Genomic DNA, 69,264 nt, shown 5'->3' with positions numbered 1-69,264 from the left:
ATAATGGTGACCACAGGGCTTTGACTTCCCCCTCATTCAGATGGTCCCAAAGTACTGCCAGCACCTGGTTGATTGCCTAGATTGGTCCCCTGCTTGATCTCTGAGAGTGAGCAAAAACACAAGAAAGTTCCACCCAAAGCCCAGTCAAGCATTTGTCTTAAGAGCATTTGCCTTGAAAGCCAGCCAACTTTTGTACAATAAAAAAGAATCCATTTTCTGCATCTATTTCTTGACCAACCCCCATGAAGAAGCTGTGATTCAGGACTTGGGCTCTGTGGAAGTCAGTGGTTGGCATAGGGGCAATGAGACTCCTATCAGCAGGCTGACAGTCTCTGACAATGGTGTGTGCCTACAGAGAGCCTATGACTCAGGAGGGCAGGCAGCACTCCATTATCCCCTAGAGCAGCTATGCTAGGTGTGGTGCCAAGTATTGCAGGTGCTTCTGAGCTAGAAGAAAATCTACGGTTTTCTTCCAGCTGAAGTTGTGTTTAACAAAGAAATTGTTCAGATTTTACAGATATTGACAGCCTTGTCATTTTCCAAGTGGGGTCAGAAAACAGAAATTCTTGGATGGTAACAGTGAGCACATAATGGGTGTGCATTTGCTCTTTGCACTCAGAAATGTCTGCAGTGCTATCCGGCTGCATGCTGAGGGGAAATGAGGAGCTGCCAACTCCTCCTCGACCCACTTCAAAATATAAAAGGAACAGTTAGCAATTCTGAGCTGATAGCAAATGCAATTCTTTAGTTTTCTTTCCCTGCTTCAAGTCACAAACCAACTCAACCATTTCTAGACACATGGCTCAACTGGGGGTTCTGTTCCAGGTGCTATAGGAGACATCAAAACAAAGTCTTGTGTTGGGGCACTGCCAACTCTCTGTGTTTGCCTTTCCAAATTGTGCTTTCTTCACACACACACACACACACACACACACACACACACACACACAACCAAGTTCAGGTTGGATAGACTTAATATAGTCAATCTATTTTGAGAGTGTCTTAATTTGAATTCCCCCAGAAGTCAACCCTGAGACAGGATTTAAGGATAAGTCAAGCATTTAGGAAGGAGCCCCCGGGAAGCATCACTAGAAAACAGGGAAGTAAGATGGAGAGAGAAGACGCCCAGTAAAGGATGCGTTGGCCAGAGAGTTACCATGTGAGTAACTAGAGCTTAATCCCTCCGGGGAAGTCTGGGAGCCAGTGTAGAACATGCCCCTGAGAGTATGCCCACCTGAGGGGCAAGGGAGCTGGGGTATTGACCCACTACCTTCTGTCAGTCATTACTAAAAGGCTGCTCCTGGGAGACTTTAATCCCCCAGCATTTCTGGCTGCCACAGTGCAGGCAAAACAGACTCTGGCTGCAAGGGAAAACCCCCAGGGAAAGAAAGTCAGGTCACTGTTCACTCGATTCCCCACATCACCACCATCCCTAACAAACCTCTCACATGGCTAATCTCATCTTGACCTCTGCATCTTGGATGTCTCAGATCCACAAGGGAAACCATTTACCAAACACTCTACTGATTTCACATGAGCAAAAATCATCCTTCTGATGCCCTAAAACATAGCTGTTACAGCAACTATTGTTACCTTAATTAACACAGAAGGGTATCTTTCAGAAGCCACTTCCCAAAATGTTAACTGCAAAACCACAATCCCGGGTCATGATTCAGAGACCAGGAAGCTGGACCAAAAAACTTCTCTTGAAACTCCCAAAGCTAGGCACTGGGCATTGGAATTCTGCTAGGAAATAAAAATGGAAAACCAAGATCTCACCAATCATCCTTAGTAGTAGTAACAGCTGAAGCAGTGAAAAGCTGGCCTCCAACTCACCACCCTTCCAAACCAAGCGTGCTTCCAGTTGGTTGGATGTGATTCACCTCCAGCATTCTAGCTGCAAGGGATTCTTTGAGGTGCCATGTTTTGCTGTCTAGCTTCTGCATTACAAGAAAATATATCAGGACATTGGGTTGGATTCTGGGTGCGAATCCACTTACACTGAACACTAGCAAAACCTTTAAGACACTTTCTGTTCTTTCACATTTTCCAACATGCACTGACTTTCCTACAAACAAAAGTGGATGGCCCATAATCCTAATGAAATGTGTCTTAGTCTGGATCTCCTCAAGAGCAGCCCTGGAGATAAGTATTTCAGTGCAAGTAGTTTACAGGGAGGTGATCCCAGGAAGCAGGGTGAAGGAGCAGAGACGCAAGATACAGAAGGGAAGGTCAATAAAAGGTGTGATGATGAGCATGGTATTGCTGTATAACAAACTACCCAAAACCTAGCAATTTAAAACAGCACACTTTAGGGGCGCCTGGGTGGCTCAGTCAGTTAAGCATCCGACTCTTGCTTTCGGCTCAGGTCATGATCTCAGGGTCGTGGGATCAAGTCATGCACTGGGCTCCATGCTCAGTGCAGAGTCTGCTTGGGATTCTCTCTCCCTCTCCCTCTATCCCCCCGCTCTCTACAAAAACATAAAGAAACAAAATCCTTTTTAAAAAAATAAAAAAATAACAGCACACTTTATTATCTGACGGTCTCTGAGGGTCACAAATCCAGGAATGTCTTGGGTGGACCCTCTGCAACAGGTTCTCTAACAGGCTGCAATGATGTCAGCCAGCACCACAGTCTCAACCAAAGGCTTGATTGGCAGAGGATCCACTTCTAAGATCATGTGGTTGTTGGCTGGATTCAGTTCTTTGCAGCCTGCTAAACTGAGGACTTCAACCACCTTCCTTCCCGGTGGTTGACTAGCATTGTCCTCAGTTCCTTGCCACGTGGCTGTCCCCACCATAGTGACTGTTTCATCAAAGCCAGCAAGAGAGAGCCTGCTAGAGAGGTGACTATCTATGGAACATAACCATGGAACTGACATCCCATCACCTTTGCCACAGCCTGTTGGTTAGAAGCCAGTACATCCACCCTACAGGGAAAGGGATTGCATGAGATGTGAGTACCAGGAGGCAGGCACCATTAGGGACCATCTTAGAGTCTAGGAGCCCTGAGCACGTCCCCCCTCTTAGCAATGAGGGCTCAATCCTGCCAGAACGCTCTGAGAGACTATGTAGCAGACCCCTCAGAAGTGTCCCACTGAGAAGTAAGGAATAGCTCTCCATCAATGCCTGTCCCACATTGTTTGAGGGCCACTCTGGAGGCATAATTTTACAGCACTTCTGACTTGCCTACTCTCTTAGTCGTTTGAGCTGATATAACAAATTGCTATAAACTGGGTGGATGTTTATTTCTCACAGTTCTGGAGGCTGGAAGTCTAAGCTCAGGGTGTCAGCATAGTCAGGTTCTGGTGAGAGCCTTTTCCAGGTTGCGGACAGCAGACTCCCTGCTCTGTCTTCACCACATGGACTAACACAGTCAGAGAGCTAAAGGCAATTATTGGTATAAAGGAGAGCTGTTGGTGCAAAAGAGAGAGGTCTCCGGGGTTTCTTTCATAAGGGTACTAATTCCATTAAAGAGGGCTCTACCCTCATGACCTAACCCCACACCAATGTCTCACCTCCAAACACCATCCCATCAGGGGTTAGGACTTCGACATATGAACTTTGGAGGGACACAAGCATTCAGACCATAATACCCACGCAGGCTGAGAACAAGGGCCTTAATGTCCATACCCCAAACCCTGTGAATGTGACCTCATTTGGAAAAAGGCTCTTTTAGGATGTAATTAAGGACTCAAGATGTGATCATCCTAGATTTTGGGTGAACCCTAAATCCAATGATTGATGTCCTCCTAAGAAGAGGAGGTAACACACAGAGACACGTGCAGAGAAGAAAAGCCACATGATGACAGAGGCAGAGGTTAGAATGATAAGGCCACGAGCCAAGAAATGTCAAGGATTTTTGGGAACCACCAGAAGCCAGGAGAGAGGCATGGGATGAGCTCTCCCTCAGAGCATCCAGAAAGAACCAACATTGCCAACACCTTGATTTTGGACTTCTGACCTCCAGAACTTAGAGATTTCTGTTTTTAAAGACACTGTTTGGGGTCAATTGTTATAACAGCCCCAGGAAACTAATGCAGAGGGCTGAAGGCAGTTGTTGGTGTAAAAGGGAACGGCTTGCAAGTGACCTCTGAGGTGGTCCAAGGAGGGAGGAACACCAATGACATCGCTGGATCAGGATATGATTTTTTTTTTTTGCTATCTCTGTAAAATGTTATAAATGCAACAAAGAAATCACAAGGGTGACAGCACCTCATTCCGTCTGGAGAGCTGACTTTGGCTGTATTTCTGGCTATCCAGCATCTAACCTTTTACCTTCCTGTTAGCACGCCTTTTCCCTTTCTGCAGGGGTGGGGGAGGATTCCCCTCAGAAAGTAGTCTTTACACAAGAGCTGTTCCAACACCAGCATCCCCTCCTGAGGCAGACCTGGGATCCACGCTTGGCCAACCCCTGCCCCGGCTCATTGCTTTGATTCCAGGGTGAGTGGCCCAAGGTCATTTGGGAATGTCTGAAGGGCAGGGATGGGGTAGCATGAGGCCAGAGCTGTCTTCCATGTGACCTTGTCTCTGAATCCTCTTGCTGGCCCCCAAAGAGAAAGGCTCATCTAACAGACATGCTGAGGATGAACTTCCTACAAACTTTTTATCCAGCCTGAATGTGCACAAGCATCCTGTGATAATACATAATTGACCAGGAGAAGAGGTGCACCGGACCCTGGCTGGGAGCTCCCCAACCGCTCCTCACCATGTCCAATGTTAGCTGAGTACTAATAGAAAGAAGGGGAACTCGGAGCAGAGCTGTGCTCCCAGACTTGGGGAAACCCACTGTACCCAGCTCTTATTTCAAGGGCAGCTGTCTCCAGGCAACAGGGAAATTTGGGAGAAACTTCTAGATACTGATATTGACACTACTTCTCAGCCCTTCCCTCTCAAAGTGGATTCTAAATTCTTGGGTCTGGAGGCTTCTGCCATGGAACACAATTGTCTTCACTTGGGTCCCCCCAGAAGAAGACACTGACCCAAGGACTCATGGGTAAATCATTTATTTGGGAGGTGACCCCAGAAAATGTTAGTCCAGGATTGGGGATGTGAGACAGAAAGGGAAGGGCAGCCCACACAGGTGCACTGATAAACAGGTTACCCCACAGGCCACTGGGACTCAGTTCTGCTGGGGCATTGACTTACCAGCAGCTATCAGTCATGGGCTGAGGGCTGCTGACGGTGGCAGGGGTGGGATGTAGCTGTTTATCCACAGGCACTTCTGGCCTGCTGCGCAGCCTTTGGCAGCTTTAGACAAGGCCCTTGGACAAGCAGATGCAGACACAGGCGGCCAGGAGTATCTACTGAGGCTTACAGCCGTGCACCATTATCATCAGCAACGCACAACCCTCATAGTGCCCACTAGACTCCCAGAGCTCCTTCAGTTTCTCTCTTTCCTCTAAGCCTGTTTCTCTAGCTTCTGGTCAACGCTGAGCACCTCTAATACTATTTCTATATAACCCATCCTTTAAACGTAAGACCCACCGAATCCATTTCTGCTGCATACAAAAACCCTGACTCCTTTCCCCTGCCAGCCCAATGGGGCAGCTAATCTATTTTCTCCCAAAGAAAATTTTCAAAGTAACAATAAGAAATTTAAAGGCAAAAAATATTTGTCGCCAGGTTCCAGGGGCTCCCCCCCATACCCGTGTCTATAGTCCCCGTTTAACTGCTATCACCCTGGTCCAGGCCCCACTATCTCCTGCCTGGTCCAGTGCAGTCACCTCCTCTCTGGTCCCTGGGCTCCGAGGACCACTCCTCCCACCCTTGCCTCTTCCCGCCACAGCTGCCTGGGGGCGCTTGTGAGCCCTTGAGTCAGATCACGGCTGTCCTCTGCTCAGAACACTCCGCGGCGCCCACCACCTCCAAGCAAAAGCTACAGCCCTCCCTACGCACCACAAAGCCCTGCACACTCTGTCTCTTCACATCCCTGCCATCATCTCCTCCCACTGCTCCCCTCGTCCACTCTGATCCAGCCATACTGGCCTCCTCACTGTTCCACAAACATGCTGGCCTTGTTCCAGCCTCAGGGCCCTTGCACTTGCTGCTCCCTCTGCCTGGAATGTTCTTTCCCAGATATTCATGTGGCTTACTTCCTCACTCCAATGTCAGTGAGGCCATACCAAGCCACCCCATCTAAAATTGCACAAACCCTAGTTTTAAAATGTGGGTTTTATTCTCATTCAGGTATGGTGAGGCCAACAGATCAGGAGACGGCTGCTACAAAAAAGATAGTTTGTTGTTCTCCATTCCCACAAAGAAGGGGCACACGGTGTCATGTAGGGCCACAAGGGAAGCCCTGGGGCCAGTCAGGAGGCAGAGAGAGCAAAGAGAGACATGGGCGGGAGCCTTTACTGTGGTTCCTGCAGACAGAAACAGGTGAGGCAGGGTGAACAGGCTCAGAATTGACTGGTCTGAATAATTTCAGTGGATTCTGGAGCATAAGAACTGTCCCTATTTGTCTGCTGTCTGGTTCCTGTGGTTAATAAAGCAGATGGAGAGTGGCCCAGAGCATGAGAGCCAGCAAAAGAGACAGTTAGGATGTGGAGTCTCTAGGAATTGGCTGACCCTTCAAGGGGCAGTCTTTCCAGGCTCAGTCAGGCCCCCAATGTCAGAGTATCGGAAACGTGGTTCATCCAAACCCCCCGCCCCAGCACTGCCCAGGCACCTTTCCTGCACTATTTTTCTCCATACCAATTAACAATAGCTGGCAGACTGTATAGGTTACTTCCTTATTATATTGTTGGGGTCCCCGACTGGGATGCCAGCCCCATAAATGTAGGACTGTTTGTCTGCTTCAGTCCCTGTGGAAGACCAGAACCTAGAACAGCTGCTTGGGACAATGAACTGAATGAATGAGCGGATCCATATATTCCTTGAGTTGTAGATTGACCGTTCTTCAGCAGTTGGTAGTGAAAGTTCAGAGCCTGCACAGAGCCTCCGATGTGACCCTAGAGCACTGTGTTTTTCCGCAGCTCCAGCAAAGCAGGAAATCTGCCTGGCATTCAGAATCCAATATTGAAGGAAACAGTGTCATGTGACCATCTACTTCTCAGACTTGAGCCATTCATGGGAGTGGGCATCTCTGGGCAGTGGGCGAGGCCCCTTGTCCTGAGCAGTGAAAGGTGAGCCTTCTCCCTGGAGGTGACTCTTGGTCACATTTTTCCTTCGCCCCCTCCTCTGTCCTAAAAATAGCCAGGATGCTGGGAGCTGTTGAGGCTGCACTGAGCTATTTTTAACAGATCCAGGAGTTGTGACCAGACTGGGCTTAGCTACAGAGAAGGGATGTCAATGGGAGGTCTCACCTCAGAGAGATTTGTGAGCATCCCTATAATGTGCAAGTTCCAATTTCTGACTTGATAGATGATGTAAACTGAAAGTTACTAGGGGGGCGCCTGGCTGGCTCAGTTGGAGGAGTATGCAATCCTTGATTTTGGGGTCGTGAGTTCAAGCCTCACATGGGACGTTGGAATTACTTAAATAAATAAAACTTAAAAAAAAAAGAAAGTTATTAGGAAAGAAGCAGAGGAATGAGTGAGATGCAATCATTCATTCATTCATTCAGTGTTAGGCTCTGTTCTGGGCACTGGGAATACAGGAAATAACAAAAAAAACCTCTGTGCCCTGGAAAAAACAAGAAGAGCTTAGAATATCTACTCCTGTCAGAAAGCAAGAAAGGGGCTCTCAAAAACTAAAGAATTTTGTCAAAAGAATACATGAACTAGATTGAAGGGACTCTCACTTGTCACAATTCAGATAACATTCTACTCTGTTGGTCAAAAGCCAGTGTCATAAAAACCTTGCTTACAGATGTTAAACCCAGTTTCTTTCAGCTCCAATCACAGCAACTAAATGAACAGACTGTTTGACATAACAAGAAAAATAACCAAATACCAGGGATTTTTGAAAAGCAAAAGGGTGCATCATTTCCCCTGGGATAGTCATGCTGAGCCACGCATTAGTCAAAACATGGAGCATAGCACCCTAAGAAGCATCCCATAACCAGGAATTGTAATTTCTGATCGACTTATTCTACTTTGGAATAGTAAGGGATGACAATTTCTGAGCCCTTTCAAGGTACCAGACACTGTTCTATGTGCTTCGGGTAGATTTATCTCACTTGATCCTCACCACAACCCAGCAAGGCCGGTACCAATCACCAGGGTCTCACAGAAGAAGCAACTGAGGCTTCAGACCCTTCAAACCACGTTTGAGCAAAGGAGGAGGAGGAGGAGGGAGGAGGAAGTATTTTAGTAGTAGTCATTTCCCCTTTCAGTATGTGAATAAGTCTACCGATTAGAATTTGATTCTGCTGCCCAAAGATACAAATGTAGGGATCCGAAGGGGTACGTGCACCCCAATGTTTATAGCAGCAATGTCCACAATAGCCAAACTGTGGAAAGAGCCAAGATGTCCATCGACAGATGAATGGATAAAGAAGAGGTGGTATATATACACAATGGAATATTATGCAGCCATCAAAAGGAATGAGATCTTGCCATTTGCAACGACATGGATGGAACTGGAGGGTGTTATGCTGAGTGAAATAAGTCAATCAGAGAAAGACATGTATCGTATGACCTCACTGATATGAGGAATTCTTAATCTCAGGAACAAACTGAGGGTTGCTGGAGTGGTCGGGGTGGGAGGGATGGGGTGGCTGGGTGATAGACATTGGGGAGGTATGTGCTATGGTGAGCGCTGTGAATTGTGCAAGACTGTTGAATCACAGATCTGTACTTCTGAAACAAATAATGCAACATATTTTAAGAAAAAAGAAAAAGAAGAAGATAGCAGGAGAGGAAGAATGAAGGGGAGTAAGTCAGGGGGGAGACGAACCAGGAGAGATGATGGACTCTGAAAAACAAACTGAGGTTTCTAGAGGGGAGGAGGGTAGGGGGATGGGTTAGCCTGGTGATGGGTATTAAAGAGGGCACATTCTGCATGGAGCACTGGATGTTATGAACAAACAATGAATCATGGAACACTGCACCAAAACAAATGATGTAATATATGGTAATTAACATAACAATAAAAAATTTTAAAAAAGAAGATGTGGTATATATACACAATGGAATATTATGCAGCCATCAAAAGGAATGAGATCTTGCCATTTGCAACGACGTGGATGGAACTGGAGGGTGTTATGCTGAGTGAAATAAGTCAATCAGAGAAAGGCATGTATCATATGACCTCACTGATATGAGGAATTCTTAATCTCAGGAAACAAACTGAGGGTTGCTGGAGTGGTGGGGGTGGGAGGGATGGGGTGGCTGGGTGATAGACATTGGGGAGGTATGTGCTATGGTGAGTGCTGTGAATTGTGCAAGACTATTGAATCACAGATCTGTACCTCTGAAACAAATAATGCAATATATGTTAAGAAAAAAAAAGAAGAAGATAGCAGGAGGGGAAGAATGAAGGGGAATAAATCGGAGGGGGAGACGAACCATGAGAGACGATGGACTCTGAAAAACAAACTGAGGGTTCTAGAGGGGAGGGGGGTGGGGGGATGGGTTAGCCTGGTGATGGGTATTAAAGAGGGCACGTTCTGCGTGGAGCACTGGGTATTATGCACAAACAATGAATCATGGAACACTACATTAAAAACTAATGATGAAGGGGCACCTGGGTGGCTCAGTTGGTTAGGTGACTGCCTTCGGCTCGGGTGATCTTGGAGTCCCAGGATCGAGTCCCACATCGGGCTCCCTGCTGAGCAAGGAGTCTGCTTCTTCCTCTCACCCTCCCCTCTTTCACGCTCTCTCTCTCTCTCCCAAATAAATAAATAAAATTTAAAAAAAAGAATTTTGAAAAAAAAACTAATGATGTATGGTGATTAACATAACAATAAAAAATTTAAAAAAAGGAATTTGATTCTGCTGCATAGATCAGAAAACTCAAATAAAACAGTGACTATATAAGAGAGAGGATACTTTTCTCTCATGTCGGTTTACAGCAGTATGCAGCTCACAGCTTGTAGGACAGCTCCACAATTATCAAGGACCTAAGGGTCTTTTAATTTTCTGCTCTCTCATCCTGGGCTTCCATCCTCAAGGATGTGTCTCATAGCCACAAAATGGATGCTACAGCTCCAGCCATCATATCCATGTTCTGGCACTATTAAGAGGGAAAGGGCTAGGGCACATCTCCCAACTGAGGCATCGCCATTAAAGGGTTACTAGAAGTTCCTCTCAATAACTTCCACTTATATTTCATCAGGCCACTGCTGTCTTTATTAAAGGCTAGGAAATGTAGATTTTCGTTTTTGTTTCTTATTTTCTTTTTAGCGGAGTACTTTGTCATCCCCAACAAATGTCTGCATGGGGTGAGGGGGTTTCTGCTGGAACAACGAATAAAAGATGGATACCGAGGATGTACTAAGCAAGCAGTCTCTGTACACTAAACATGCTGCATTTTCCTTCTGGTTTTTATTTCTTGCACAAGGATTCTATCCCATGCCCCCTGTCCTTACCCCTTAGTGCACACCAGCCTGTCTTCCAGCTGCCCAAACTGGGGGCTTTTGTATGCCTCTGAATCCTGTTTTGCCACACACAGGCCACGGAATTAATGCCCCCAAGGAGCAGCTCTCCAGCAGTAACTGACAGAGTTGGTGGGTAAATACCCCAGGTGTCTCACACTTCAGTGGGGACAGCTCTGAGGCATGTGCCCTATGGTGGCTCCCAGAGGTCCCCAGCAGGACGAAGCTTTAGTTGCTCCACAGGAAATTCCTTGAAACACACCCTTCACCCCAAATAAACTACTTGACCTCAAATCCTTGTCTTGTTTTGGGAAGAACTCAAGCTGGAGGGGGAAAAAAATGTAAAAAGAAAAACATCCACAATCCCATTACACTAATATTTCAACTTTTTTTCAGACAAACTTTCTTCCAGTCACTGCATTCCATCTGCTGCATTCTTCAGTGAGCTCTGTTTGTTTTTGTGGTGCTGCCATCACAAGACGTGGCTCTCATGATTAAATCATTGCAGAAAAGGACAAGCTCTAGAACCCAACCACCTATGTTTTTAAACTTTTGATTTTGAAATAATCACAGATGCCCAGGAAGTTGCAAAGAAATGTACAGAGAGGTTCTATGCACCCTTCACTCACCCTCTCCCCAGGGTAACATCTTGCATAACTATAATACAACACCAAACCAGAAATTGACATCACTGGTATCATTCTATGATTTGCAGAGCTTATTCAGATCTCATCAGTTACATATGCATTCATGAATGTGTGTGTACCCATGTGTTGTGTGTGTCTGGGGTGTGTGTAGCTCAATGCAATTTTGTCATGCACAGCTTTGTGTAACCACCAGCACAATTAAGAAACTTAACAGTACCATCACTACAAGACTCTGTCTTGCTACTCTCAAGCCACTAATCAGTCCTCCATCTCTATAATTATATCACAAATTTTATATAAATGGAGTCAAGCAATATGTACCCCTCTGTGATTGGCTTTTTTCACTCCACATAATTTCCTTGACTGGCTGAGCCTAGTCAACCACAGCATCGTGAGAAATTACAATCGCGATTGCTCTAAGCTACTAAGTTTGAGGAGTTTCCTACTCAGCAATAGATAACTTGAACGGGTAGTATAGGAGAGAGACAAACCTAAAATTTAGTCTATCCTGACCGACCTGCCCTCACTGTGTTCACCCTCTGCTCGAAGCTGAGGTTTCAAATATCTGAGCAGAATACCAGCCTCAAACAAATGTGATTTACTTGGTCTTGTGAGAGATGCAGGGTTTGCCCGCTATGGACAGTTAAGAGCAGTGGCATCTTTAGATGTCTGCTTTTCAAAAAGGGAAAGTGTTCTGACCTCTTTCATTACCCTGGAGATAATCCAAACACAATTCTCTTGCTATATTCAAGGTACTAAAAGGCAGGTCTTTCTTTTCTCTAATAGAAAGAATAAGCCGTGTTTGGCGCTCGCCCCTGTGTTCTCCTACATTTCCCAGACTCCCTTGCATTTGGGACAGGCCCATATGACTCATTCTATCCAATTGATCACGACTGGGACGGAAGTAGTGAAGAGCAGGTGCATGTGTCCCGAGGTGGTTAGGAGAGCCATGTGAGAGGTGGTGCTGGTGCCCTATGGAGGAAGGTTGGCTCTCTGAGTCACTGCTTGGAGGCGAGCCCTGCTAAGCAGCTTTACAGAAATGAGAAGCAGACTTGTTCTGGGGGAAGACACTAAAGTTTCCAATTTGTTTGTTATTGCCACTGAATGGAGCCTTACACTGACTCTCGAGCCTGCTTTTTTTTTTTTAAAGATTTTTTATTTATTTATTTGAGAGAGAGAGAGAATGAGAGAGAGCACGAGAGGGAAGAGGGTCAGAGGGAGAAGCAGACTCCCCGCCGAGCAGGGAGCCCGATGCGGGACTCGATCCCGGGACTCCAGGATCATGACCTGAGCCGAAGGCAGTCGCTTAACCGACTGAGCCACCCAGGCGCCCTAGAGCCTGCTTTCTGGACAAAGGAAGAACTCTTGGGGACATTTTACAGACAGTACATTTCATTTGCCGCAGCTACAATTTGTATAATTCATCTTGTAAGAAAAACTCACAGAACTTAGTGATCAAGTGGACAGCAGTTTGCAGATCCCATTTGTTTTCATGAGAGAGGAAAAAGCATTTATTACACAGTGACCTCCAAGGGATCTCTTTAAAGGGGGATGTAGCCAAGAGCCTCTCCTAGGAGTGATGCACATAAGTCACTTCTTCATTCTGGGCCTCAGTTTGTCCATTTGGAAGGCTGGATGGAAAAGTCTCTGCAATCCATTCTCTCATCAAAAAAGAAAAATCTCCTGATTGTAATTTCTGTCCGGATAATCTGGGAAAGGAGAGCAGAAAGGAAATTTGGGAATAATTTCCCCTCATGTAGCCATCCCTGAAGATCATGGAAAGGTAATAGTGTGAATGGGAGCAAGGATTCTAAAAACTTCACTCCTAGGGAACCTGCTGTCCTAAATTTAAACTTGGCAGAGATTTTGGCAACACCCTCATGCTTCTTTCTGCCAACAAACTCATTGAAATTAACAAATGGCCTGTTTGCTTATGTTTGGTCTGTCCTCGGTATGGGAATGGTTCCGTGCACATAACTGATTGTATCCAAATTTACTTCGGGTTTTTTCTCTCCTGTCTGCTATTGTGTCCACAGTTTGAAAGGTCACATTCATCAAATTAGAATATGAGGGGCTGTCATCCAAACATTTCACGTAAATGCCTAAGTGCCTAGGGCAGGATAAGGAAGAAAAGAACTTTTGCAAAAGAAAAATAATTATAATAACAGCCCCAGCACAGTCCTAAAGTTGTACATATATTAAATTTAGCAACATTGGACTTCATTTTAACTGCCTGATTTTCTCTGCATATGTGATTTCATTTGCCCAAACCATTGCAATAAATTTGTGGTGCATAAAAATGCAGCTATTATACTAAACTGTAAAATGTGAATGGCCAGTGGTCTAAAATAATCCAAACAAAGGCTAACACCCTGGTCTGAGCTTCCATCATGTCCCCTCTGGGCTGGTGCCTTGTTTCTGTCCAGGTCTCCTGGCTTCCACCCTTGCCCCCTAGTCTGCTCCCCCTGCAGTAGCCAGAGGATGCTGGTGAACACCTGAGTCAGGTCACATCCCTCCTGTGCTCAGAATTCTCCATGGCTCCCACTTTGCTTGGGGTAAAGGCTAAAGTCATTCCCATGGTTCACAAGCTCCTGCACCATCTGCCCCGTCACCTGCCTTCATCTCCTCCTTCTCCCCAGGCTCATCCCATCCAGCCATGGTGGCCTCACTATTGCTCAAACCTGCCAGGCACAGTCCTGCCTCAGGGCCTCTTGCACTTGCTGTTCCCACTACCTAGAAAGCTGTTCCTTGCAGCTTCCCCCCTCACCTGCATCAGGTTTACTCGGTTCTCACGTTCTCAATGAAGTCCACCCTAACTACCCAAGCTGCAACCTACCCCACACACACTCTGATCCATTTACCAGTTCCAGATTCTTTTTTCCCATAGCACTTGCCACCTCTTTAACATACATATACTTATTTTTTCATATTTATTGTCCATCCCCCGCCTCACTCAAATTGAAGGCCTCTGAGCTTTGTTTATTCACCCCTGTATCTCAGGCCCCTAGAAAATACCTGGCCCATGGTAGGCTCACATTAGTTGAAGGAATGAACGAACAAATGAATTAAAGACCTGCTTCAGATTATCTGACTTTGGAATATCTCGAAATTGGCTTTTTTACTTTTGAATAGGTTTGTATTTCTTTTTTCCTCTCTACTGTGTACTGTTTGAGCTCGAACCCCATTCCTCCGTCATCTAGAATTCTCTCCTTCCACAGACCACACAGGCCTCACTCTCCAACCTTCTGTATTTTTACTAAACCTGAATCTCATGGAATTGTACTCACACCTGGGCCTTCCTGGGGACACGACAGCTCTGCAGGTTTCATGTAATCAGAGGCCAGGGTTTCTCAGCCTTGGCACAGAGGGGTCCAGATCATTCTCTGCAGTGGGGACCGGCCCAAGCATTATAGGATGTCCACAGCATCCCTGGCCTCCACTCACTAGATTCCACTACCTCCTCCCCTGCCCCCATTCCTGACAATTAAAAATGTCTCCACACTTTGCCTAATGTCCCCACGGGGCAAAGCCACTGCAGGTTGAGAACAACTGAGCTAAATATCTCTTCCAGGTTACCAAAACCCTATCCCAGTAAACTTCCCAGATAAGTCTCTTTGGATTCATAGTTAAACTAGCACTATCCTCATTTATACCCATTTCAGACAAATCCCAAGGGCACACAATAGCCAACAAGCCCCCAGCCATGCCCAGAGGCAAACACAGCACCACTCCCATGATATTCCTGCCAGAAACACATATATCAGGAGGAAACATCAGACAAACCCAAACTGATGGGGATTCTACAAAGTACTTGATCTTCACTGCTCAAAAGAATCAATGTCATGGAAGATGAGGAGAGACTAGGGGATCATCCGAGGCCAAAAGAGGTGAAAGGGGCCCAAACACCTAAATGAGACACATGACTCTGATTGTTGGGGCCATTGTTCAAATGGGAATGGGGCCTGGGCAGTAGATGGTCATATTGGTGCAAACTTGCCCTCCTGATTTTGACAATCATGCAATGATGTTGTAGGAGAGGGTTCTTGGGCGTCGGAAACCCAGCCTGAAGTATTACAGGGTAACAGGCATGGTGTCTGCAATGAGCTCTCAAACAGCTCCGAAACGCTGGCCATCCGGACTGTGGGAAAGGGAATGTGTGGTCTGTGTGCTATTTCTGCAACCTTCATAGACGCTGCAAACTTTAAGTTTTTAAAAAATCACCCAGGGCGCCGGGGTGGCTCAGTCAGTTAAGCGTCTGCCTTCGGCTCAGGTCATGATCTCAGGGTCCTGAGATCGAGCCCCACATCAGGCTCCACATTCAGCACAGAGTCTGCTTGAGATTCTCTCTCTCCTTCCCCCTCTGCCCCTCCTCCTGCTCTCTCTCTCTCTGAAATGAATAAATAAATCTTTTTTTTTTAAATCTTAAATTTCCCGAAGTTGATAATTATATTGTAGCTATGTAAAAGATTGTCCTTGTCCGTAGGAGATGCACAGTAAAGTATTTGGGAACACAGAGTCAGGGTGTCTGTAACTCTCAAAGGGCCCAGGAAAATAGAAATCATTACAATAATAATGAGTAGTGACAGTGTTATGTATGTGTATACGGACATACATATATATGTGTGTATAGATAGAGAGAGACAGAGAGGCAGGGAGATGGCCAGAGACACAGAGAGATGACCCCAGCGTGAGAAATGTTAACAACTGGGGAGTCTAGGCGAAGGGTCTGTGGGTGTTTGCTGTACTGTTCTTGTCATTTTCCTATAGGTCTGAACATGTTCAAAATAAAATGATGGAAAAAGAAGTCACCCGGTCTATCCCCCCAATTTTGATTATTTCAGGTATGGCAGCTGGCTATCAAAATGTCCCCCTCGTTGGAGCCTAATAAAGGAAATAGAAGAAAATCGGAAACTCCTAGGAAATATTTGGTTACCGCCACACACGAGCCACAGATGATCCACGTGTTTCATCTCTACCTGCAAGCAGCTATTCCACAACTATTGTATGCTCCCGAACAGGCAGCTGCCTTCCTCCTCTGAAAGCAGGAGCTCCTTCAAGATCTGCAGAAGCCGCTTTGGAGCCAGGGAACCTTAGCATAGATGGGAATCTGGGAACGTGGGCTGTTCGAATATTTTGAAGCTGGCAAGAAAAAAAAAAAAAAGGAAGTAAAACAGGATGTCCACGTGGAAGCATCTGCAAGACAACACAGGGGCCGTGGACAACACTCGCGACAAGTAGAAACTTCTCTGCCCCTGTGAGAACAGACTGAGTGGAAGGAGTTGCGGGGTGGGAAGGCGATGCTGCCAACATCCCAAAATAGAGCCGTTTAGAGTGCCCTTTCGCAGCGTGCCAGACAAATGCCGGGTAGGGTCTGTGACATCCCAGAGTGATTGAATGTCAAGTGGAGACAGAAAATGAGAGGGAGCAGAAGCTCTGCAAGAAAACGTACCCTTTCCTCCCTCCCCGTATCTGGGTCCAAACACCCAGCTGGGGGACCAAGCCAATTTTCTCAGCTGTCTGTGAATTTTCTCACCTGACCCAAGTCTCTCTCAGGGCACCAAGACAGTTGGGCTTCCTATTATTAATTGATTTGTTTGGTGTACATCTGTAGAGTGCTTGTGTTCTGGGTGTTATGCTAAGCTTTGGAAAACACAGTGAATTCTCCCGGCTCCTGTCCAGTGAGGGAAAGAGAACTGGTGACTGGTGCGGTCGGTTGAATTGTTGGTCCCACTTCTTCGTCCCTCCCCTGACCCACACCCTGCATTAGGGGCTTTGTTGTCACTCACTAGAGGCAGAGGCCCTGCCCCTTGTGTTTTCAAATGTGTAGCATATTAAGAGGAAGCTTAGGGGCGCTTAGGTGGCTCAGTCAGTTAAATGTCTGCCTTCAGCTCAGGTCATGTTCTCAGGGTCCTGGGATCCAGCGATGTGTCCTCAGGCTCCCTGCTCAGCGGCGGGGGGGGGGGGGGGGGGGGGGGGGGGTCCTGCTTCTCCCTCTCCCTCTGCCCCTCCCCACTGCTCCTGTTCTCTCACTCCCTCTCTCTCTCAAATAAAATTAAAAATCTTAAAAAAAAAAAGGAGGAAGCTCAATGTAGAGTAAGGCCAATAGATCAGAAGATGATTCCTGTTGACAAGATGGTTTATTACTCGAAGTTTCCAAGAAGAGAGGGCGCCCCTGCCATGCAGGGCCACACGGGGAAGCACCAGGGCCAGCCAGGAGGCGGAGGGCTAGGGAGCGTGGTTGTGATTTTCCTGGGAAGAAACAGGTGAGGCAAGGTGAACAGGTTAGGGATTGGCAGGTTTGAATAATTTCAGCAGGCTGTGGGGCATCAGGGCTGCCCCCTTCTTACCTGAAACCTGGCCCTGGGGTGATTAGGGCAGGTGGTCAGGGACCGAGAGTGTGAGAGCCCAACAGAGGAGGGGGCTGGGACATGAGCTCTGGGTTGGTTGGTTCACATATGAAAGGTGCATTTAAAATGCAAGTTGTTTGCTCTCTCCAAGAATTGGCTAAGCCTGGGAGGGCCAGTCCCTCCCAGGTCAGCAAGGCCCCAGATGTCAGAGCATCACAATACAGAAAATAAAAGACATGGTTAATACATCCTGACATTGGGTCACATGACCAGCTCTGGTCAATGAAATGTAGTAAAAGAAATCCTGTGTCAGTTTCAGCCTAGACCTCTAGAGAGGTGTTCCCACCTGCCCTCTCCTCTCCATCATGATCTCGGGGAGAGCTCCCCCACTCCCCCGCAGCAATGGCTACTCCTTTGACCCAGGCCCCAGAATAGACACAGGCAGAGCAGAGCTGAACCCAACTGCAGAGAGAAGCTTGAGGATGAACCAAGGTCACCCAGCAGACCCCCACCAGCAACAGCCAAGTCCCAACCCCAAAAAATGGAGTAAGGGGGGATTCACTTGTTCTTTCCCTCTCTCTGCCTGACCGGTTGAGCCGGGACACCTGCCCTCAGTGCTCCCGGTTCTCAAGTCTTCAGCCCCAGACTGGAACGCACACATTGGCTCTCCGACTCTTAGGCCTTCAAGCAACGCCATGTGGGGAGCTCCCGGGTCTCCTTCTTGCAGACAGCAGATCATGGACTTTTCAGCCTCCATAATCATGTGAGCCAACACCTTAACTACATCTCTTCCTAGATAGATACAGATATTTGTTGATATATATAGAGAGAGAAGTAGAGATGGATATGGATAGAGGTCCTATCAGTTCTGTTTCTCTGGAGAACATGACAAATATGGCTTCATCTTAACTAATTACATCCACAAAGACCTGGTTGCTAAGGTCACATCCTGAGGTTCCAGGTGGACATGACTTTTGAGGTGACACTATTCAACCCTGCACAGATGGTAAGTTGAAACGATGAGGCAGGCGCTTTTTGGCCCCATGTCCTGGCCTCTTGGACCACCTCCAATTTCAGCACAGAAATGGCAGAACATCACCATAGTTCTGTGCATCCACAATGCCTCCCACCTCAGAGGCACTCCACGGTAACTCATTTTTCTGCCTTGAAGCTTTTCTGAAGCCTCGGAAGGCCACTCTCCATGTAGGTGCTGCCAGAGACACAGAGGGAATCAAGGCCCCAGGAGGGAACTCAGAGCCAGGGGACAATGAGAGTCAGTGAATGAAAGCACCTGGGTGGCTCTGTTGGTTAAGCGTCTACTTTCAGCTCAGGTCATGGTCCCAGGGTCCTGGGATCGAGCCCTGCATTGGGCTCCCTGCTCAGCGGGGAGTCTGCTTCTCCTTCTGCCCCTTCACCCCAATTGTGCTGCCCTTCACCCCAATTGTGCTCTCTCTCTCTCTCAAATAAATAAATAAAATCTTTTTTTAAAAAAGAGAGAGAGAGAGAGAGTCAGTGAATGAGACTCTGCCCCATCCCACCGGGGACCATCATGAAGTGTGACCTCACCAGGTACCCCCAGTGGGAACCAACTCAGTCATGCCCCGTATTAACTTTCCCTCCTGACCTGCCTCCCTCTGTCAACTCCCTGCTACTGCTTCCTGAAACCACTTGCCAAATAAACTGTCAGCAAAACCAAAGTAAGACACAGTAGAAGAGACGCTTTTATTTGGTTTTATTTTTTATTTTTTAATTCCAGTGTAGGTCACATACGGTGCAATATTTGTTTCAGGTGTACAATATAGGGATTCAACACTTCCATACAACACCCAGTGCTCATCACTGTACCTGTACTCGCAATCCCCTTCAACTGTATCGCCCACCCCCCTACCCGCCTCCCCTCTGGTAACCACCACTGTGTTCTCTAGAGTTAAGAGTTTGGTTTTTGGTTTGTCTCTTTTTTTTTCCTTTGTTCATTTGTTTTGTTTCTTAAATTCCACACATGAGTGAAGTCACAGGATATTTGTCTTTCTCTGACTGACATATTTCACTTAGTGTTATACCCTCTAGGCCCACCCACGTTGTTGCAAATGGCAGATTTTGTTCTTCCCTATGACTTATATTCCATTGTGTATACATATACCACACCTTCTTTATCCATTCATCAGTCGATAGACACTTGGGCTGCTTCCATAATTTGGCATAGGGGCACATGTATCCCTTTTTTTTTAAATTTTTTATTGTTATGTTAATCACCATACATTACATCATTAGTTTTGGATGTAGTGTTCCATGATTCATTGTTTGTGCATAACACCCAGTGCTCCACGCAGAACGTGCCCTCTTTAATACCCATCACCAGGCTAACCCATCCCCCCACCCGCCTCCCCTCTCGAACCCTCAGTTTGTTCTTCAGAGTCCATTGTCTCTGCACATGTATCCCTTTGATTTAGTATTTTTGTATTCTTTGGTTAAGTGCCCAGTAGTGCCATTACTTGATCAGAAAGTTGTTCTACTATTAATTTTTTGAGGAACCTCCATACTGTGGAAAAGAACACTTTTAAAAGCAAAGAGTGATCATAACATCAAATGTTGCAGAAAGATCACAGGAAACAGTCATGATGAGACAAGCAAAAAAAAAGGGACTTGGGAAAGAAAGCATTTCAAATCCCTAACTCATCCCAGGGCAAAAGGAGAAGTGTTTAGTTCTATTCTGGAGTGCTAATTCAAATTTATAGAGAGCAAATAATGTGCTCCCTCTATTTCTACCCTTTTCTGTTCTTCCAGCATGTGGGTAGAGGTATTGGAGATAATAAGAACAGAGTTGCTAAGGAGACATGAAAAAACATGAGAAATATTCATGATATGAATTCATACCTAGGGGCCAGCCCATCCCACCTGTGCTCATTCTAAGACAGGGAATAAAAATACAATTTCTCTGCTAAAAAATCTTTTTTAAATCCAGGTATATTATGCTAAGTAAAATAAGCCAGACACAAAAGGATAAATGTTGCATGATGCCACTTACATGAGGTCCCTAGAGGAGTCAAATTCATACAGACAGAAGAGAGAACGGCGGGTGCCAGGGGCAGGGAGCGGGGAGTCTGGTAGATGGTAAATCTCTGGGGTGGATAGTGGTGATGGTTGCATGATGATGTGAGCGTATTCATGACGCTGATCTATACTCCTAAAAATGGTTTCAATGGTATATTCTATATTATGTATATTTTATCACAATAAAAAAAGAAAAAAACAGGGGCACCCGGGTGGCTCAGTCCGTTGGGCATCCAACTCTTGGTTTCAGCTCCGGTCGTGATCTCAAGGTCCTGGGATGGAGTTGGCTCCATGCTCAACGGGGAGTCTGCTTGGGATTGTCTCCCTCTCCCTCTGCCCCTCCCCCGCTATTGTTTGTTCTCTCGCTCGCTCTTTCTCAAATAAATAAATAAATCTTTTTAAAAAAAATCCAGGTAGGGGCGCCTGGGTAGCTCAGTCCTTGAGCGTCTGCCTTAGGCTCAGGTCGTGATCCCAGGGTCCTGGGATCGAGCCCCGCATCAGGTTCCCTGCTCCGCGGGAAGCCTGCTTCTCCCTCTCCCACTCCCCCTGCTTGTGTTCCCTCTCTCGCTGAGTCTCTCTCTGTCAAATAAATAAAATCTTTAAAAAAAAAAAAAATCCAGGTAGAAAGGAATCATTGTTTCAGGCAAGAACCATCAGTAGATGCTAACATTAGCGGTTGGAAGATTAATGAGAAATGGGATATTTGCAAAATCTCGAAGCATCTCTCCCTCTCCACGGGACCATTAATATATTACAAACTTCACAGTGGAGAAACCTAGTAGACCTAGTAGACCGAGCTCTCTTAGACAATACTGGGATTGAATCCATCTGTCCACTAGATATGAGTATCTCATCAATATTAATTTCCTGATTTTGATTCTCGTACTCTAGTTTTGTAGGAGGTTACCATTTGGGAAATCGAGGTGAATGATATGTGGGAATTCTTTGTGCTCTCTTTTTTATCTTATTGAGGGGAAACTCATATAACATAAAATTAACCAGTTCAAAGTGTGCAATTCACAAAGTACACTCACAACGTTGTGCAGCCTTGCCTCTGTCTAGTTCCAGAACATTTCCATCACCCCAAAAGAGACCCTGTGTCCATTAAGCAGCCATTCCACATCCTCTCTCCCCCAGTCCCTGGCAACCACTATCTATATTCTGTCTCTATGGATTTTCCTACTTTGGACATTTCATATAAAGAGAATCCTCAAGTATGTGAGATTTGTGTCTGACTTTTTTCACCCCCACCCCCAATGTTTTCAAGATTCATTCACATTGTAGCCTGTTTCCATAGCTGAATAATATTCCACTCCACTGTATGATCTCCCACATTTTGCTCCGCCACTGATGGACATTCCCACCTTTCAGCTATGGTGAATACTACTGCTGTGAACATTTGTGTACCCGTCTTTGTTTCCAATATACTTGTTTCCAACCTTGTGGGGTATATACCCCCGAATGGAACTCCTTGTACTATTTCTGCAACGTTTTTGTAAGTCTGAGATTACTTCCAAATCAAATGTAAAATCATCATCATCATCATCATCATCATCCAGGTAGGGTTGGTGAATAAACTCACACTCACGAAGCCAATCAGAAAGAAGGGGTAAGTAAAAGGTTTCCTCCTGATGCGACGTCTAAAAATCCGGCTGCCGTGACGGATCTCCTGTGCCCTCCTGTGGGCGCCATGCGCTAGAGTCCCAGCACAACTCTGAGTCCGCCTGGTGAGAACCCTAGGGGCTCCGAGTCTTTTCAGGAGTGAGCATCCGATCCAGTGGTGTGATTCCACGCAGCAGGAGGGCAAGCAAGCTGGGACGACACCGCAGCAGCCTGAGAGTGAAAAGCTGGATGAAGCAGGCGACTTAGCACAATGTGGTTTGCATGAACAGTTTGGAGAGCCTCCTGGGGGCTTCAGATAATCCTCTGTTTTGATCTTGGTGGTGGTTACATGGGTATGTACATGTGTAAAAATCGTCAAGACAAATGCTTAAGATTTATGTATTTGTGGACCTAAGTTTTAGCAATGCAAGCTTCTTCTACCCCTGCAATTCTTCCCACCTCCAGCTAACTGCCCCTTCTCAGTCTCCAAGGCTTTCTGTCCACAGTTTAAATTTGCCATAGTTATATATACCAAGAGTTGGCAAGCCTTTTTCCTTAAAGGTCCAGGGAGTAAATATTTTCAGCTTTTTGGGCCAGATGGTCTCTGTCACAGTGATTCAACTCTGCCCTTGTAGTGTGAAAGTAACCAGGCAATACATAAACAAATGAGCATGGCTGTGTTCCAATAAAACTTTACTTACAAGCACAGGTGGGGGGCCAGTTTTGGCCCTAGGGCCATAGTTTGCCAGCCTCTGGTATGTACCATGTTTTAATTGCTTCATCTGTCTCCTCTATCAAGTGTAGCTATCTTGAGGGCAAGGGCAAGTTTTTCCATCCCTGTGTCTTCACCATCTGGTCCAATGCCCGCACAAAATAAATGATTGTCCACAAACAAATCAATGGGTAAATTTTTTTTTATAATTTTTTAAAAGATTTATTTATTTATTTATTTGAAAGAGAGAGAATGAGAGAGAGAGAGGGAGCACATGAGAGGGGGGAGGGTCAGAGGGAGAAGCAGACTCCCCGCTGAGTAGGGAGCCCGACACGGGACTCGATCCCGGGACTCCAGGATCATGACCTGAGCCGAAGGCAGTCGCTTAACCAACTGAGCCACCCAGGCGCCCATCAATGGGTAAATTAATTAATTACTTGCTCAGCTTGCACCTAAGTGAGAAGGGGAAGAAAAGCAAAGTTGAGTAGTAGTTTTAGGGCATAGCAAAAGATGCAACCCTAACCCTATGCATACAACACCTTCCAGGGAACCCCTGTACTATAGAGGTTCTGACTACTGCATTCAACCTGTTTACTGACTGCAGGGTTTTCTTTTGGGGTGATGAAAATGTTCTGGAACTAGGTAGAGGTGGTGGTTGCACAACACTGTGAATATCCTAAATGTCACTGGATTGTTCATCTTAAACTGGTTAATTTTATGTTTTGTGAATTCTGCTTTTTTATTTTTAAAGAAAAAAAATCCACAAATTTGAAAACTTTGCTAAAAAGAAAAAACAAAGGCTCCCTCTGGCTGCTGTATGGAGAACAGACTCTATTACCCAGCAAGAGCAGAAGCTTGGAGGCACTTAGATCCTGGAACTTTGATCATTTTACTTCTGTTATTTCTGAATTATTTCTTGAGGGACACAAAAGGTTTGGTCTGGGTGTTACTGTGACTGCTTAGCTTCCTTGGTCTTAGGAACTGCCAAGAAATAAAGGTACTGCCACTGGGCAAGCTGGTGGGGTCCCCAGTTTGAGGATCTGAGACAGGTACTGCCTGATGTTGTAATCTCGTAGCACTGGCTAACCCCCACGGAGCGCCAAGCACCACCTGAATCCCCTTCAGCTTGAGCACACCATGAGCTGATGGGCTGTTTCATCATTATCTCTGTTGCAGCAGACCCTCTGGTGGCTCATGTCCCCTCCCCTCAGTCCCCTGGGCTTTCAGTGTAGGGGGACAGTTCCTACAAGCTCTGAGTCACCTCTTGCTGACAGTATCACATCTCAAGCCTGCAGCACACCTATACCCATTCCTCCCACCCCTTCCAACTCCACAGGGCAGCCCAGAAGTGGGGCGCTAGAGAATACGGGTGTAATGATCACAGATAACATCAGCATAATGCATGTCCCCTAATAGGATACATTTAAACAGACTGCCATTCACTGGATGTGTCTCCCCAAAATGGGCATGTTGAAAACTAACTCCCAAGGTGATGACAGAGGTGAGGCCTTTAGGAGGTGGTCAGGAGGGCGGAGCCCTTGCGCATGGGATTTTGGGCCCTTATATAAAAGACAAAAAACTAGACGGTGGGTACCAGAGGCTGGGGTGGGGAGAAGGGGATGTGGAATATGTGTTTCATAGGGACAGAGTTTCCGTTGAAAAGAGTCCTGGAGATGGATGGTGGGGACAGCTGCACGACAGCGTAGATGTACTTAATGTTGCCAAACTGGACACTTAAAAATTGTTAAAATGGTCAATTTTATGTTATGTCTATTTAATCGCAATTTTTAAAACTGATTTTCCAGGTATAAAACTACGATCATATTTCTGCAAGCAGTTGTGTTTAAAAAAATAAAAGGCACAACCTCAATATAACTGTGAGAAAACATCAGGAGGGACTTTCTACAAAATAGCTGGTCAGAACGCTTCAAAAATGTTAAGATCGCGGAAGACAAGTAAAGCCTGAAGGCCATTCATGGACCGGCAGACAAGCAGATGTGACAACTAAGTGAAACGTGATGTCCTGGATGGGTTCCTGGACCAGATAAAGGAGACAAAGGACACTAGTGGGAAACCTGGTGAATTCTTAAGAAGGTCCATAGTTCAGTAAGTCATGTTACACCAGTGTTGATTTCTTAGTTTTGATAAACGGTCTCTGGTTACGTAAGATGTTAACACATGGGCGACTGGGTTAAACAGCATGCTGATCTCTCTGGACTTACCCTTGTACCTTTCCCATAAATCTAAAATTATTTCAAAACAGGAAGTTTAAAAAGAAAGACTCCAGGTTTCAACCCTCCAACCTCCAACCAATGGAGAATGTGATCCAGCAGATAAATGTTCATGCCTCCAGCTTTCAAGCAGACACTGTTGGGAGAAATCTTTATCCTGTGACCCACAGCAGTGACTCCAGTGACACACCCTCTCTTGGTTGTTCCTTCTTCTCGGTCACAATCTCCCAGCTCTCTCATTCTTGCTCCCTGGGGTCACCTCTCACGCGGACCACTCCCTAACCAAATTGTAGTGAGGTTTCTCTGAGCTCTCTTCCTGACTAGGCCTCGTCCTTGGCCTGCTGAGCCCAATTTAGCAAGAATCCCCCAACCTTTGACACCTAACCAAGCCCCTCCTAGTAACTGTCCATCCACTGATTCCCCTGCCCTGCCCATTGGCTATAAATCCCCAGCTGCCCCTGCTGTATCTGGAGTCAGGTTCAATCTCTCTCCCTCCCTGATAGCAATAGTCTTGAATAAAGTCTTCCTTGCCTATTTAACCTTGCCCCCATGCAACTTTTCTTTGGCACCTCCCAAATAAACAAACCTGAACAAAGTCCTTGTCTCAATGGGACCCGAACTAAGCTAATCCCCATGTAACAGATGAGGAAAACAAGGTACAGCGAAGTTAAGGAGCTCTCCCAAGGTCACACAGCCAGGAAATGGAAGAGATAAAGCACCAACCAACCAGATGGCCCAGCACCAGAATGTGCCCTCCTGATGAGCACACTACCCCACCTCTAAGAGTTAAAGGATTCTCCATTTTAAATTTCATCTACTTAGACCCAGATTTATATCCCCATAACTCCCTAATACAAACCCAAACAGCATTCTTCTGCCAACTTATTTGAATAACGTGTGTAAGGCAGAGAAAAGTGACAGCTTGAAACTACTCTAATTTTACTTACAAATAATTGAGGTTGATTCACGCTGTTTTCTCCAAGACCTTCCCCCCCTCCAAAAAAATGGTAATCTGATTGGTGTTACATGATGCCAACCCTGTCACATCTATCTCTTACAACTTCTACACTTCTCCCTCGAAAGCAACACTCAGAAGCGGTCAACGGCAAAGCTAGAGTAGTAAGCGAGGGATATTCCAAGGGAGGAGAAAGTGCACTTTCTAAACAGATGGAGAAAGAAACTTCCTTGTTCAGTGTTACGATGTTCATTAACAAGCCAAGAAAGGAAGGGAGGGAGGGAGGGAGGGAGGGAAGGAGGGAGGGAAGGAGGGAGGAAAGAAGGAAAGAAAGAGAAAAACTAAGTTGCTATAACAGACACCCCCAAAACATGGCAGTTTAAAGAAAGTAGAAGTGGGCGCCTGGGGGGCTCAGTCGGTTAAGCGTCTGCCTTCAGCTCAGGTCCTGATCTCAGGGTCCTGGGACCAAGCCCTGCGTCAGGCTCCTTGCTTGGTGGGGAGTCTGCTTCTCCCTCTACCCCTCCCCCTGCTCATGATCTCTCTCTCTCAAATAAATAAATAAAGTCTTAAAAAAAAAAAACTAAAGAACGTAGAAGTATGCATCTATGTCAGGTGACCACCCTCAGATGCGTGGTGCAGGTGTACATGCAGCACCCCTCTGGTCCTGTGCGACCCATGTTCTTTCCATTTCCTTGCTCTGCTGCTCTGTTCAACTCCTAGGGCTTCTGTAACAGAGTGCCACACACTAGGTGGCTTAAAACATCAGGAATTTCTTCTCTCACAGTTCTGGAGGCCAAGAGTCTGAAATCGAGGTGTTGGCGGGGCCATGCTTCTTCTGAAGGCTCTAGGGGAGGATCCTTCCGGGCCTCTCCCAGCTCCTGGTGGCCCCAGGGGGTTCCACTTCAGCCTCTACCTCCGGCTTCACATGGTCTTCTTGGTTTCTCTCTGTAAGTTCTTCTTATAAGGACACCGATCATATTGGATTAGAGCCCCCCCTTAAAGACCTCATCTTAACTCGATGATATGTGCAAAGACCCTATTTCCAAATAAGGTCACTACCGAGAGAGGAGAGGGGGTTCCCACACCAACAACCAATTTTCTGATTCTTTGGACACCAACTGGGTATCCAACAATTCAACTGAATTCTGACACTAACTACCCAGAATTTGCATCAGACCCCATGGGTTAAGGGCTCAGTCCAACAAGACTGTCTCTACTTTAGATGCCAATCACAAGTCCCAAGCTTCCCATACTTCTGACTGTCTAGAAATCAGAAATTCCTTTGGTCGCCTTCCTGGGCTCAGTAATTTGCTGGAACAGTTCCTATAACTCGGGGGAAATGATTCAGTTACTATTACTGGTTCACTATAAAGGATATTATGGATACAAATGTGCACAGATGAAGAGGTACACAGGTGAAGTCTGGAAGGGTCCTAAGGGCAGGGGCTATGTCCTGTGGAGTTACAGTGTGCCACCTTCCTGGTACATGCATGTGCTCACCAAATTAGAAGCTCTCCAAACCCCATAATTTAGGGGGTTTTATGGAGGTTTCATGATGTAGGCATGATGGATTAAAGCACTGGCCATTGGTGATGGCCTCAACCTCCAGCCCCTCTTCCTTCCCCAGAATTCAGGGGGATGAAGCTGAAAGTTCCAACCCCCTCTCTAATCATGTGTTTAGTCTTTCTGGCAAACAGCCCCCATCCTGAAGCTACCTAGGGGCCCCCAACCACCAATCATCTCATTAGATTATAGAAGACATTCACCAATCTGGAGATGCCACAGGTCTTAGATGGGTCTCATGTCAGGAACAAGGGACTAAAACCAAATAGTCTAACAAGAGATGCTCTTATCACCCCTATCACTCAGGAAACTGTAAAGGTTTTAGGAGCTCTGTGCCAGGAACCAGGAACAAAGACCAAATACCCATTTTTTAGATCACAAAATCACAGTCACATTCACGGGTACCAGGGGTTAGGACTTCAACGTATCTTTTTCTTTTTTTTGAGATTTCATTTATTTATTTGAGAGAGAGAGAATGAGAGATAGAGAGCACGAGAGGGAAGAGGGTCAGAGGGAGAGGCAGACTCCCTGCTGAGCAGGGAGCCCGATGTGGGACTCAATCCCAGGACTCCAGGATCATGACCTGAGCTGAAGGCAGCCGCTTAACCAGCTGAGCCACCCAGGCGCCCTCAACATATCTTTTTGAGGGACACAATGCAACTCATAATAGCTGTCACCTAGGGCACTGTCCCCACTGCAGGACTGAAGCTGGGCTGGAGGGCTACCCATGTTCTAGCTCCAGGAAAAGGGAAGAAAGCACAGAGGAACATTATGCCTGGTGTTTTGAAGTCCATACCCAGACATGCTACACCTCACTCACCACTGCTCATTTTCCACCAGAGAGACGAGTGTCCCATGGCCACCTGCCAGGTAAGCAGCAACAGCACCACCACTAGGGAAGCAAAGCAAACCAAAACAGATTTTTGGATTTTTTGGAAGATAGCTGCCATCTTCGTCACAAAGAGGGGGGAAAGGCAATCATTGAATAAATTCAAACCTGTGTATCACTTTTTAAAACCTTTTTATTTTGAATCACTAGATTTTTCAGAGTAGTTGCACAGACAGTACCAAGAATCTCCTCCAGTCTGTGGCAGTTCCTTGGCTTTTTTCTTTTAAGATTACTGGTGACAGGGGCGCCTGGGTGGCTCAGCTGATTAGGCGTCTGCCTTTGGCTCAGGTCATGATCTCGGATCCTGGGATCGGGTCCCACACTGGGCTCCCTGCTCCACAGGGAGTCTGCTTCTCCCTCTGCCCTTTCCCCCACTTGTGTGTTCTCTCTCTCTCAAATAAATAAAATCTTTTTCAAAAAAGATTACTTTTGACATATTTTGTAGAATATCCCTCAAGTTGGTTTGTCTGATGTTTGTATCAATTTTTATAATAGACAGCACTTAAATTTTATTTCCTTTAAAATTAAAGTCTCTTTTTTTTAAGATTTTATTTATTTATTTGACAGAGAGAAACACAGCAAGAGAGGAAATACAAGCAAGGGGAGTGGAAGAGGGAGAAGCAGGCTTCCCACGGAGCAGGGAGCCCGATGCGGGGCTCAATCCCAGGACCCTGGGATCATGACCTGAGCTGAAGGTAAACACTTAATGACTGAGCCATCCAAGCACCCCTAAAATTAACAGCCTCTTGCTTGCAAAAGGTTAAATGATAGGCATGGTTTCCATATTTTTTTTAATAGTAATAAGGTGTTGACACTAACATTTCAGCACTCTTGCCTCTTTTCCCTCTGGCTATATATTTTTGTGCAGCTTCCTGGAAATAAGAGTGTATTGTGAAGGAACAGGTGAGATATTTTTACCATAGTTAAGGGTTGGGGGGTGGGGGAATCACAAGTTCTGAGCACTGTGCTATGAGTTTCCCATACGTTTTTCCCATTTACCCTCACTGTACCCTGTGAAAAGTGGGTATGTGAGCCATTTTGCAGATTAGAAAAACTGAGGCTGAGTGGTGATATAATTTGGGATGAAACAGTCAGTAAGTGGGCGCCTGGGTGGCTCAGATGGTTGAGCGTCTGCCTTCGGCTCAGGTCATGATCCCAGAGTCCTGGGATCGAGTCCCGCATCGGGCTCCCTGCTCAGCGGGGAGCCTGCTTCTCCCTCTGCCTCTCTCTCTCATGAATAAATAAATAAAATCTTTTAAAAAAAAAAAAAGAAAAGAAACAGTCAGTAAGTGGCACAGGCAAGGTTTGAATCCCCGCTTCTCCACTATGCAGGGCTGCTTATCAATTATAACAGGACCTTTCTTCCTCAACCAAAAGCCAAGCACCATATGTCTGCTGTGTTTCTTCAAAAAATTTGATGACCTAGTCCTCATCTTCAAGGGGGTTTACAATCACAAACTGTCCCCCGAATCCACTCTCTCTTTATTCCTTTTAGTAATAGAACTTCCTGGATTTTAGAGGAGGGGGGACGCCTGGCCCCCAGCTGGAAAGCACATTCCCCAGGAACCCTTGCAGCCAGGTGTGGCCATGTGACTATGTTTGAGTCAATGGGATCCCAGAAAACATGAGAGAAAGTTGGAGGTCATCTCCTTAAACACAAGCTACTTACCCTAACTTACTCCTCTCCCTTTCTGTTAGCTGGAACTTGGAAATGGAGGCAAACAAGGTCTTCCCATGTAGGGGAGGACACCCCTAGGGGACAGAGGAACAACAAGATGAAAGGAATCTAAGGCCCCAGATGACCTGATGGAGCCCAGAAAGAGAATTACTACCCACCCCTACAAGACTCTCTTTGCACTGTGTTTAATTTTAACCAAAGATTTGAGTCCACATGAAATCTGTGACATGCATTAAATGGAATGACACACTAAAAAGGCTTGTTATAAGCATTCCGTAAAGCCCAAAGCCATGCAACTGGTTACTGTTAAATTATGTGCAGCAAGGCACATTCAGAAATTTCCCAACCTCGTGCAAATAGAAAAAGGCACCCACTCTGACAGACAAACTAGAAGGTGCACTGTCCTCCAACTTGGGGAACACAACTATGCTGGATTTCAGCCCCTGAAGTCCTGAGGGATTCTCGTGCCCTCAGCCAGGCACAAGTGCACAGCCAACCATATACCAACATAGCCAACCACAGTGGTTTATGTCTAAATGCAAAAAGGGGGGGAGGGAGTGGGGGGGGAGAGGTCTTGAATTTTATCTAAATGAATTTTATATAAAGCGAATAGTCAGGCACTGAGGACGTTTTCTATTTAAAGAAATTCGCTATGAACTGCTTTGCAGAAACTGCTTGCCTAATGGAGTTAGTCACCACTGAGTCATTTCTGCAAAATTCAGATTCGTGATTTGGTCTAAGCACGATCTGGCCGGAAAAGTCAGATAAATTATAGATGCCGTTAATAAATTATGGAGTACTCAAAGGCAGAAGAGGAAAGGAAAAGTGACATGTGAAGGTGAATGGGATGGACTCCGGGAGTTCTTAAAGTGGTCTCCCCCTGCACCTAATCCTGGTCAGGATCCGCCCGCCCGTGGCTGTCATTTAATTAACTGCAGATGCTCCTGGGGATAGGAAATCAACTCTTGTCCAATTGGAAGTTAATGAACGAAGGGACGGGGAACAATCCGGAGAAGCTTCGCGGAGTTTAGGCAAAAGACCGACCGACCATTAAAGAACAAATAGAGGGAACTCAGCCGCTTTCTCGCCCCGCCCCCGTTGCCCGGACAACCGCGCCGGCGTCAGGGCTGAGCCCGGGGTGCGCGCGCATGCGCCTCGGAGGCAGCCAAAGGCCCCTAGCTCCTAGCTAAGCTGCTCCTGTCCCCGCCGCCGGGACCCTCGCCCAGCCGGGAAGTGGGATCGCAGGGTCCCAGGAGAGAAAAGCAGCTCGTCTGGGCGCCCCCTTGGTGCTGATCGCCCTTCGGGGAGCCCTGGAGAAGACCCCCGCCTTCCAGGCCAGCCCCTTCCCTCAAAGCTGTGAGACCGTGGTCCGGTTCGGTGACCTCCTCCAGCCTCAATTTCCCCATTTGTAGAATGTGGGTTCACAGCCCCTGTCCCAGAAGCTGAAGATTTAGAAAACTGAGAGCAAGGCGGGCTCCGTGGGGAACGCTCGCGAGGCCTTTGTAGCAGGAGTGATGGGATGAAGGGCCCTCCCCAAATAGCCTTAGGAGGTGGGTGTCATCATTCTCCCCATTTTACAGGGAAGGAAACTGAGGCCCAGAAAAGTGAAGGGACCCGCCCAAGGGATTCAGCTAGTGTCTGGCAGGCCTAGGAGGGGAAGACAGCCACCTTGGGGTAACCCCCCACTGGAGAATCTGGGGGTGGGGTGAGCCTTTGTGGTTTGGCAGGGGTGGGGAGGAGAGCAGGAAAAAGCAGCCCAGAATGCACCGGACCCCATGTGGACCATAATCAGGATGGGGAAAGTGTTGGATTTAGGAGCCCAAAGATGCTGACCTTTGAAACAGTGCCTTTGCTGGCAAATTTTTCAACCCACTTGGCACCCCCCCCACACCATGGTCAAGATAGCCCACCTGAACTTCCAACCTGAGCTCCCGTTTTCGGTTTTGTGCCTCTACTGCAGAGTTTCTGAACATCAGCACTAGTGGCATTTGAGGCCAGATCATTCTTTGAGGGGGCCGGGATGGGGCTGCCCTGTGCACTGTAAGCTGTTCATATTCAGCCGCATATCCAGCCTCTACTCACTAGATGCCATAAACGCTACAACCCTCAAGACGTCACAACCAAAAGTATCCCCAGACACTGCCACATGTCCCCTGGGGGGGGCAAGAACCCAGTTGACTACCACTGACCAGAGCCAAAAATTAAAAGCAGATATATTTGTTAGTTTTCACTAAATAGATTTTAAATTCTCTCACCATTGTTCTGTGCTCCAAAGTATATGCTATATTAATTTTCTCTCTAAGTGATATGCAGATTCTTAAAATAGCCAGATTTTCCGGAAACTAGTCCAATTAGAGTTTATGAAACAATAGATGATTGTCATGGACAGTTCAACTGAGCAGACCAAGCATTGGCCAGAATAGGAAACCTTGGGTCTGTCCCCATTTCTGCCATTACAGGCCCTATGGCTTTGTCACTTAACCTCCTTGGACTCATTTTTCCCCTCTGTCAGATGAAAATAGTGAGATGATTTCTAAGGACCTGGAAGTGCTCAGATTCTTTTTGTTGTTGTTGTTCCTTAAGATTTTATCTATTTGAGAGAGAGAGAGCACAAGCGTGCGTGAGCTGGGGGGTGGGGCAGAGGGACAAGCAGACTCCTGCTGAGTGTGGAGCCTGACCCAGAGCTCAATTCCAGGACCCAAGATTATGACTTAAGCTGAAATCAAGAGTCGGATGCTTAACCCATTAAGCCACAGAGGCGCCCCCACCCCCCACCCCCCCACCCCCCCACCCCCGTCCCCGGAGGAAGTGCTCAGATTCTGACAAATGCCCCACTCCCCCCCACCCCACCCCCCCACCCCGCCCCTTGGAGTTATTAAAGCCACCAGCCTCCCTCCCCTCCCGGTGTCCTCTTCACCTCCAAATGTCTTTTGTTACTTCTCTCAGCCTCCCCTCCCGGCCTGGTCCCCCAGACACATCTTTCAGAGTCAGTTTTTCCAGGCTGTTGCTACCACTCAGACAAATTCATTATTATTCCTGATTCTAACAAGTAAATTATGGTGGTGTTTAACACAGCAGTGGCAGGGGCTTGTTAATGGGAAATTGTGGTATTTAAGCACAAGACACCCTGATGTTTCCGTGAGGAAAAATAAAATGAAATTAAACACTGGCCTTGTAAAATGCTCCATGATATGGTGCTAATTTATAGGAATGTCCCAATCACCCACATAAATTATTCTGACCTACCTAGGATTCATACAAAAAGCCATAGATCATCCCTTTAGTTAATTCTCTTCAGCACCCACCTGCCTTTCTATGTACTCTGCAGTGGCCGGGTTGGGTAATGGGTCAGAAGATTCTACCTCCTCTCCTCAAAGAACAGGAACTTGAAATAAGGAATCTGAGATCCTGTTCCTAGAAAATGGTCCGCCCAGGACAATGCAACCTGAACCCACCAGAATGTAAGCTCAAGAGAAAGAAAACTGATTTACATATCGCTTCATCCCCAGTGCTTAGAACAATGTTAGACACCTAGTAGCACTCAATAAATACCTGTCGAATGAGTGAAGGAACAAAGAGTACCTGGCTTATTTGGGTAAGTAATGAATAAAGGTAATCTAAACATTTTTGCTTGGGGTTTGAAATTATGTTCTAGAAAGTGTCGGTGTACTAGACACTTCCTTCTCTTTTCGCCCCTTCCCCTCATTTCATACCTTTTTTCTGTCTGTTACCCTCACCAGTATTCATTTGACAGAGCATCTCCTGCCTCATTGGGTCTGCTCTGTGTGAGCAGCGCCTTTCTGGAGGGCTGTATTCACATGTGCTGTTGGTGGCCAGAGAAAGGATTTATTACATGGGGCTGGGGGTGGGGGTGGGGGTGGAGGTGGGGGGCAGTTCTGCAGTCCCTAAACCTGATTCATGCACCCCACCCTCACTATGTTGCACCTGGTCTTATCCCAGGAGTTTGTTCCATATGTTTGTGGTTTGCTGTTTGAAAACATCACCTTAACGCAGACGATTCAAAACAGGTGGATGCAATGAAGAAATATCATTTGGAAATGGAACTTCACAGGCAAACTTCATGCTGCCATTTTCTATCCCAAGGGTCCGATCCTATTTCGTAGCATCTTCATGTTTTTATTAGAATCCGTCACAGAAGCAATCAAGGGACAGACTTCCTCTTAAAAATGGCCAACAATATTCATTTCTTTTGGACAACGACTTCTTAAGGAGAAGAACCATCTGTAGTAAAAATCTGTATTTGGCTCAGGGGGTGATACAGGTAGGAGGACTCCAACCCTTTCATGTTTCAATTATCTGAACATAACGGTAATATCAAGCCTAACTCCCACACATTTTCAAAAAATCTTAGTTTGCCCTAATCGTAGTCTTAAAGGTCATATCCTGGATACAATTCTTTTCTTTGGGGCCATTTCTCCTACAGACCAATGTTTACTATCATGAATTGAAGCAGTGACTAACCTCAAGGTGTCCTCGGTGCAGAAGACCAAAAGTTAAAAGTACTGGTCTTCTCATTTAAACTTCAATAAACATCAATTAATTTATACCATGCGAGGGGCGCCTGGGCGGCTCAGTGGGTTAAGCATCCGCCTTCGGCTCAGGTCATGATCGTGGGGTCCTGGGATCGAGCCCCGCATCAGGCTCCCTGCTCAGCGGGGAGTCTGCTTCTCCCTCTGCCCCGCTCCCCCTGCTTGTGCTCTCTCTCTCTCTCTCTTTCTCAAATAAAAATTAAAAAAAAAAGAAATTTAAAAAAATTTACACAATGCAAAAGTCGGGAGGGAGCCTATTTGCTAAGCCAAAGACTTCCAGTTCAACATCCATGGAATCTAGATGAAGGACCAGGCATCATGCTAAGTGCCTTCCCAACGTTATCCTATGAAACCTCTCCAACCAATTAAGGGTCATGAGTTCCATCTTTGGGGAATGAAATTGAGCCATACAGTAGTTAACAATTTGCCCCAGGTCCCCAAACTAAGAAGTCCTCTGTGGCCCTTGACCTTAGAAATAGGGTCAGTGGGTGCCAAAAGCAGGGAAATGGGCTTCAGCTTTATGTCAAGAACTTCCTGATGCTTAGAGCCTTCCTCCTCCTCTGTCATTCTGCCCTTGTCCCCAAAAGCGGCACCATGATTCTGGAATGCCCTTCCCAGCCCACAGCATTCTCTTTTCTTACTCAAAATGTTTTACAAATACATTCACAGGTCCTCATTACATTCATTTCGATGGGCAGAGCCAAGATATTCCACTTTATGTTTGAGCAAAAAGAGATGAGGTCTCCTGAGCTAGAATTCAGGTCCTTTCCTGCCACTCCGCCCAGACTGGCTAATTACCCTCCTCTCCCTAAGTCGGTTCCCTTGGCCCCACAGGAACTGGCCTGCGTTTGACATCTTTATAGAACAGTCTCTTCGTACATCAGGCTGATGTTTGGGTTCCATCACCTGCTTTGTATGTGAGGGATAAGAGAGGCTCCCCATGTCCTTTGAGAACCAAAGATTCTCATACCTCCCCTCCTCTAAATATTACACGGTGGCATTTTATGGCTTTTCCAACACTATTTCTTCATTCAAGTGCAAGACAAGGATTCGAGCAAAATCCAGATATGGGGAATGCCTGGGTGGCTCAGTCAGTTAAGCGTCTGCCTTTGGCTCAGGTCATGATCCCAGGGTCCTGAGATGGAGTCCCACATTGGGCTCCTTGCTCAGTGGGGAGCCTGCTTCTGCAGCTCTGCAGCTCCATCTTGTCCATCAGGATCTGTGAGCATTATTCTTTTTTTAAAAAAAGATTTTATTTATTTATTCGAGAGAGAGAGAACAAGAGATAGAGAGCACAAGAGGGAAGAGGGTCAGAGGGAGAAGCAGACTCCCCGCTGAGCAGGGAGCCCGATGCGGGACTCGATCCCGGGACTCCAGGATCATGACCGGAGCCAAAGGCAGTCGCTTAACCAGCTGAGCCACCCAGGCGCCCCTGTGAGCATTATTCTGCCCCATCCCCCCTTCTCTGCCTCGTTCCTTTTCATCCAGCTCAGGAGTCACCCTTCCCAGGGGTCCTGTCTCACTCCTTCTCACCCCCAAACACTCCACTCTTGTTAGAGATTCTTCTGAGTTCCCATGGCCCTCAGGTTCAAGGCATACAACCCAAAGCAGCACAGCTCAGAGGTCAAAGAAACAAGGTGTACCATCAGCAGATGGAAGTCAAATCCTCCACCCCTCACTAGCTGTGTGACTTTGGGCCAGTTACTTAACCCCTCTGGACCTGTCCCCTCATCTGCAAAATGGGGGAAAAAAGAGAATCCATTTCCTAGGAGCAGCATTCCCCGAGATGATACATGTGAGTGTTGAGCAATGATGAACGATGCCTGGAGAATTATGAGCACTCAACATGCAGCACCACGATCACATGAGAGCCAACTTGTGTGGGCTTTAGAAAAGGGCCTGGCAGCAAATAATGTAGTAGTAGTAGTAGTAGTAGTAGTAGTAGTAGTAGTAGTGTAGTAGTAGTAGTGTAGTAGTAGTAGTAATAGTAGTAGTAGTAGTAATAGTAGTAATAGTAGTCGTAGTAGTAGTGTAGTAGTAGTAGTAGTAATAGTAGTAGTAGTAGTGTAGTAGTAGTAGTAGTAGTGTAGTAGTAGTGTAGTAGTAGTAGTAATAGTAGTAGTAGTAGTGTAGTAGTAATAGTAGTAGTAGTAATAGTAGTAGTGTAGTAGTAGTAGTAATAGTAGTAATAGTAGTCGTAGTCGTAGTAGTAGTAGTAATAGTAGTAGTAGTAGTAATAGTAGTAGTAGTAATAGTAGTAATAGTAGTCGTGGTAGTAGTGTAGTAGTAGTAGTAGTAATAGTAGTAATAGTAATAGTAGTAGTGTAGTAGTAGTAGTAGTAGTAGTAGTAGTATTGTCAGCATTTCTCACACTGCCCTTGATAAATTGCATTTGAAGTGTCTGCATCAACATTGGGAAGGGTGTGTCGTTGGCTCTCTGAATCTCATACAACAGGCACCTAATAAACGGCTGCTGAATGACCAAATGAAGAAACAGATTCTGTTGGGCCCTACAGGGCATGAAAATAAACTCAAAAGCCAGTCCCCTGTGCAGAAGGCACATCCAGGCTGGTCTGAAGACTCCAAGGCAAGGGCCGGCCCACTTCCTCTGCAAAGGGCCAGAGAGTAAATTTTTGAGGCTGCATGGGTCACACGCTCTCTATTGCAACCATTCAACTCTGCTCTTGTAGTGGGAAAGCAGCCATGGACAATTGGGTAAATGAATGGGCATGAATGTCTTCCAATATTTTATTTATGGGCACTAAAATTTGAACTTCATAGTATTTTCACAAGTCACAAAAGGTAATTCTTTTGATTTTTTTCCCCACAACCGTTTAAAAATGGGGGGAAAAAATGAAAAAAAAAAAAAAAGGACTAAGCCTGCGTGGCTTAGTCAGTGGGTGGGGGATTCTTGATTTCAGCTCAGGTCGTGAGATCAAGCACCGCTTGGGGCTCTGTGCTCAGCACCGAGTCAGCTTGTCCCTCCACATCCCCCCCACACACACACTTGTGCACGCTCTCTCTCAAATAAATAAAAATAAAATGTAAAAATAATTCTTAGATCGCTAGCCGTTCAAAAGCAAGGAGCACGTTCCATCTCCCGCTTCGCCCAGGCAGACCGCGCTCCCCGGAAACCTGGCCTCACACTGGGCCAGGCTGGGCGGGCGGGGCCTGGGAAGCATCGTGACGCCCCACAGTTGGGAAGGGAAAGCCTGGATTGGTCCACTCCTTTTGGCATTTAGCCAATCAAATCAGGGCGACGCTACCTCTTAGCCCCGCCTCGCGCCCGCGTCCGCGTTACGCGAAGAGTGTGCCACGCCCCCTTGAGCGCCCAGCACTCACTTCCGGGCACTGGCACGGCGTGACGTCAGGAGGAGGGCAGGTAAGTACGCGCGGGCGGAGGGGCGGTCAGGCCTGGTGAGGGCCCGGGGTCTGGTCGTTGCTTCACCCGATCTCGGAGCCTCCCGATGGGGGACGAGCGCGCTGGGGGCCGCGGGGGCTCTGCGGTTGTGGGCCCATGTCCGCAGCCGGCTCCTGTCCCAGCCGCGACCCCCGACTGAAATCCCCGGGCCCCGGCCGCGACCTCAGCCCCAGCGCCGGGCCATATTATGCCTGAAGGGCCCTTAGGTTTTCTTCTCTGAAAAGTGGGACCAGTGAGCCCCTACCTCACTGGGTTATGGTGAAGATTTTGATGCTTGTAAAACGGTTTGGCATGAGAAATAATAGAAGGTACCAGCATACAACTCTGCATCAGGCGCTGGACTAAGTACTTCAACTCACTGAGTTTTGACAGCGACCCTATCAGGTTGATACTTTTATAAACCCTCTTTATAGATGAGAGAACTGAGGCGCAGAGAGAAATGCTTTGCCAGAAGTCAAAACGCTAGCAAGCAGAGTCGGGATCCAAGCGCTATGCCCTAAGCCAGTGGGGTTTATAATTACTCCTAACACCAAGGACCAGAGATTTCTATACATTCATCCTGTAGCCCCACCTGTTCCAGTCACTGTGGTGGTAAATCCCCTGTAAGAGCCCCAGCTCCTGAAAATGGGGTACCCTGCAAACACTTCCCAATGTCTTATTTCATTCACCGCAATCCCAGAAAGTCCTGTCACCATCACAGACTCTTTACAGGTGTGGAAATATAAGTTCAGAGATGCTCAGACACTGGCTGAAGTCACCCAGTTGGGAAGGAGTGGAGCTGGGTTGCAGGCCCAGGGAACTGCGCCCCAAAGCCTGAGTGGGCACTTAGCTGTTTTGTTGACAAAAGCATTTTTAGGTTGGAAGTGACCTTGGGAAAATCTGGTCCAGGGACACACTTTACAGATGGAGGATCTGAGGTGAATAGATGTTCAGGGTCATGGCAGAACAGTATACATCTGGAACTTTTCACCCCAACTTTGCCTCTGATCCTGGGCAAGTCTCTTAAGCCCCCATGTCCTCATTCATCAACTAGGGATAAGAGTGACATAAAGCAGACGAAACGAGGCAGTGATGTCGGAGTCGGTACAGCGCCTGGCATGCAGTAACTGGTAGACAGTACACAGCTAAGTTGGCAGAAACAGTTAGATACTTCCTGACTCTAGCATAGGGAGCCAACAAACTACACCCACAGGCCAAAACTACACCCACAGGCTACTGCCTGATTCTGTACAGGCTGACAGCTAAGAATGGTTTTGACTTCATAGGTAGTTGGGAAAAATCAAAAGGAAGTATATTTTGTGACAGGTAACAACCATGTGAAACTCAAAATTCAGTGTCCATAAATAAAGTTTTGATGAAATGCAGCTGACCCCCATTTACATACTGTCTGCAGCCGCTTTCTAGCTGTGACAGCAGAGTTGAGTCATTGGGACAGAGGCAGTTGGGTCCGCATAGTCAGAAATATTTACTATCTGGTCCTTGATAGAGAAAATTTGCCAATCTCCATTCTAGAATACGCTTCAGTCCCTCGTAGCGTCTCTCTTTGGTGTCAAGTAGAACTTTCTTTTATTTGACCTAAAAGTCTCTCCTGCAAACATACGGGAGGAGGGAGGTCGCCCACCCCAGCTTAAGGAGCTGTGTGTCTGATACCTGTGTCACCTGCACTAATTCTTAGGGGAGTGGTTCACACAGTCAGCATTTATCAGGGGCTAGGCACTGTCCCAGGTGCTGGAGATACAGCACAGTGTGACCTGGTGGAGGAGACAGACGGTACACAAGTAAACCGCCACAGGGCCATGTGATAGGAACCCCAGGGAAGAAGCGACTTTAGATCAGGTAGTCAGATGAGGCCTCTGACAGAGATGATGTTTGAGCTGAGGCCTGTGACAGAGAACAGACAGCTGGTGGAAGAGCATTCAAGGCAGTTAGCCTGCACCTGCTGAGGCTTTGAAGGCAGCCAGGGAGCCAGCATGACTGGAACAGAGTGAGGGAGAGGGAGAGGGGTAAGAGGCATGCTTGGAGAGGCAGGCAGGGGCCCCACAGGCTATGGGAAAGGGTTCACTTGATTCTCCAACCGATGGCAATCACTAGAGGGGTTTAAGCAGAAGAATTTATATTTTAAGATCTCTTTCTGGTCCCTGTGGGGAAAACAGACTGTAGCAGTCAAGAGCAGAGCCAGAAGACCAGGGAGGAGGCAGCTGCGCTGGTCCAGGTAAGCGATGATGGAGGCCCGGAAGGATGAGAAGTGTCAGGTGTGAAATACATGTTGGATGGAGAGTGAACAGGACACTATCTTTCTAAACAGACAAACACCGCTCTTTGGAGGATCCTCTAAGCTGCCGCCACCACACACAGCCCACAGCATCTTCTCCGGGAAGCCGTGGTCCCTCCACCAGGCTCCCCAGGAGGGCAGGACTGGGTAGGGGGTTGACACTGCACAGTCCGTGTCTCATCTTTTCAGATCAGCCGTGTTGAGGGCGAGGACCGGTAGGCAGCTGCCAAGATGGTGAGTGGACAGCCTTGTGCTCATTGGGTTTCTCTTCTGGTCTTCATCAGGCCCCCAAAGTAGCTCTTTCCCTCCCTGTCCCCAAGCTGTAAGGTGGTATTTCCAAACTCTGGATCATGATCTTTTTGGTGCAGTGGTTCTCAAACTTTGCCATGCACTAAAATCATCCAGGCAGCTTTTTTCTTTTCTTTTCTTTTGATTTTGTTTTTTAAGGAGGTGAAATTCATTAACTGTTGTAGAGTGTATGATTTAGTGGTGTTTAGTATGTTCATAGTGTGGCACAGCCACCACCTTTATCTAGTTCCAAAGCATTTCCCTCTCCCCAAAAAGGAAATCCCGTCCCCATGAGCAGTCACTCCCCAGCCCCCCTCCCCCAGCCCCTGGCAGCCACCAGCCTGCTTCCTGTCTACATGGACTCGTCCATTTGGGACATTCCTTGTAAGTGGAATCATACAATATGTGGCCTTTCGTGTGTGGCTTCTTTCACCGAACCTAATGTTTTTGAGGTTCATCCGTATTGCAGCAGGAATCAGAACTTCGTTCCATGTTGTGGCTGAGTAATATTCCCCTGTCTGGATCGGCCACATTCTTCATATCCGATCATCCACTGATGAACATTTGAGTTGTTTCCACAATTTGGCTGTTGTGACTAGTGCTGCCGCGGGCATGCGTGCAGAAGGATTTGTTCAAACACCCGTTTTGCAAGGTGCCTTTTAAAAGCCCTGTGTCGCGGCACCACACCCCAGAGCAGACCCTGTCGGGAGAACTTCTGGGGGTGGGAGCCAGGCATCGGTATTTTAGAAACTCCTCAGGGGGATGTAATGTTCAGCCAGGTTTGAGACCCACTGCTTTGGTGGGTGATGAGGTCAGTTTATTGGGGGGCTGCCAGCATTGAAAAAGCAAGACCCTCACAGCCGGGGTAAGCGTTCTTTCATAAAACCTGCACTGGGCTTCGCTCTATTACATGTGCGTGTGCGCAGTGGCAGTGTTAAATGTGTCTTGCTGTTGGTCGTGGTCCCAAAAACACTGAACGCCCTTGCTTTAGGAGAGTCTGATCCTCGTGGAGTTTTCCACAGTGATGATGGTGGTTCACCAGTCCCCAAGTCACAGTCTCCATTCAGACCCTCAGAGCCCAGGGCTTCTCTAGGATGTCCCTCAGTCTCCCTCGTCGGGGTGCTGCCCCTCAAGGCTGCACGACGAGGTCTCCTCCAGGACACCCTCTCTGAGTCACGTCTCTCTTCTGCTTCCCAGGGTGAAAGGAAAGGTGTAAACAAGTACTACCCTCCGGATTTCAATCCTGAAAAGGTAAGGGCAGGTTCCCTTTCCCGCGTCCACACTAGCAAAGAGACTCCACAGCAGGGGCCGCAGAGCACATCATCCGCTCCTGGGGTCAGAGCCACGGCTGCAGAGCGTGGGTGGCCTCTGAGGGCTTGCTGCCATGCACTTGTCACATGGGGCTCAGGACAGTCTTTGTTCCCAGTGGTAAATGTGGCTGTGTCATCAGTGACCTTTTACTCTGGGCCCAGCTTGGCGTGTTTGCGGCAAAGGTCAGGAGGAGGTCCAGCACACGTGCTCTGTGTCAGACCCCTTCGCTCTCCCAGCTCCACCTCCTCTGGCTTCCTCTTTGTTCCCTCAGCTGTTCGCTCTGCCTGGAATCCCTTCTTCTAACCACAGGCTCCTTCCCTCCCTTCAGGTCTCTCCCCACAGAGGGCCTGCCTGACCACCATCTCGTTCTCTGTCGCATCACCTAGTGCTTTATTTCTCTTTGTAGCCCTTACAACTCCCTGATGCACCATCATTTCATTTGGATATCGTCCCTCTCCCCCTCTAGAACGTCTGCCTAAGGGCAGAGATGTCCATCCGTCTCGGTCACAGCTGTGGTCCCACACTGTAGGCACTATGTAAGGGCCTGGGGACAAATTGTCCCAGCTACGTGATCCCGGGCACATGACTGGGCTCGCTGTGCCAGTTTCCCCATATGTCAAAAGGGGGAACTAAAAATCAGCCCAACGTCACAGGATCCTTAAGGGGTTAAAATGAGATGACGCAGGGTGCCTGGCTGGCTCAGTCGGTAGAGCTGTGACTCTTGATCTCAAGGTCGTGAGTTCGAGCCCCATATTGGACAGAGAGATGACTTAAAAATAAAATCTTAACCTTAAAAAAAAAAAAAATGAGGCCCGTGAAGTGCCTAGTAAGCGCTGACCGGTGCTGTCCCCCTACCTCAGCATCCTCACAACACCAGAGGCGATTACAGTCACCGTCCCCAGTCGACAGATGGGGGAAACAGAGGCTTGGCAGGCAAAAAGCAACATCACTCCCCAGGGTCACACAGCTCTTTCAGCTCCTAAATGGAAGAGCAAAGATTCAAACTCATGTATTCCTGCTTCCAACCCCACTTGCTTCCCCAAGGCCTTAGTGCTGCGTGGTTCGCTGTTGGCACCTGCCGCAGGACGTGAGCAGGCGGCCTCTCAGCTGGGGAGAGCGGGCGTGGCTGTGCTAATCCGCTCCCTTGTCCTCTCCCCACAGCATGGCTCCCTCAACCGGTACCACAACAGCCACCCGCTGCGGGAGCGGGCTCGGAAGCTGTCGCAAGGCATCCTCATCATCAGGTAAGGCCCCAGCACCGCCTGGGGACCCCTGCACTTTGTGCCACCTGGCATCGGGCTCTAGGAGAATTCAGCACCCCTGATTTTGTCCAGTGTCGCAGGGTCTTAATTCCAGAAAGCAGGAAGTTGCTCTATCCGTCAGCTATTGCCATGTAACCAAATGATAAACACGTAATGTGTGTTGCTCACAATTGTGCAGCTCCGCTGGATGCCTCTCTTGGCCTTGCCTGGACTTGGCTGACTCGGGCTGGGCTCTCTCACCTGTTCAGGGGTCACCTGCCTGGAGACTGGCTGGGCCGGCACGACTGGGCCCTGCTCCACGTGTGTCTCATCCTCCAGTTGGCTAGCTTGGGCTGGTTCACGTGGCAGCGCCCGGGTTCCAGAAGGGAGTGAGCACAGGCATGCAAGGACTCTTGAGGCCAAGCCCCAGAGCGGGCACGTCATCCCTTCTGTCTCATTGCCCAAAGCCAGTCGTGTTGCGGGGGGTTGGGGAGGGTGGTAATTCATCCACCTCTTGACAGGAAGCATTGCAGAGTCACATTGCAAAGGGCACAGATACGGGGAGGATAAAGAATCCCAGCCATGACCGCCATTGAGCCAGGACAGTGGCCCTTCCCGCAGGGCTCTCCTTCTGTGTGTGGCCCGCTCCCCAGTGGCCCAGCCACAACAGGAAGCAGAAGCCAGCCTGTGGTGCCTTGAAGGATGAGCCCTTGTCTGCTTCATGGACTCTGACCTCCGTCTCTGCGGTGTAGCCTGGGCCTGAGTGGAGGATCCAACGACAATCATGAGAGGCCGGAATGTTGGTGGAAAAAGAGTCCAGATCTGAGTGCCAGCAATGGCCTCGGGGGGCACAGAGCGGAAGGTCGCCTTGGAACACCCCCCCGCACCTCCAGCCCCAGAGCCCACCATGCTCAACCGCCACGGTCTGTGCACACCAGCTGCTCCCACTCTTGTCTGTGGGGCCCTCCGCTCATACCACAGTGTCTTTACTTCGCCTCATTATTCATCATTTCGTGGTCTTTTAAAATGGAAGCTCTGTCACTCCTGCACACGGACGGCCAGATCAGTGTAGCAAATAGAACCATGGAAAGAGATCCAGGGACCGTACAGCAACCCTGCTAAGCTCTGGTCGGGCCACTGCTCCACTCAGCTCGCTTCCTCCTCTGCTCCCGTTGGTTTAGCTGACAGGGTGAGGCATGAAGACAGGGCCACACCGGTGGAGACTCACCCGGATGGGGTGAGCCCGCGGGAGAGCAGGATGACAGGATCGGCCTGGCTGTAGGAATGCCTACTGCTGTCTGTCCTCCCCACGCCGCGGGCTGTGGCAGGAGGTACGGGCGCGCAGACCCAGGCAGGGCTCAGGCAGACAGGTGCCGATCGGCCGTTTTCTGTTCTCGTAGGTTTGAGATGCCCTATAACATCTGGTGTGACGGCTGCAAGAACCACATCGGCATGGGTGAGCTTCGCCTGCCCTTCCTCTCCTCACCCCACCCCCGACCGTTCAGCCCCGCAGACGGCGAGCCCCTTCCCCGCCCGGCTCGTGAGAGACCGTCTCCACCCGGGGCCTGTGATCAGGAATCGGAGAGGAGATAGGCATCCCAGTGACCGGTGGGTTGTGGAGAGCAGTGAGGAGGCCCGGCTTTGCCACTTCCTAGCTTGGGGACCCTCAGTGGGTGACTTAGTCTCTGTGTGCCTCAGTTTACCCAGCCATAAGTTCAGATGGTATGAGTGCCCCACCTGTGTGGCATACAAAGTACATAGCACACAGCACATGTGAGGGCTCATAAACTCAAACTGCCACTGCCCTTGCTGTTACCTTTAGCGTCTGGACCCCTGTCCATGCCGCAGTTGGATGGACAGACAGACAGACATGGGTCCATGGTCCTATGGGCAGCTCTGAGAGCGCAGGCCAGTGACTTGACCCACCTGGCTTCCGTTTCCAACTCTGTGATACAGGGACCCTCAGCTCTTCATGCAGTGCCTGGCCCAGGACAGGAGCTCGCTCTGTAAATAGGAGTGGTGGCTCCTGGCATGAGGGTCCAGCCTCTCTCACAGGGACCACGGAAGAGCAGAAGGAGGGGCTGGGCCACCCCACTGCTGAGGAGGATGAGTGACACTCCCCTCTCACCAGTAGGTCCCCTGATCAGACCCAGCCAGGGGCATCTGCAGCAAAGGCCACCAGGTGCTCAGGGGACAGAAACAGGGTGCAGCCTGACACCAGAGGCGGTTTACCCTCAGGGTCATGAACTGAAGCAGCCACCAGGAAAGGAAAACTCAGGCCACACCACCCACCAGCCCAAGCTCTATTTTTGTAGCTGAAGCTGTTTTCACCCAATGAGCAAGATTAAGCAGATCAAGATTATATATCATCTAATCAATGAAAAAACAAAAAACACAGACGTTGATAATAAAAGCCAACCCTTCTTGAGCACCTGCCACGTCCCAGGCCCTATGCTAAGTGATCTGTGAGTACTATTAGCTCCTGTGATTCTCAAACAGCGCTGCGTGGTAGGCGTTAAGAGTCTTCCCTATTGAACAGCTGGGGAAACTGAGGCCCAGAGGGCCAAAGTAGCCGGCCTAAGGTTGCCTAGCTGGAATGTGGTGGAGTCTGGATTTGAACCTGGACCCTCCTGCTGCCCACCCCCCCTCCCCTGTGGCTTGAGCACCTGTCATGGAGCCTGGACATGGCCCTTTCCCACCTTGAATTTTAGGGCCCTCCAGGGGTGTCCCTGGAGGAATACCATCCCTTTCTGCCCCCCACTCAGGGAAAAGATGCTGAGCCTCCATTCTCTCCCTCTTCTCCCAGGTGTTCGCTACAATGCAGAAAAGAAGAAGGTTGGCAATTACTACACAACCCCAATCTACAGGTACAGGCAGCCTGGTTGGTGTCTCAGAGGGGTGCATCAGATAGCTGCAGGGCGAGGGGGCTCCAGTGGTGTCTGACTAGAAGGTCAGCCATTCCGTGATGGCCATTTCCTGCGGTCCGTTCCTGGAAACTGTCCCGCTCTGTCAATCGGGGCACATCCCCTCTGCCTAGAACCCTCCATGGCTCCCACCTTCCTCAGACTAAAAGCCTGAGCCCTCCCCATGGCCCACAAGGCCTTGCACGCTCAGCCTGGTCCCCTCCCTATCCTCACCTCCGCCCACTCTCCCCCTCGAGGTCCCTCACACGCCCCAGAAGGACCCCCTCCTTGGGTTTCTGCTCCAGCACCACCTCTGAGAGAGGACTTTTCCAAAGCAGCGCTCACCACCCTACACTGGTTGCTCGTGCATTTGCTGCCAGTGTGGCCCCTGCTGGAATGTCAGTCCCTCCAAGAGCAGGCTGGCATCCCTCACTGCTGTGTCCCCAGCAGCTGCCGCCCAGCCTGCCACAGAGCAGCCTGACTCGGGAGGGGTTTGTTGAACGCGTGAGTGAAAAATGAACAAACACCAGACAGCATGTCAGTTCTGGGCTGATAGGACGGTGTCTGTCTCACCCACGGCCCTAATCCCAGATGCAGAGCTTGGTGTGTAGTAGGTGCTCAGTGAGCACTTGTCACGTGACGCGCACAAACAGAAGGAAGCAGGCAGGGGTGCCGGGTGGCCTGACTTCCGCCCTCTGCCCACCCAGGTTCCGGATGAAATGTCACCTCTGTGTCAACTACATCGAGATGCAGACGGACCCCGCCAACTGTGACTACGTGATCGTGAGCGGTGCCCAGCGCAAGGAGGAGCGCTGGGACATGGTGGATAATGAGCAGGTGCTGACGACAGGTGAGCACGGGGCGTGGGCCCCAAGGCCAGCCGTGAGGCCGAGCGGGAGCCTGAAGGCCTTGCTGCCTTCTGGCTATCACAGAGCACGAGAAGAAGCAGAAGCTGGAGACGGACGCCATGTTCCGCCTGGAGCATGGTGAGGCTGACCGGAGCACACTCAAGAAGGCCCTCCCCACCCTGAGCCACATCCAGGAGGCCCAGAGCGCCTGGAAGGATGACTTTGCGCTCAACAGCATGCTGCGGAAGAGGTTCCGGGTGAGTGGGGGCGCCTGCCTGCGGTCGGGACCACGAGGGAGCGGGCGTCGCTGACATCGGAAGGGGGAAAATGCAGGGGCAGCCGTCGCCATACCACGTCCTAGCTCTGAGCCACGTCCCTACCTCAGGGCACCCACGGGGAGCCCCAGCTTGCCACGCACTTACCTGGTGCTCAGCTCATAACACACATTTCATGGATCCACTCATCTATCCCAAAACGAAGTCCATAGATCGGCAGCCCACCCCTACATAGATCGGCAGCCCACCCCTACATAGATCGGCAGCCCACTCCTACATAATTGCCAAAATCATCTCTGCAGTGCCCTGTCGTTAAAAAAAAAAAAATTTTTTTTCTTTCAAGGGAAAGTCACCTACAGTGAAATGTAATCGTGCACGTTTCAGTATACGAATGTTTGGCCAAGACCCCTGCCCTGGCATGGAGAGTCACCAAGGGTACAGGGGCAAATGCCGACCCCTGTCCCCAGGGACACAGTCCTGGCTCGAGGACACCCCAGGGCCCTGCTGTCAGTGACCACAATGGCTTCTGAAGTTGTACCAAAGATACTGGGCGGTGCCACGTCACAGGGAGTCAGGGCCCAGGGTCAGATGAGTGTACCATGAACGGATTTTTCACCCTCTCAGGCATCTGGCAGGGCACCAGAAAATCCTGCAGGACGTGAGAACCTTCCCTCTTCCCTCACTCTTTGGAGCGCCTTGTGCCCCCCAGGCAGGCAGGAGCTTCCCCAGCAACCGCCATGGAGCGCAGGCTGTCACCATCCTACAGCTCCTGTCCCTTCCTGCTTCCTTTGCTGATTGTTCTGTGGTCATTATTAAGAGTAAAACGGCTAGTTTTCTTACTAATTATTTGTTATCAAAAACATACGCTTCCAGCCGGTCCTGTGCCCTGAGCTATGTGTCCCCTGCCTTCTGGGTGTCTCCCCATGAGGTGTCTAAGGACCCTCAAACATACAAGCCGCCATCTGGCCCTAAGCCACCCCCCCACATCTTCCCCTTGTCGGCAATGGAGGCATCTCTGTCCTTCTAGGGGCTTAGCCCCCAAAACCTGGAGTTGACCTTGACTCCCCCTTCACCCCTGTCTCTTGTTGGCAAATTTTTCAGGGTCTGACCACTCCCACAGCTCCCATCATCTCCTGCCTGGACCAGCACAGTCTCTCAGCCCTGGTCTCCAGGCGCTCACCCCCACACCCCACAGAACACAGTCTGTTCCCCACATGGCCACCAGGAGGCACCTGTGAATACCTGAGTCATTTCACATCTCTGCTTAGAATCCTCCCTGACTCCCACTTAAAATAGAAGCCACTGTCCTCCGCACGGCCCACAGCCTGCATGGTCTCACCTCCTCCCTCCCCACTGTCTCCACCTTCTCCTCAATCACTTTATTCCAGCCACACTGGCCTCCTCGCTGTTCCTCAACCACCCCAAGCACGCCTCTGCTTCTGGGTGTTTGCACAGGCTGTTCCTTCTACCTTGGAACACTTTTCCACCAGATACGCACTTAACTCCTTCATTCAGACATCTTTTCTCAAATGTGACTTTCTCGGGGAGACCTTGCCTGACCCTTCCCGCCATCCTGCACCGCCATTTACAGTTGAACCCCTCGCTCCCTACCGCCTTCCCGGCATTCTTTTTCTCCTCGCCACTTTGTCTCTCTCACCCACTAGAATGTCAGCCACGTGAGGGCAAGGGTTTGTGTCTGCTCACTGCTGCATCCCCAGTGCCTAGAACAAGGCCTGGTACAAGCTGGCCGTTCTGTGAATATTCATGGGACGGATGAGCAGAGGACTGAACAGTGCGCCTATTAATGATCCTTGCATCTTGCACTTGCTGAGTGACTTCTGCATCCTGGGCCCTGTGGGAGGCCCTTTCCTCGAACGAGCTTGAAGAAGAGGAAGCTGAGCGGAGGGACACAGCCCAGGTCAGCGGGCAAGGAAGAGGCAGGTCTTTGACACCCACCATACCTTTCCCCCACCCCGTCCCCCACCACACAGGAAAAGAAAAAAGCCATGCAGGAAGAAGAAGAGAGGGACCAGGCGCTGCAGGCTAAGGCGAGCCTGGCCATCCCACTGGTGCCTGAGACAGAGGACGACCGCAGGCTGGCCGCCCTGCTCAAGTTCCACACCCTGGACTGTGCGTGGGGAGCCAGCAGGCGGGGGGGGAGCTGGGGGGGTGGGGGGGGACTGAGCAGGCAGAGATGGGGGTCCCCGGCCACGAGTGGGCTGTGGCAGGCCAAGGCAGGGGGCAGCTTTGGACCTCCTTCCCTCTCTTCCCTCCCTTCCCTCCCAACCCCCAGCCTACGAGGACAAGCAGAAACTCAAGCGGACAGAGATCATCAGCCGCTCCTGGTTCCCCTCGGCCCCGGGACCCGCCACCAGCAGCAGCAAAGCTGGCAGCGTCCTGAAGAAGCTGGCCCAGAACCGCAGATCAGCACCGGCCTGCTCTGCCATCACCGTGGGAGACCTGGGCATCGTGCGACGGCGGTCCCGGGAGGTCTCAGAGAGCCCCCAACACGCAGCAGAGACCCCCAAGTCTGGGGAAACATGGGTGCCAGAGGGGAACACCCAGGATGGGCCCACATGCCCCCAAGACTGCTCTCTGGAGACAGCCGAGACCCTCAAGAGCAGGGGGCCTCGGGGGCAGGAAGGGACGTGTCGGGACAGGCCCCGGTCCCCGCCAGGCTCCTCTCCGGAGGCAGCCACCCCCCAGGACACGCCACACCCGGGCACCCTCAGCTCCTCTCTCGTGGCTGATTACTCCGACTCCGAGAGCGAGTGAGCCGTTCTGGGAACTGGACCTGCTCCAGAGGCTGCGGCGGGCCCAGGAGGCCTCTCAGACTGCAGCCCTGCTTGCCCACCAGCCCTTGGAGAGCTCAGACGCTGCCCCTCCCCAGACCTCGCCTTCCCGCAGCAGGGAAGATATTTATTTGGTCCTGGAGAGGGTGTTTGTGCCTTGTGGGACAACATCCCAACATTAAAGCCCTGCTTCTTTGTCCCTGCCTCAGGTTGCTAGTTGGGCCCAGGGGCTGTCTCTCCCACCCCCACCCAACTGAGCTTTGGGGACCCTCATCAGCCAGTGTGATGCTGCTGCCGCACCTGTGGCCCCAGCCATGATCCCCACCCGGCCTGATGAGGGTTTCAAGGTGGAGGCTCAGGTTGGTCTGCAGTCCAAGCCGACTTGCCAGAGAAGGCAGCACAGGCTGAGGGCGAAGGGTGGAAAGGGAACCAGGCTGCAGGACCCCCACCGGGAAGGTGGGGGGGGGGGGAGGCTGGGAACATAGGTGGTGCCTGAAGCGCCTGGGCCTGGGGTACGCAAGTGTGGGGGTTTTCGTTATCCCCAGCCTGCAGGGATGCCTTGGAAGGTCGTGAACGAGCTCCCCTGCCCCTTCCCTACCATGATGCATCTTTTGAAGGGAACTGGCAAACTGAGCAGAAAAGGGCTCAGAAACAGCAGGGCATCCACCCAGAGATGCTGCCTGCCCCCTCCCCCTAAACCGTGGAAAAGGAAGATCATTTAACAAGCATTGGTGGGGTGTTTGCAGTGTGCCAGGCACTAACCTAGGCCCTGGGGATACAGTGGTGAACCAGACACACGGCCCTCTTGGGGCTGAGGTTCTGGCCAACTTCTTATTTGTGCCTGTCCCTCGGGGGAGATGGTAGCCCCAGTGGCTGTCCCCAGCCCACCGGCTTTTGCTCCCTGCCGGGATGGGAAGGTTTCGGGGCAACAGTTAGACCCCTCAGTCCTTGGAATCCCCCAATTCGGGCCTTTCTCTCCTTGAGACCACCTTCTGCACTCGCTCTGGCCAAAGTCAGGCGCCTAAGGGTGACTTGGGGGATCACGCTATGAGGCCCTAATTCTCTCCGGCTAAACACAAGGCCTAGAATCCACTAGTTGCTCCATAAACGGTGCCATCGGTGCTTTCCAGGAGGCGGCTAACTGCCCAGACTAACCGGGAAAAGTAAGGCGGGATTAGTCGCGGGGTCCTGCGGGTTTGCTGTGCGCATGCGCCTCCTTGGGGGAGGGAGCGCGCCGGTCCCGCCCCCACCTCGCGTTCCGGGCCAGTCCAGCGTGCTCGGGTCGCCCCCACTGCTTCCTGAGTGGCCGTGAGCGAGGCGGTGACACCATGTCCCTGGAGGCGATCCGCTACTCTCGGGGCTCGCTAGAGATCCTCGACCAGCTGCTCCTGCCCCAGGACAGTCACTACGAGGCAGTGGGCTCGGTGCGCCAGGCCTGGGAGGCTATCCGCGCCATGAAGGTGGGGCCACGCGGCGGAGCGGCGGGGCCGGGGAGGGGGGGAGCCCCCGCCTGACCGCAGGATCCCCCCCTCCAGGTGCGCGGCGCCCCGGCCATCGCGCTCGTGGGCTGCCTCAGCCTCGCCGTGGAGCTGCAGGCGGGCGCGGGGGGACCGGGACTCGCCGCGCTGGTGGCCTTCGTGCGCGACGCGCTGAGCTTCCTGGTCACCGCCCGGCCCACCGCTGTCAACATGGCCCGCGCGGCTCGCCACCTGGCCGAGACCGCAGCCCTGGAGGCTGAGCGCGAGGGCGCCACGGAGGAGGCGGTCCGAGAGAGGTAGGGGGACCTTGTGCCAGGCACTGCTCCACGTGGAGGCTATTAACTCATTTTTTCGCAGAGCGACCCGTTTTACATATAGGGAAACTGAGGCAGGCACGGCACATCAGTCCAAGGCCACACAAGCAGGACTAAGAGCCCGCCCGGACAGCTGGGTCCCAAGGTTCTTGCACTCAGTCCCTTGACTCTCCCTCCCCAGAACACGCCCAGCCCCAACTGCCTTAGAGGTCCTTTTCCAAGCCACTGCATTCTCCTGGTTTTTGCTTTTGAGGAATTTTGTTTCCTGTCCTGATCCCCTCCCTGCCCTTTTGTTTTTCCACTCTCCTCTGCTGCAGCTCTGTGGTTACCTTCCGTGTTCCTTGACCCCACCAAGCTTACTCCTGTCTGAGGCCCTTGGCATATGCTATCTCTGCAGGCGGCTATCCACAGAGCTAACTCTCCATCAGGTTTCAGATTTCTGCCTTTCCCACCGCCTCACGTAACACCCTTCATCTCCTGTGCTCTGTCCCCTGATTCGGCTGCCTTCTCCTTCACTTCATTAACCGCTCACCACCTGCTTCCCCCACCCTACTGTGAGCTCCACAGGGGCAGAGATCGTTGTCCTATTCATTGCTCTGCTCTCCCACACACACGAGGTAAACGTGTTGTGTGAGCAAATGGCGTGACAGGTGACAATAACAGAAGCGTGTCGGCCCCCAAAGCCTGGAGAGGCTTTGAGCAAGAGGGCTCCTGCCCAGGAGTGTTAGCAAGGGAAGAGGGGCTAGCCTGGGCACGAAGGCCTGGTGGCTGGTGCTGAGAGCCTCTTGTCGGCCCCAGAGTGATACGCTGCGCTGAGGACATGCTGGAGAAAGACCTCAAGGACAATCGGAGCATCGGGGACCTAGGAGCCCGCCACCTCCTGGAGCGGGCAGCTCCTGGGGGCAGCAAGGTGACCGTGCTGACCCACTGTAACACTGGTGCACTGGCCACTGCTGGCTATGGCACAGCTCTGGGTGAGTGGGCATCCATGGGAATGGGGAAGGGGCCTTTTTGGATGCTAGAGAAAGAAACCCTAACCACTTTACCCACCAAAAAGATGTGAATTTATTCTTGTACACAAGTGTTTAGGGTGTTATCTTTAGGTATGGCTGGATCCGGGGGTCAAATAGTGGCATCAGGAGCCATCTGTCCCTGTTCCTAAATTCTGCCCTCCTTGGCGGCATCATTCTCTGCTCCACAGGTCAGCAGGGAGGCTGCTAGGGTTCAGATCATGAAGAGCCAAGTCTCTAAGCTGACAGTGCCAGAAAAGGCTCCTTGTATCTCAGGGGCTTTAATGGGGTCACTTGCTTATCCAGGATCAATCAGTGGGTCCAGCCCAACCCGTGTGCCTAGAGAATGCGCAGGATGCAAACTCCAAGAGGACTGAGAAGGGAGGGGCTCCCCAAAAGAAAGCTTGGGATAGCTCTGACCAAGAGATTTGACTGCCTGCCTGGGCCCTGCCTTTGTGCCTGGGGACTGAGGCCTTGATGGCAAGACACCGATTTATTCACTAAACAAACATTGTTTAAGAACTAGAGTGCCCCACCATTCCTGCATACGTGCATTCCTTTATCTACTCAGCACTTACTAAGCACCTACTGTGTGCCAGGCACAGTTCTGGACACCGGGGACCCACCACTGAACACAGTAGACAAAATCTCTGCCCCGAAGATTAGGGAAGTAGGAGAAACAAACACAACCAATCAATAAATAATGTGTGCTGTGTTCAAAGGTGGTAAGTACTAAAGAGAAAGCCAGGAAGGGGTCGGAGGTGTGGGGTTTGCTGGGGGAGATTGAGGGATCAGGGAAGGCCTCACCGAGAAGATGTTCTGAGGACCCATGTACCCGGCAGAGGGGACAGCCACTGCAAGGGCCTGGGGATGGGACTGTGCCTAGTGAGCCTTTGGTGAGCTGTGCTTCTATTTTTTTTTTAATATTTTATTTATTTGGGGGTGCCTGGGTGGCTCAGTCATTAAGAGTCTGCCTTTGGCTCAGGTCATGATCCCAGGGTCCTGGGATCGAGCCCCGCATCGGGCTCCCTGCTCAGCGGGAAGCCTGCTTCTCCCTCTCCCACTCCCCCTGCTTATGTTCCCTCTCTCTCTCTCTCTCTCTGTCAAATAAATAAATAAAAATCTCTAATATTTGTTTGAGAGAGAGAGAGAGCAGTGGGGGAGAGGGAGAGAGAATCCCAAGCATGCTCCACGCTCAGCACAGAGCCCGATGGAGGGCTCGATCCCACAACCCTGAGATCACAACCTGAGCTGAAATCAAGGGACGGACATTCAACCAGCTGAGCCGCCCGGGTGCCCCTGAGCTGTGCTTCTCAACAACGAGCCACCCTGCCTGTGTGTCACCTTCCGTCTCATCCTGACATCCTGGTGGGCCGGGCCCCACAGGTGTGATCCGCTCACTGCACACCCTGGGCCGTCTGGATCATGCCTTCTGCACGGAGACCCGACCCTACAACCAGGGAGCCCGGCTGACTGCCTTCGAGCTGGTGTACGAGCAGATCCCTGCCACTCTCATCGCAGACAGCATGGCAGCAGCTGCCATGGCCCACCGGGGCGTGTCAGGTGTGTGGGCGCGGTGCCGGGGGGTGGGGCTCCGGGCATCCAGGGCCAGGTTATGACCCCAGCATCTTGCTCCCCAGCTGTCGTCGTGGGAGCCGACCGCGTGGTTGCCAACGGTGACACGGCCAACAAGGTGGGAACCTACCAGCTGGCCATCGCCGCCAAGCACCACGGCATCCCCTTCTATGTGGCTGCCCCCAGCTCCTCGTGTGACCTCCGTCTGGAGACGGGCAGGGAGATCGTCATCGAGGAGCGCCCAGGGCAGGAACTGACCGACGTCAACGGGGTCAGGATTGCAGCCCCCGGTAAGCTCTCCCCTTAGAGGGATCACCACAGTGCCTGGGCACCCCCCTTTAGGCACCGTGGCCCCTTCACGGGGCTGGTGGATTTAGGGTAGAATCAGCCTTCTGGGGCATAAGCAGCTTTTTCCAGCCATTTCTTGGAACAGAAGCACCTTGAAGGTCAGATTCAAGGTCAGAGTGTACAACTAATGAGTTAGGAGACTTAAGGCAAGTTGTCCTGCTATTCTCCGTCTGGGTTTCCTCCCTTGAAGAAGAAATGAGAATACTGCCTTGCGTAGTGCATATGGAGAGACACTGATGTTCTCGCCTTCCTCACGCCACCTGGCTGCCATGCGCAAGATGCCTGCATTCTTGCATCCCCCAGGGCCCCAGTGTTCACATCTGTAAGATGAGCGCTTACTACGGCCCAGCTTACAAACCCCAGGGTTGTCAGTGAATGCACCCACGTGATGTGGAGGACAGTGCCTGACCCTTGCTTAGCGCTCATTAGATGGTAACAATTATGGTTGAAATCTTTTATGAAAAGGACCCAGTTAAGATCCCTAAGCACCGAAAATACTGTGGGGCTGCTACCCCAGAGTCCCAAGTATGGAGCTAAGGCAAAAATCACACTGTACAGCTAAGCAGAGGGAAGTCCCAACATTCTGTTGTTTTGTGCTCCAATTCGTTACAGCATTTTAAAAATAGATATATTAATTCTATAAATTTTTTTCCTTCGTTTTGTTTTTGGTGCCCCTGCTTTCCTGGAGGCATAATGAGCACTGGCCAAAATCCCTGTGAGCAGAGAAAACAGAGGCCACCAGTTTGCAGCCTCTCGTGTAAGAGGTTATTACTCTCAGCAAATATTTTTGAGTACCTGGCCGATTCTCGATGCTGTGCTAGGGTGCCGGGGACACAGGAGTGAAAAAGATGTAAACGCCCCTGCACTCACGGAGCTGACAATCCAGTGGGAGAGATAGACGACAAACAAGATAAATACAAAACCACAGTGTACGTTAGAAGCGGGTGTGAGCGCAGGAGAAATAAACAAGGCAAGGACGGGCATGGGAAGTGTCGGTTGCGGGAGATTTAGACACAGTGATTGGAGAAATCCTCGCCGGGAAGGTGACATGTGAGCAAAGACCTGAAGGAAATGAAACCGTGAGTCACGTGACTACTGGAGGCAGAGGGGACTGCCCGTGCAAAGGCTCTGAGGTGGGTTCTTAGAACTTCTTACAGAGACCCTTGGAGCCGGCAAAAGTGGGGTAAGATGTCTATAAGACTTCTTTTTTTTTTTAAAGATTTTTTAAATTTCTTTGACAGAGCGAGAGCAGGAACACAAGCAGGGGGCGTGGCAGGGAGGCCGATGTGGGACTCAATCCCAGGACCCTGGGATCATGACCTGAGCTGAAGGCAGACGCTGAACGACTGAGCCACCCAGGCGCCCCGTCTATAAGACTTCTAAGACTTCTTGGACAATGACAGCCCAGGAATGGGGGGTGGGGGTCTAAACTAGTTACTGGGTGCTAAAGCCCCATGTAATGCCTTCATGCACTTACAGAGTGAGCATCCCCAGATTGTCAAGGATTCCCCAACTCATGAACCACCGTGGGGGAGACAGGTGACAAGAGCTTGAGAACTTTCACAGAGCTAAATACCTGCTCTCTTGCCTCCCCTTTCTCTCCTGCAGGCATTGGGGTTTGGAATCCTGCCTTTGATGTCACCCCCCATGAGCTCATCACTGGCGGCATCATCACAGAGCTGGGGGTCTTTGCCCCTGAGGAGCTCCGGGCAGCCCTAAACGCCACCGTCTCCTGAGGGTAGGGACCCCTAGATGGACCCCAGAAGTAACCAACCTGACTCTCCATAGTCTACCCCCATTCCCTTAGGTTTTATAATAAACTTCTTGAATGGCTTGCCCCCATATTGATCTTCTTCCCCAACCACCCTTCTTCCTAGAGTAGGGAGAGTACACAGAGCCTTTGCATGGCTCTTAAGAGCCCTATAACTGGAGCCAGTCTGCCCAAGTTCAAAACCCAGCTCAGCCCCTTTCTCTACAGTGTGGTCTTGGCCAAGTCACTTCCCCTTTCCATGCTTTGGTGTTCTCATTTATAAAATGGGGACGATACTAGCACTGCCCTCGTAGGTTGCTTCAGGGCTAGAACTAGGGCAGTGCCTGCGGTACAGAATTTTAGAGGGGACACCGAAGAGCTCAGTAATCAAGATAAATAAACAATAGCTTCCTGAATTATTTTTTATTTTTTCTAGAGAAAGAGAATGAGAGCGCAAGCTGGGGGTCGGAGCAGAGAGAGAGAGAGAGAGAGAGAGAATCCCAAGCAGAATCCATGCTCAGCATGGAGCCCGACACGGGCCTCAGTCCCACAACCCTGAGATCATGACCTGAGCTGAAATCAAGAGTCGGACATTTAACCAACTGAGCCACCCAGGCATCTCCGATTTTTTTAAGTAATCTCTACACCCAAAAATGTGGCTCAAATTCACAACCCCAAGATCAAGAGTCACATGCTCCACTGACTGAGGCAGGCAGCACCCCTAAAATTCTTTTTTTTTTTTTAAGATTTTATTTATTTATTCGAGAGAGTGAGAGATAACATGAGGGGGAGAGGGTCAGAGGGAGAAGCAGACTACCTGCTGAGCAGGGAGCCCAATGCGGGACTCGATCCTGGGACTCCGGGATCATGACCTGAGCCGAAGGCAGTCGCTTAACCAACTGAGCCACCCAGGCGCCCTAAAATTTTATTTTTAAATGTTGAGAATGCTATTTATATTGATTACTGAATTTTAGGCACCCTTAGAGTTTGCACCATTGAATGCCTCAGTCACCTCACCCTAGTCCTAGACCAAATTTTATGTACAAAGGGCATAAAACTGTTTTACAAAACAAATGAGTCCTCAGTAAATGTTATCTTACCATTATAACCTTTACTTGGAAGTTTTTGCGAAGGTTTGCGTACGATCCGCTCCTCTGGGCGTCATGTCTCTTTAATGCTTTGCCACGTTGTGTCCCGTGAGCCTTTGCGCCCTGCGGCCCCGCTGTATCCCGTCGTGCCTTGCGCCTTCCGGCTGCGATTGCTTACAACCCCGCCTTTTCCGGCGTATGCCAGATCATGGCGCAGGGGCAGCGCAAGTTCCAGCCGCGGAAGCCGGGGAAGAGCAAAGCAGCGGCAGCGGCCTCAGAGCGGAACCGGGGCCCGAGGAAGGGTGGTGAGGAGCTGTCAGGGTTCTGGGGGGCGAGGAGGGCCTGGAGCTCCCCGGCCTCATGCTAGCGCGTCTCTTCCCAGGTCGTGTGATCGCCCCCAAGAAGTCGCGCATCGTGCAGCAGCGAAAGCTCAAGAAGGTGAGTGTGGGCGTGCGAGCGGCGAGGGAAGGAACCTGGAGGCCCGTGAGGGGCGGAGGATGGTGCCTGGACAACTCAGCTCTCTGAGTCTGTTTCGACCCCTGTGCCATGAGAAACGGGACATCACGTACCACACTCAGCGGGCCTCGAAGGAGCAAGGCCTGACGCGCAGAAAGCGTGAAACGCACGTTAGCCGCTCTCGCTGTTACCGTTCTTTAATAGAAGTGGGGAGGGGAGGTGGCGTGGCAAAGTAGAAACCCCAGCTTTGCAGAAAGGCAGTGCTGCGTGCGGTCGCAGCTCCAACAGCTAGTATTTCTTCACCCTGCGTCTTCTAACTTGTAAAATGGTCATAGTAATAGCACCTTTCTCCCAGAGTTGTAGGGATCGCTTCCAACCCCGCCTTTTCCGGCGCGTGCCAGATCATGGCGCAGGGGCAGCGCAAGTTCCCGGCGCACAATACGATGCCATGGGGCTTGTAAAGCGCCGAGAACAGCACAGGACACCAGTGAACGTTAGCTGCGTTGGTTGTCATTTTTGTGGTTGTGTTTAAATGTAGCTTCTTTACATAGGTGGGTAGGGGTGAGTTTACAAAGAAGTTTAATTTGAAACTGGTTTTACTGGAGTCAGATTTGAGTTCAAATTGTACTCCACATTAACTAATGTGTAATCTTGAGCAAATCGTTTCGTTTCCTCAGAGCCTCGGTTTTCTGAGACCTGGGTACCGAGCGATCTGCCTACCTCCATCTGGCAGCGGGAGGCGGGCTGTCTCATGGGCATCTCAAACTCAGCATATCCAAAACCAAGCTTCTGATCCTCCCCTCTGCCTCCCAGACCTGACCCTGCCACAGTCTTGATTCAGCAAGACTCTGTCCTTCCAGATACTTGGGATCATCTTTGATTCCCCTCTTCTCTCATATCTGGGTCAGATCCCATTCTTTTTGCTTTTAGTATTAATCTAGAATCCACCCATTTCCCCCCTACCTGGTCCCATCCCATCAGCTACCCCCTGGACCAGTGCAGGGACATCCTCCTGGATCGCCTGCCTCCTCTCACAGCCACCAGAGGGCGGCAGTGAGCACCCAAGTCTGGTCTGCTCAGAGCCTTCAGTGTCTCCCACCCTCCCTCAAGAAAAGCCCACATCCTCTCCATGGCCTGCAAGGCCCTGCATGATCTGCCCCTGTCACCTCCCTGCCCTCCTCCTACTCTCCCCCTTGCTCACTGGCCCCTTAACTGTTCTTATCCCACCTCAGCACTTCACTGGCTGTTTCCTCTGCCCAGATTCTTCTCCCAGAAATCCACACAGCTTCCTTTCTCAGAGTCTAGTCTGACTGCAGGTGGTGCTTCTGAGCAGCTGTCTCCGATAACACGCATCCCTCACTCGTCCCATGTTCTTTCTTGGATAGCAGCGCTTACCTTCACCTTAACCTAGTGGGTCATGGGCAGGTGTGTCGTCTCCATACGCACGGGTATGGCTGAGTGCCAGCTCCCAGAGGGCAGAGATTTTTCTGTGTTTTGTTTGCTGTTGTGTCCCCTGCACCCAGGTATGTGACAGTCATGGTGGTCATGGTCCTTGGAACTCAGGCAGGACAGGGCAGTTTGGGAAATATGATTAAACTACCAGTTTGGGGGCGCCTGGGTGGCTCAGTTGGTTAAGCGACTGCCTTCGGCTCAGGTCATGATCCTGGAGTCCCGGGATCGAGTCCCACATTGGGCTTCCTGCTGAACGGGGAGTCTGCTTCTCCCTCTGACTCTCTTCCCTCTCATGCTCTCTATCTCTCATTCTCTCTCAAATAAATAAATAAAAATCTTTTTAAAAAATAAAATAAAATAAAAATAAACTACCAGTTTGGGACCCAAACCCCTGTGCCTTTGCTTGCTCACGTCTCTGTGTCTCGGAGCTCCAGTTCCACCATCTGCCAGGCGGAAATGACATGGGCCAGGAAGGGACTGCTGCCTGGAAGCTGAGACCAAACGCTCTGGGCATGCAGGGTTCCAGTCTCCCATCCTTCACCTGTTTGGGGAAGCCTGGACAAGTGCCTCCTCACTGCAGGAACCTGTTTCTTCATCTGTAAAGTGGAGATGAGTAGAGGTGTAAAAGCTGAGGTCCAGAGATGAGAACAGGAATTTTTGTGTGTAACACCCCGAAGGGTGCAGGACAAGACTTAAACCCCAGACCCTCAGGTGCTGTTTCGGGGGGAGTTGCTCATCCAGCCCCCTGTGCACGCTCGCCAGAGAGAGGGCATTGGGTCAGGCGCTCCCCTCCCTCCACCTCAGGTCCGAGTCTCATTGCCCTGTGGTTGCCCCCCCCCAGGACCTGGAGGTCGGGATCCGGAAGAAGATCGAACACGACGTGGTAATGAAAGCCAGCAGCAGCCTGCCCAAGAAGCTGGCATTGGTGAAGGTTCCCGCCAAGAAGGAGGCAGCCTCTTCCTCCTCCACCAAGACACCTTCCTAAGGACACCAGCCCATTGGAGGCCATCGCCGCAGCCTCCGTGCTCAGCCCTGTGCAGGTGACCCCACTGTAAGAAGCCGTGCTCCCCACAGCCTCGGGTGACATGCACCTCAAATTGCATTGGGGGCCTAGCCCATGAGCAGGTGATCAGCAGATCTGGAGTGCACTGGTCAGCTTCCCAGGGTGCCAAGGACTCCAGAAGGGAAGGAATGTTCACCAGCTTCCTGTGTCCCCCTCCTCTGGTCTTGTCTCCCCTGGTTTAACCCAGAGCAATAAACGTGACTGTGATTCCTCCTGCGTTCCCATGCTCCTGTGAGTGGGGACCAGGTGTCCCAACTGGGTTAGTCCCAGCGGTTCCCACCAGAGACCAGCCGTGTGCCCACGGAGGGACAAATGGGCTTCTGCACCTTCAGCCCGGGAGCTGGAGGCGAGTCTTCGCCCCTCCCGCCCTGGGTGACTCCCACCAACCCCCTCACTTGCCTGCATGCCCAGGTCACCACCTCTGCCAGAGACAAGCCAAGCATCTATGGGGAACGACCCATAGGACAGATGCTGACACCACCTGGTGGGGTCTCAGTGCTAGTTCTCAGCACTTGTGAACTGCTCAGGGCCACCTTGATCTTGAAAGCCCTAACAGCTTGTATTTATGTAGTACCACCAGTGGTCCAGGCACCATTCTGGCGCTTCCCTTGCAATGGCCCAGTTAGGCCATGTCAACATTACCGAGCAGGGATTTGCACAGCCACTTGCAGGGTCCCCACTCCCCACTGACCAGCTGCTGTCTCCTCCAGACTGAGACCCTCTCCTTCTGCCTCTTGGAACCCTCCGTCATTCCCGGTTGGCAGTCGTGCCTGTGAATCAGCCAAGAATCTGACAGCCTTCCTGCCCTCCCCCTGCTGGGGTGTGGGGAGCGGGTCACGGCCCAGGAACAAGGCTGCAGTCGGGGTGACACTGAGCTGCTGCCTTGGGGGAGGTGGCGGCACGTGTGGGTACGGGCAGCCACACCTGTGAGTGACTGGCTCCCAGCCAGCGAACCCACCGCAGTCGGCTTTTCTGGGTCCCACACAGTGGTGGTCAAAAATTTCTGAACTAAAATTTTTCTACAAGATAGGGGACAACCACTGTGGAAAACAGTTCAGTGGCTCCTCAGTAAGTTTAGCCTAGAATTACCGCCTGACCCAGCCATTCCACTCCGAGCCACACGCCCAGAAGGACTGAAAACAGGGACTCGACTCGACAACAGCTTGTACGTGACGTTCACGTCACCTAAAGATAGCAACAACCCAGGTGGCCCTCAACAGACGGTGGGGAGCATGTGTGTCTGTACGAGGAGTGTGCTTCCGCCGTAAAAAGGTATGAAGCGCCCACATGCCACGACATGGATGCACCTCGAAAACATGCTGAGTGAAAGAAGTCGGCCGCAAAAGGCCATGTGCTGTAGGATTCCATTGATGTGAAATGTCCAGAAAGGGCAAATCCACAAGAGAACAGACCTTGATACGGGGGTCCATGGTTGAGCGGGGGAGGGGGAGTTGCTAATGGATGCTGGGGTCATCTTTTGGAGTAAGAGTTTTGGAACTAGACAGACATAATGGTTGCAAAACAGTGAAATGCCACTGAACTGTACACTTTTTTTTTTTTAAGATGTATTTTAGTACAGGGGGGTGGGGCAGGGGGAGAGAGAATCCCAAGCAGACCCCCACCAAGCTTGGAGCCCCACTTGGGGCTCGAGCCCATGACCCTGAGATCATGACCTCAGCTGAAATCAAAAGTCAGCCGCTCAACCGACTGAGCCACCCAGGTGCCCCTGAACTGTATGTTTTTAAATGATGGATTTTATATGTGAGCAATTTCACACCAAAAAAAATTCTAATTTATATCTTGAAAAATCAGAACTTGTGGCAGCAGAGCCCAAATTCAATGGAAAGACTGGCTTGGGGTTTCCCCAGGCCCGATCCTCGGGTTTCAGCGGGGGCAGGGGTGGGGGAAGAGGGGCTGGAGGACTGGAGGGCAGGGCTGCGTTCAGGGGTGTGGCACGCGCACGCGCCCTTCCTTGAGCCCCACTCGGGCAACCCCGACGCCCGTGCCATCTGCCCACAGCATAGCAATGTCTCCCCTAAGCAGGCAGCGAGGGGCTTCCGCTTTTTGAGATGGAGCCTCTCTGCCCACTGGGCATTTACTGTATGCCTGCCCCGTGCCAACCTCAGCTCAGGAGAGCTGAGAACTGGCATTGTAGTGGGGAAAACAGAAAACCAGGAAAACCCGCCAAGGCTGCCCCCTCCAAACCCCCACCTCCTCTCTGTCCTGCCTCCTGCTGTGGTTCCCTCCCCCTCCCGGATGTCACCTCCGAGAGCCCTCTGCCCTCCCGAACCTCCAGCCCCAGGAGCGGTCACTCGGCACTCGCTCTAGACTGGTCTCCTTTGCGTCTTTGTTCACTGCTGTGTCTCCAGTACCTAGGACAGTGCGCAGGAGGCGCTTAATGAACAGGTGTTCATTGAATGAAGGAAGTAATGAATTGTTTCCCTTTTTTGCAAGGAAAATCTTGCATTTCAGTGAATCAGTTCTGATTATTCAGTGCATCATCTCTATACAACACGCCCTTCCGGGTTATCTGATTCATAGCATTGTCTTTGACCTCAGCTCTGTAAATTGTAAGCAACTGATAGCAATATAAAACCACTTATCTGTAGACATGCAAATTCCATCCCGGCCAGCAGGGGTTTCGCTGACAATCCTCCTTCCCTATGGAAAAAAACAATTTGCCCCCATCTGCACGTTTATTTGCACAAATAGTCTGATAATGTAAAAGTGCCTGTTCTCCAGATTCTCTTTTGAGCCGCGTATAACATCTGCCTGGTTCCCACATGAGTTCAATAAAAACGTTAACACGTGTCCATTTTTACGTGTCTACGGGAATCATGATTTCTCCCTCTTCTGGAAATTATTTGTTAACCTTTTTCTGGAATCTCAGAAGAGCGGGGACTGGGACAGGGTGCCTGGAAGCCAGGCCAACCCTACTGGGTCCCGCGGCGCCCAGGCGGGCCAGGGACTCCTGTAAACTGGCTCCTTTGTCCCTCTGACACCAGCCCTTTGGAGGAGGACCCCAGGGGCGAGGAAAGGCATTCAGGCGCAACAGGTATGAGGTCTGGAATGTCAACCCACTTGTTCCCCCTCGGCCCCACCCCCTCGGCCTCCCCAAATAGCCTCACGGCCCGCATGACTTTTCCCTCTGCTTGTTCCTTCCAGCTGCCCACAAAAGCCCACCAATGGTGCGGAAGCCAAGAGCCCCAGACTTTGGAAAATAACTATACCTTGAGTTCAGTGCCAGTTTCTGCCACTTCCTGGCTGTGTGATCTTCAGCAAGTCCTGTCCCCTCTCTCTGAACCTCTGTTTGCCCATCTGTTAAATGGGGATCCTAACACCCCTCGCTCAGTGTGGAGAATTCTGGAGCCTGAGGGCTGTGAGGGCTGTAAGGGCTGCTTTTGTCCGAAGAGTGGAGCCCAAGACTAGCCACTCAGCCTGTCCTGTCTTGCCTGTCACACTGGCCCTCTCTGCACGGCCAGGGCAGCCACTAAATACGGCTTTTGAGACACGGTTATTCCTTCCCAAGCCTTTCCTCTCCTGCTTCCACCATCCCCCTCCGCCTGAATGCCCACTTCTCCTGGCAGGGCCCTGACGCTCAGCCCATGAACCTGTGTTCCAAAAGGGAAAAAAAGAAATGAAAGAAGTAAATCTTGCCAGTTGGGCAGGCCAGAGGGGCTGCATCAGAACCAGGAAGCGAAACTGCCCGGGCTGGTTTCCCGCCTGAGTCAGCAAGGGCAGGGGTTGTGGGGGGGGGAGGGGGCTGGGGGGGGCGCAGCTGGCAGAGGACAGGGACCCTGGAAATGGGTGGGGTGGCCACAGAGCTGGGGGCCCCTGTTCCCCTCCAACTGAGGCTCCAGGGCCACCCTATTTCCCATGGGTCTCAAAGACATGTGGGTTTGGGATCAGGAGCTGTGGATGCCTAGACAGTGAGCTCACAGAGGCCTGGCAGGGTAAGTGCGGCTTCCATCTCCCTGCAGCCCAAGCTCACTGGCTGCATGGAGAAGGCAGGACATGTGGATGGCTGAAACTCTGCTCCCAACCTCTCCCAGGAGGAGAGCTGGCCGAGAGAGACTCCCAGGGGCCTTTCTGACCTCATAGATTCCCCAGAGATCACTGTATGGCCTTGGGCAACTTTCTGACCTTCTCCGGGCCTCATTCCCCTCATTCGTAAAATCAGGAAAATGGAATAGAATGTTGGTGCTTCCCAAACACTGTGCATTTGATTCCCAGCCAATGGGACAGACCCAGCCCACCCACAGGGCTTGAATGCTGGCCCTATCCTAACCCTGCTGGGGGCCTGGAGCATGTCACCTGACATTTCTATGCCTGTTTTTTCACCCAGGAGATGGGGATGATGACAGTGTTAGCATCTATTGTTAGACAATAAACATCCTCACTCTGTAATAGCCCAGTCTCAGTTCCTCCTCCAGTAGTCAACCGACTAGAGCAGCCTTGAGTGACTTCAACATCTCGGGACACCCACTGAAGCATCCTCGGGGACCGGGACCCGGGCTTAGCTGATACAGCCACACACCAGATGCTGAAGAGGACTGCTGGTAAGGGCACCCCCGCGGTCCTGTTTGCGAGGGGAGCAGTTGACACGCGGGCTTTGCTGAAGTCCTCCCTGCCTCTCCCCACACGCCAGTGACTCCTTCCCCATCCGTCCGTCTTTGCCTCCAATCCTTTGCAAGAAAGGCACGTGGCGTAAGTCTAGGGCTTCCCAGTCTGGGTGACTTCAGGCAAGCACTTTGCTCTCCAAGCCTCAGTTTCCTCATCTGAGAAATGGAGCCTGCGATCCCCACTTTGCAGCACTGGTGGAAGGCTTAAGCGTGATAAATGCGTGGGAGCAGTGAGTACGCCATTGCCATTATCCGTGTCCTTTCTGTTGTCACTGTGGCAGGCTGTCTCAACACCGCCGTTGTCCAACAGAAGTTACAATGCAAGTCACGTATATAACTTTAAACATCCTGATACCACATAAAATATAAAACATGAAACAGGTGGAATTAATTAGAATAATGTGTTTTATTTACCCAAACTTACCTAAAATACTATCATTTCGACATGTAATCAAGATAAAAAATTTTTTTCAATATCAAAAATTCTTAATGAGCTATTTTACCTTTTTTTCCCCTCAGCTAAGTCCTTGAAAATTACATTTACAGCATAACCCAATTTCGCCCAGCCCCATTTCAAGGACACAAAGGCCACTTGTGGCCAGTGGTGACCCTACTGGACAGCACAGGTTGGTGGGAGTTTCCTGAATGGTGAGCTGGGGACCCGCCAGAGAGTGCAGCTGGAAATTCCTGGAAGGAAAAAGCTGAGTTTCCATACGCGGTGGGGAGACTGGGGGCAGCCATCAGGCCGCTTTAGGACCAACTTGGGCTGTTCCTGCTTTGTAGACGTTTCAGCGGAATGGGAGCAGAGTACGAGTTGATTCAGTCACTAAGTTACACATTGAATGACTGCTGTATGCCAGGCGCTCTTCGTGTGCTGGCCCTAAAGCAATGCTCGGATTACACATACTACTGCCACTGGGGGTCTCAGTGGAGAGGGAAGAGACCGAAATTAAGCAACTGCCGAACTAGATAAAGAAATGTAGTGATCCTGGAGAAAAGTATGGCTAAGAGGAAATGTAGGATTTTCCACGGACAGGGGGAGAGGAAGGATGGCGTGGGCCGCGGGGCGGGAGGCGGGGCGGGGCCGGCGATCAAGACCACGGGCGGCTTCCGGGCAGGAGAGGCTGGCCTGGACAAAATGGGTCAGAAAAACAATCGGAGGTGATCGGATGTGACAAGTATTAGTTGAATCTTATGAAATTGCCATCTTAGTAGGTCGGAAAATCAGCAATTTCATATGACTCAACGTAATATTCAAGGCACAGAATGGACTGAGGGTTCTCAGCTTGGGGCATGGGTTGGGCCCTATTGCTAGAGAACAGGTCTGTAGCCCCCAAGAGCTCTACAAGGGGCCTGTGATCCCCGCCACGCCCCCAAATATCAGAACTTGACTCCACGCAGCCCAGAGGGAGGAGGGGCTGAGCTGCCGCCTTGGAATCCCGCCGCTCAGTCTCGCTCCCGGCCGAGCCGTGTTGATTGTCCCCTTGCGGAGCCCGGAAGCGACCCTCGGTAAACAAAGCCGTGTGTGGGCGCAGCCCCAGCTGCCCGGGGCGCGCTGTCCAGCCGGAGGGGGGCGGGAGAGGAATGTTGTGAATGAACTCAGGGCCCGCCCCGAAACTCCGCATAAGGCCTGCGCCGCGGGGGTCCTCCCACCGTGATTGGCCGCCGGCGCCCCATGATTGACAGCACCGCCCGATGAGCGCTCTGATTGGGCTTCCCCGCAAAGGACAGGCAGCATGTCCAACGAATGAACAACGAGAACTTGGCGACGAGTCTGGCGGTGTAGCCAATAGCGGAGGAGAGTCTCGGAGGCCGAGGGGGGTCCAATGGGGACGGGCGGCGGGGGCGGGACGACTGCGGAGGATAAAGCGGCGACTGAGGCAGCTTCATTGTTGTGAAGAGTCTTAAAGGGGCCGCATCACCCGGCCGGCCCGGCGCCGGGCGGGGGTGGGTGCGGCTGGGGTCCCGGGGCGGCCGAGCGCGGAAGACGAACTGGAAAGCGGGTAGGGGGCGCGGGAGCAGGCAACGCAAAGCGGGCATCGGACTGACCCCCCAACAGGCCCCGCCCCGGCCCCGGCCCGGCCGATGGACCCCCCCGCGGCCAAGCGGAGCCGGGGCTGCCCCGCGGGACCGGAGGAGCGCGATGCCGGGGCCGGGGCCGTGCGCGGCCGGGGCCGGCCCGAGGCGCTGCTGGACCTCAGTGCCAAGCGAGTAGCCGAGACCTGGGCCTTCGAGCAGGTGACGAGGGGTGGGGGGGGAGGGACGCACCCCCAACCCCTTCTCCCGACTTGCCTTTTCCTCCCCTCCCAACCCCCAGCCTCCGGACCTGCCCGCATACGAGACACCCCCAGAGGTTCCCTCCAGGATCCTTAAGTCCGCCCGGAAACACCCTCTCATCCTCCCATTTCACTCCTTCAAGCCCTGTGACCCACCCCCATTCCTCCTGCCATCCCTGCCCTCCACCCCACAAGACACAGGGATGCCCTCAGCGCCCTAGATCCTAGCTCAGGACACTTCCTTCTTCTCCTGCCCCAGGGTCCTCGCACAACCCTGGGTACCCTCTTTTCCCACCTCATCCTCAGCTCCCAATTAAGGCACCTCATTCAATCCTCACTTCTCTTTCCGACTTCTACAAGCCACCCCCACTTGGGGGGACACCCCCATCTCATCCCCTAGAGACTCCAGATCTCTGCCCCACACCCCCAGTAAAGAACTCCCCCATTTCTACCGACCCCAGCCTCAAGATACTCCTTTCTGTCCCCGATCCATGCCTCCAGAACCCACCTGTCCCCTGGGGAACTCCCCTCCTCCAGATCCTTCCCTGGAGTCCTGCTCCCCTCCCTCAGTACTTCTGGGACCACGTCCCACCTGGGGCTGCCCAACCCCTCCAGTGTCAGGGTACCCTCCTACATTCCTCCTATTTCCCCGATGCTCACCCTCCCTCTGTCCCCCAGCCATTCTAGTCCTTCCATAGGTCGGCGGCAAGGGCAAGGCTTGGGTCATAGTCCATGTACAGGTGCACCTGGGACCCTACCTCTGTAGTTTCTGGGGGCTCTGCCACAATGCCTCAGGGCTGGGGCGGCTAGAGTCCCCTTTTCCAGCCTCAGAGTGTGCCTCTGGGGAGTGGAGATGTGGCCTGGCTCTGACCAAGCCTTCTGCAGTCCCCATAGGCTCTGTCCTCTATCTGGCTTTGGAGGGTGCTCTTTGCTCCCTGGCCTCTCCAGAGTTAGAAGCCTGCTGGGACCGATGAGTCTGGGCCAAGTGTGGACGGGGCAGGCTCTGAATCACGGCCTGGAAAATCCCTCCTTAGTCATCTGCCAACTGTCCCTGAGGCCTAAGCCAGTCACTGTCCCTCCCACTTCCCCCAGAAACCCAGGCCTGGGAGCTCTGGGAGGTCGCTGCCCCTTTATTGTGCGTGAGACACCCAGCATAATCCTGAAACCATCTCTCATGGTTCCCATGTGCCCGCCCTGATCAGGCCTGGTGCTAGGAAAGCTCTTGGCCCTCAGAAGCTCCTGGAATCCTCTGCCGCCCTTTGGAGTTGTTGTTCTCCCTCCCACTTTGAGGAAACTGGAGCACAGAGAGGTTGAGAAACTTACCCAAGGTCACTCAGCCAGTGAGTAGCAAGCCCAGATTGGAACATTGGTTCAACCAGCTTGGTTCACTGCCCAGAGCCCACAGGGGTGGTGAAGACATCCCTCCCTCCCTGCAGGCCCTTGGAGGCTGAGAACGGAGCCTGTCTTGGGAGTCCAAGCTTGCCAGCTGTGAGACTGAGCAAGTGAATTCAACCCATTTCTGAGCCTCAGAGTATCCAGGCTGCAAAATGCGGTGATTACTAATATCACTGAGATGTTACTATGAAAATTATGGAGAATCACATACACAAAGCATTTAGCATAGTGTAGGCTTAGAATATGGAGGCCTGATCACTATTCTTATCATTTTTGTCTCCCTTTCTCCTGCCCCTTCAAAGCCTGGGAGGTGAGACTATGTTACATCAGGACCCCAGACCTGACATCCAGGAGGGAAGTAGCACAAAGTTCTAGAACACT

The 69,264-nt window shown here is 50.6% G+C and overlaps 4 protein-coding genes across 11 annotated transcripts in view; all 4 read left to right on the top strand.

The window, feature by feature from the left end:
* The first annotated feature begins 38,019 nt into the window (after window positions 1–38,019).
* On the top strand, window positions 38,020–50,253 carry YJU2B (YJU2 splicing factor homolog B). Of its 5 annotated transcripts, none has more exons than XM_028088973.2 (11): window positions 38,020–38,087; window positions 40,250–40,338; window positions 40,432–40,632; window positions 41,884–41,937; window positions 43,159–43,241; window positions 44,639–44,694; window positions 46,045–46,105; window positions 46,849–46,991; window positions 47,074–47,246; window positions 49,256–49,394; window positions 49,558–50,253. In XM_028088973.2, the coding sequence occupies exons 3-11, from the start codon at window positions 40,630–40,632 to the stop codon at window positions 50,037–50,039; spliced, it is 1,194 nt and encodes a 397-aa protein (XP_027944774.1). In that variant the 5' UTR covers window positions 38,020–38,087; window positions 40,250–40,338; window positions 40,432–40,629; the 3' UTR covers window positions 50,040–50,253. The 5 variants fall into 5 exon arrangements, with proteins under 5 accessions (XP_027944774.1, XP_027944775.1, XP_027944778.1 ...); XM_028088974.2 differs by having other exon boundaries at window positions 38,043–38,087; window positions 40,280–40,338; XM_028088975.2 differs by lacking the exon at window positions 38,020–38,087 and adding an exon at window positions 38,101–38,510 and having other exon boundaries at window positions 40,280–40,338.
* A 1,048-nt stretch (window positions 50,254–51,301) lies between these two features.
* MRI1 (methylthioribose-1-phosphate isomerase 1) lies at window positions 51,302–58,058 on the top strand. 4 transcript variants are annotated; one of them, XM_028088793.2, is made up of 7 exons: window positions 51,302–51,516; window positions 51,592–51,830; window positions 52,647–52,822; window positions 54,245–54,421; window positions 54,499–54,723; window positions 56,390–56,519; window positions 58,002–58,058. In XM_028088793.2, exons 1-6 carry the CDS (start codon window positions 51,385–51,387, stop codon window positions 56,515–56,517), a joined length of 1,077 nt encoding a protein of 358 aa, XP_027944594.1. In that variant the 5' UTR covers window positions 51,302–51,384; the 3' UTR covers window positions 56,518–56,519; window positions 58,002–58,058. The 4 variants fall into 4 exon arrangements, with proteins under 4 accessions (XP_027944594.1, XP_027944595.1, XP_087873123.1 ...); XM_028088794.2 differs by lacking the exon at window positions 58,002–58,058 and adding an exon at window positions 57,654–57,732; XM_088016997.1 differs by lacking the exon at window positions 58,002–58,058 and adding an exon at window positions 56,968–57,605 and having other exon boundaries at window positions 51,302–51,480.
* On the top strand, window positions 57,813–60,802 carry CUNH19orf53 (chromosome unknown C19orf53 homolog). The gene is made up of 3 exons (XM_028088797.2): window positions 57,813–57,924; window positions 58,002–58,057; window positions 60,369–60,802. Exons 1-3 carry the CDS (start codon window positions 57,828–57,830, stop codon window positions 60,510–60,512), a joined length of 297 nt encoding a protein of 98 aa, XP_027944598.1. The 5' UTR covers window positions 57,813–57,827; the 3' UTR covers window positions 60,513–60,802.
* Window positions 60,803–67,152: 6,350 nt separating this feature from the next.
* The window catches only part of ZSWIM4 (zinc finger SWIM-type containing 4), an 18,199-nt gene continuing 16,087 nt past the window's right edge, over window positions 67,153–69,264 (top strand). Inside the window, exon 1 of the mRNA XM_028088704.2 lies at window positions 67,153–67,450. Within this exon, the coding sequence (XP_027944505.1) occupies window positions 67,298–67,450 (153 nt within the window). The 5' untranslated portion in view covers window positions 67,153–67,297. The remainder of the gene's footprint in view (window positions 67,451–69,264) is intronic.

This window comes from Eumetopias jubatus, unplaced genomic scaffold, assembly GCF_037043125.1.
Source record: "Eumetopias jubatus isolate StellerSeaLion01/CBP00866 unplaced genomic scaffold, mEumJub1_p1.0 scaffold_1, whole genome shotgun sequence".
Classification (NCBI taxonomy): Eukaryota; Metazoa; Chordata; class Mammalia; order Carnivora; family Otariidae; genus Eumetopias; species Eumetopias jubatus.
The sequence above is the reverse complement of the archived record's forward strand: the minus strand, read 5'-3'. Positions and strand labels throughout refer to the sequence as shown.

Coding starts and splice junctions, on each gene's coding strand:
- YJU2B (XM_028088973.2), top strand. Junction 47,247..49,255: donor TGCTGCGGAAGAGGTTCCGG/GTGAGTGGGGGC, acceptor CCCACCACACAG/GAAAAGAAAAAAGCCATGCA. Junction 49,395..49,557: donor CAAGTTCCACACCCTGGACT/GTGCGTGGGGAG, acceptor CCCAACCCCCAG/CCTACGAGGACAAGCAGAAA.
- MRI1 (XM_028088793.2), top strand. CDS start 51,385: ATGTCCCTGGAGGCGATCCGCTACTCTCGGGGCTCGCTAGAGATCCTC. Junction 51,517..51,591: donor AGGCTATCCGCGCCATGAAG/GTGGGGCCACGC, acceptor CCCCCCCTCCAG/GTGCGCGGCGCCCCGGCCAT. Junction 51,831..52,646: donor GAGGAGGCGGTCCGAGAGAG/GTAGGGGGACCT, acceptor TGTCGGCCCCAG/AGTGATACGCTGCGCTGAGG.
- CUNH19orf53 (XM_028088797.2), top strand. CDS start 57,828: ATGGCGCAGGGGCAGCGCAAGTTCCAGCCGCGGAAGCCGGGGAAGAGC. Junction 57,925..58,001: donor CCGGGGCCCGAGGAAGGGTG/GTGAGGAGCTGT, acceptor GTCTCTTCCCAG/GTCGTGTGATCGCCCCCAAG. Junction 58,058..60,368: donor AGCAGCGAAAGCTCAAGAAG/GTGAGTGTGGGC, acceptor GCCCCCCCCCAG/GACCTGGAGGTCGGGATCCG.